At 33.1% G+C, this 72,089-nt stretch overlaps 3 protein-coding genes across 3 annotated transcripts; 2 read left to right on the top strand and 1 right to left on the bottom strand.

Moving 5' to 3' along the window:
• Positions 1-18,574: 18,574 nt before the first annotated feature.
• LOC106720500 (homeobox protein bagpipe) lies at positions 18,575-22,855 on the bottom strand. The gene is made up of 3 exons (XM_014515216.2): positions 22,833-22,855; positions 21,837-22,177; positions 18,575-19,497 (listed from the first exon to the last, which is right to left on the bottom strand). Exons 1-3 carry the CDS (start codon positions 22,853-22,855, stop codon positions 18,575-18,577), a joined length of 1,287 nt encoding a protein of 428 aa, XP_014370702.2.
• Positions 22,856-36,358: 13,503 nt separating this feature from the next.
• Positions 36,359-38,110, top strand: LOC106720470 (homeobox protein DLX-3). Its single transcript, XM_014515184.2, has 2 exons — positions 36,359-37,066; positions 37,519-38,110. The coding sequence occupies exons 1-2, from the start codon at positions 36,439-36,441 to the stop codon at positions 38,088-38,090; spliced, it is 1,200 nt and encodes a 399-aa protein (XP_014370670.2). The 5' UTR covers positions 36,359-36,438; the 3' UTR covers positions 38,091-38,110.
• A 4,158-nt stretch (positions 38,111-42,268) lies between these two features.
• On the top strand, positions 42,269-42,879 carry LOC106720505 (mpv17-like protein). The gene is given in 2 exon segments (XM_014515222.2): positions 42,269-42,780; positions 42,782-42,879. Coding segments are annotated over 2 exon segments (519 nt in total). The 5' UTR covers positions 42,269-42,288; the 3' UTR covers positions 42,809-42,879.
• The last annotated feature ends 29,210 nt before the right edge of the window (positions 42,880-72,089 follow it).

Here is a 72,089-nt window from a genome sequence, read left to right as displayed (position 1 = left end):
GTTCGTGCTAAAAAATTACAAAACAAACATTAAACAAATTTCTATTAACAGTATTTGTCGGTATGTGTAAATTAACGTTTCCGGTATAAATTGATACACTATGGAGAAAATTGTTTTTTCTAAGTCGTAATTTAAAACCATTAATTTGTTGACAATACTGGGGTGGGTTTCAATCGAATTTACGTTCATGTAGTATTTAATATCATATTAAATCAATACTTAATAAACATATATGCTTGGTGATATTTTTATTTAAATGTTTGTTTTTAAAATTGTAATAATGGTTTACCATTGGTCATTTACGCCAACAAAAACTTTACTATTTACATAGATTAAAAATGTGAGCTCCGATACACGTGCGTTTCGTGTTTGTTTGTTCAGCGATGTGTGCGTGTCGCTAAACATGTTTTTTTATTGTTTTACGGCATCAGTAAATGTACGAACAGAAGCTTATGCGAACGTTGTGGCCGTAACATAATTGTCGGTAATTAAAAAATGCTACGCCTGCTATATGTACATTACACGATATAATGACCACAGATTATCTCAACCGTCACTATTGAGTTGTTTCAGGTGTATATTTTTATTACTGGCCAGCAATACAGACGTATTGATTTTGTTTTGAAATTGGAACACTTTTGTTTACGTTATTTTTAATTTGAAAATTGTTCTTTTTAAACTGTGGCCAATTATTATGTTGCGAAAGATTTCGTATAGCCCAAAATTATCTTAATACTTAGGCGTTAATAATACTTACTACAAATTATTAATGATTTTAAAGTTTTGTAACAAATGGACATCATAGCGTGTACAGTCGCACTCAAAACTAGAAACGTCGGTAATATCAGGCATATAAAAAAAATTAAATGTATGAAATAAAAGTCTGAAATAGATAATTGTATGCACAAAGAACATTCGGCATGAAACTCCGGCACTCGGCCACGTTTATAACTGCCTGTTTACAGTTACACAGTCGTTTTTTTTACTGTGAAATATTATTTGTTTTGTTTTCCTCTCATTTACTGCTCGCCTTCCGCACCGATGTGGATCTCGAAACGCTTAAGGGGTAGTTACACTGTGAAAAATATTGCTTTTAAGTTGTCGATTTCTAGAATTGAAACATTTGTTTGGACAAGCTTCATAATATGTATTGGTACTAATTTTGCTTGCAATTCTATAAATGCCTCAATTGATGAAAGTAAGCCATGAAGGAAATTAACATATAAAATCTAATCGCCACGTGTGAAACGAATTAAAGTTCAAGTTTTTAAGGACATAACGAAACTTCACTTTGGTTTAATCATGCAGTGGAACTACAGCTTAAGGATTGTCTACAATTAAATATCATTGTGCGGGACAGCGTATAAACTTCTGGACATTGATTAGCGACCGCGGACCGTAGCGAGATATTGTTTTAGGAGAACAATAACAAACAGCCAAGCTTAAACGGATCTTATGATTAAGGATTCCTTTTTATTTTCAAAATTCTTATATAATTAATGTATTATGTAGCACAAGGCTTTGATATAGATTCAAATATACTCTATGGCAAAATGTTTTAGCTTTCTACTGTTAATGATAAAACCTAAAGCGATGATCTTACTAATATTATAAACTAGCTTTTACCCGCGACTCCGTCCGCGCGAAATAAAAAATAGAAAACGGGGTAAAAATTATCCTATGTCCGTTTCCTGGTTCTAAGCTACCTGCCCACCAATTTTCAGTCAAATCGATTCAACCGTTCTTGAGTTATAAATAGTGTAACTAACATGACTTTCTTTTATATATATTGATAAGATGTCAATGTTTAGATGAATGGATGTTTGTTTGAAAGTATCTCTGGAACGGCTCAACGAATCTTGATAGAACTTGGCACAGATGTAGAATATAGTCTTGGAGAACACAGTTTTTTTTTAATTCCGCGCAGACAGAGTCGGGGGCGACATCTAGTTTATTAATAAGTGTCCAAAAAATCTTGATAACATACGGAAAAAGTGTTGGTCCTAGAATATTAAACAATCACTAAATAAAATAAGAAAGTTTAGATATCCTAATTGTTCACAAAAGGAAGATTATACTCAGAAATATTCAATGCAGTGAAAAATGCTGTTTTATTTAATGATAAATAAGTTCTACGTAATATTCTTCACAAAATAAATCGCTTGGATAATCTACTTTGGAAATTTACAAGCATCTGATGCATTTTTTTCCCATCAATGTTATAGAATCAAGTCGGCTATCAATCATTTTATCATCAAAACAAACAAATATCAGGGAATTAACCTTTCACTAAGCAAAGACTTTTGACTATAACTGGTAACTACGTCACTATTTTGACGTGAATCGGTTGAAACGTGAGTTAGCTAATGTGTATTTCAATAATCATTTCCGGTCAATCGAGGAACTATGAATTAATTTTATTTATTATATTAATTTTTAGTTTTTTTTAGATAAAATACGTTTCGACTACGTCTTTTAAATGTTAATATTGTAGTTCGTTTTTTTTGTAATTCAATCGTTGCATTGACAGTCTTTTAATGGTCAGTAAGGCTAATAACATAATCATATACATGTTTACATAAAAATGATGATATGGTGATGAAATAACGATTTGTGATGAAGCGATTCTGGAGTTAATACAATGAATTTAACCCTTACTAACATTATAATTGCGGAAGTAACTCGGCCTCGCCGTCACGGCTAAACTACTGAACAGTATTAAATGAAATTTGGTACACAGATAGTGTAGAGTCTAAGAAAGGGCGATCACCTGCTTTTTAACGCGAAAAAAGGGTTGAAAGTACTGGTTGAAATTTGCAGCAGTTTTGCATTTAGAAGTTTGAAACTTATTTTTTAGGGTGTTAATTTAGTATAATTAAAAATAACATACAAAGTTTGTAAAAGTTTTACGCACAAAGTTGCAAAATAACAATAGCCAATAGGCGACGAAAGTTAGTATGGGAAATTTTAAGATTTATGTGAATGTTTTGTAAAATTATTATGTTTAGTTTGTAATATATTTTATAAATAGCTGTCACCTGCGACTCCGTCCACGCAAAATAAAAAAAAAAACTTAATAGGTAAGTAGTCTATGTGTTCTTGTACACTGTCATCTACATCTATGCCAAATTTCATCGAGATCCGTTGAACCGTTCTGGAGATACCATCAAACAAACATCCATTCATTCACCCAAACATTCGCATTTATAATATTAAGTAATATTTTAAGTAAAATAATTAGTCTGAGACCTTAAAAATGCTACCCGAAGACAATATTTCACGCGGACGATGTCGCGGTCACAGCACAGAAGTTCGATCCTGACGTGCTATAATTATATTACTTGTATTTTTTACCCAACACTAAAATTTAACCATCAGTTAGTTACAATTTCCACTAATGTTTTCCGTTTAGTTGTGTGACCACGTCGCTTAATGCTCATCACTTGCTGACAAATAAAAAGCTGAGCCAGTGTCCTCCAATAGCGTCTCAGCTTATCAGCTACAGGATGTTTCTTTTTGTTACATTTATATGATGAATATCGCATTTTATTTGTACACGGTCACATTAAAATATTGTATAATACACCGTACATATTACAGTTAGGAAATACTTTCATTTAATTTCATTGTTTTGTCACATTTTTACACATTATGACTAATTTGATACACCTGAAATTACCTTGACCTTTTGTTGTCTATTTACGCAGTAGTAATTTTCCAATCTGTTCCTAAGTGAAGTTAAGAGCTATATATATGCTTAGTTTAATTGCGTTTATTCTTAATAGATTAACGCGCCACCTACATGCCGATGCACTTATCCAAAGACAAACAACTAAGGAAAGCAAATTTATTTTTAAAAGAATCATCCTGTACACAAAAAGTGCCTCACCAATAGCTCACAAATCGTTCGGTCAGGTGTGACGGTGACCGTTCGACTGGCGTGGGGGTTGGTCTGCGGGGGATGGGGAAGGCAGGCAGGGGACGCTGTGCCGGGGTGGGGACGACAATCGCCTCCTAATGAGTCCCGCTTTAATAATAATTATCTACCTACACTTTTGCTACGACTTTTCCAACTGGTCTTTGTTTAGGGTTGCCACTTTGGATAGAAAAATAAATTTCTTTTCATATTACAATGGAATTAAAAATGCTTTATAAGTTTACAAACATGTACATCGTATGTTTAGGTCTGAGAAATAAAAATAAAATTAATCAGCCATTAAAAGAATTATTATTATTTAGAAACACTTACACTTTTTAGTCTTAAAGTAATTTCCTAAAATGACTCCTTGTGCTATAGAAATGTCTAAAACAATACAGTACTAATAAATTAATTTTAAGCGCTTCGCAAAAATGAAACATTACGAACCCTATCAGAAAATAATAGGAAATTTGTTTTCCGGTTCGGTAGCGGGCTCCAATTACGAGATTAACGAATTATTTCCACTTTTTTTCCTTTCCATCGCCCATCTCCCGCACACCCCGTATACCCTTCCTAAGCTCGCATCGACTCTTTTCATCGCGTAATTCCTCGAGGCGGTTTCCGCCTATTGACTACGTTCTTTTGATTAGCCTTCTTTCCCGTTTGTGACAAAATTGATTTCAACTCCGTCACGTGCTGAGGGTAATCTTCAATTTTATTGAACGATTCAACTTATAAGTGTTCGACTCTTTTATATCGTCCTCTGAAAAATTTTTGTGAGAATTTTTTTAGACTACGTCACGATTTATTTTTTTTTGTCATTGTAAACGTGCAAGTGGTCTACGGTGGTGGGACTATTCGCTTAATTGCGAACTGGCCGCTGCCGATAGTAATGGAAATATCCCCTTCTTATACGTCTCTTACCCTCCAAATCTTCTTCCCCTTTCCATCTTTTCCCTATAAGAAAATGGTGGACACATACTCTCTTTTAGATATTTTCTTCATCAAACTTGTTTTGACTGTTCCAAAAATAATTTTAATAAAATCTATTTTGATTACACTCATAGAGTTCAGTCGTAAAAATAAAACAAATGAATACCTTTTATAATAAAGTCGTTATTTTTTTTCTACATTTAAAATATATACTGAAGCACGTATGTAGAGGCACTCTGCCATTAACCCGAAAGTCCGATGTGGTCTAAATGTGGCCCTAATAGTACACTTGAGTTTCGCTTGCCCAATTCAACAGCACTTCTTTACCGATACTGACGATAACTAAAGTGTTTACGTTACATTTTGACTTTATGTGAGTTTCTTTTGTCGTAAAGCCTGATCGAAAACGTATAATTAGATATGTTTTTTACAGTGCAAAAAGTACATATTTACCTATGTACATTCGTGATTGAGTTGTTCTTCTATAGGAAAATCTTACAATAAATACAAAATCCTAAAATAATAGTAATCACAATAATTTGGCAACGTCATTTTGTCTTTGCGCTGCTTAAAAATTATGTTTTGTACAACATTGCAACTTTCTTTATTATTAATACACGCAACGTTATTCATTTTCTAATAACTACTCTTTTAAAAATATCAAATAAATATTCAATCTAATAGAAGCAATTATTACATCTGTACGCGAGTGTATGTTGCCGATTCTTTTGGCAACGGCACGCTCTGCACTGCACTTGGGACTTTTTCCGACGCACTTACGATGTCGTTATCGTAAATCATTCGTACTCGGAGGTCGGAATTAAACGGGCCAGTGTAGAACAAACCACTTGTTGCCGACAGTAAATCTGTAGTGGTAACCGATGATAATTAAACAGTGGTTTTTGATGTAAAAGATTTTATTTGACCGAGTGCTTACTTAAATGTTGATTAAAATGGTTTCCCGTACGCCGCTTTTCAGACAAAGTCTTATATCAATCTAAGGACATGTTTGTGAAAGTTTTAATGAATTATATCTTACGGTATCTATGTAACTAATAATGCCTAGAACCGAGAGGGGTAGGTAGAGGTAATGGATTTCTATTTCTCGTGGTCCTGACACATCTCTTTGGCATTTTGCTTAAAAGTAAACTATTAGGACCAAGATGCTATTATAATACAAACGGAATGACATATTTAGAAAATATTGTAACATTATTTATGTATTATTTTTAGTGTTGTTTTAAGTGGTAAGTATCAAGTGCTATCGACAACTTCTGTACCTTCTATTTCGCCACTACAACTTCTGTGTAATGTCACTAGTAGATAACAGAAAACATAAATATCAGGTGAAGTGCTCTAACCTACACCACTGAATGTCCTTTTTCAATATAGTGATGTCTCTACCGCTGCTTGTCGATATTATATTAATTTGTCGATACAAATTACCTACGATCTAATTATTAAGTAATAAGTGAAATTAAAAAAACGAATACTAAATCGTAATTGTCTTTTTAATGTGTTAAGACCTTTTTAATACGTATAAATGTTCAACTAGGTACATAAATCTATATCTATATATATAAAAGAAAGTCGTGTTAGTTACACCATTTATAACTCAAGATCGGCTGAATCGATTTGACTGAAAATTGGTGGGCATGTAGCTTAGAACCAGGAATAGGACATAGGATAATTTTTACCCCGTTTTCTATTTTTTATTCCGCGCGGACGGAGTCGCGGGTAAAAGCTAGTAGAAATATAAATAATGAAGCAAACCCCTCTTAATATTCCTATGTACAATTTATATATTGTTATGTTTGATTAAATAATATTGTGTATAAAAGACGTTAAGACAAGACTACCTGAGACGAATGTGCAATTTAAATTTTTATGTCTTTTGTTTAGTAATTGAAATATTTATTTAAATAACAATTATAAAAATATTTAAGGTCTACACTTTATTTACCAAACTAGAAAAAAATATCGATAAAGACAGAATTTAGTGTTTACAACACTAATGGGCATTATAACCCTTAAGTGGCTAACCCATTGACCGTTATCTGGTACTGCATGTTATTTGGATGTTTACATCTCAAGAGAACAACTTCAGCAGACGCTTGGTATATCTTGAGAAAAATGTCCTTTGGATAAACCTGAGAGGGACAAATATTAAATTAGTAGATGACTTACAGACATGCTTAACGCTTTACAAATAACAGTATTTTGCAGGTTTGATTAGTAACAGAGATACTAGCAAACATCGTAACTTAAGATACAAAATTTTAGTTAACTGCTAGCGGTTGCCCACTCTCATTACATACAGTCACTCCAATTTTAGGTATTGTATTTAACCGGTTGCATACTTATTCTAAATGAGTCAATATTTACGGCGACTGCGTTGAGAACATTTGATTACATCAGGGTATCAGATATATAGAAGTAACTCTAGCTTATGTACATTAATTCATTTAACAATATATTCTCTGCAGCAAATGTTCAAACACAGTTAAAGTTTTATCAACGGAAGGGTGTTGGAAGAAAATCATAGAAAATGAAATATAATACGATTCCGCGTCATTGAAAGATGAAAGGTTGAGCCGATGAATCGATTTGTTATTCGAATTCAAACGAATATATATACTCGATTTGTTATTCGATTGCGGTACGTTCAAGGCGGGCCATCGCCGATGAAGTGGGGGATTTGATTTTATAGCTACTTATCTATTTGCATCGCTTACGCAAGTACGGACGTGTGGCTCTGAAGTGGCTATTGGTCTAGACTCAAATAGTTCCAGCGATTGGGATATATGCTATGTATTAACCTGGGTTGATTAATACACTTTATTAGATAATTTAAGAAGTTACTCGTCGTCAAGAAATGTCCGTCATATCGTCGGTCGGTTAACGGTGAAATAAATAGGAAAGCATACTGTTTCGAAACATATGTTATAATAGTCAATTGTTTTCACAATCTTTTATTAAATCCACAAGTAAACTTCAGAATCTTCTATTGGAAATAGTCCAAAGAACACTAGTATGTTTCTCTCTAGGTATGGGCTTTTCAATTCTAACAGAAGTACCAGCAATATGTTTAATGCATGCTAAGATAAATGGATAAAGTGCCAATTTATCTTCACTAATGCTCCAACGCTCAGTACACGCTATACAAAATCAAAGGCCACTGTTTATTGTAACACATGTCAATTACCGTTAAAAAATTAATAAAGATAAGAGCATTTCGATAAGTGACTTGTGGGGGTCATCATGCCTCCTTAAGACGCATTAATACTTCCAAATGAGAATGTAGACTTACTAAACTTATAGAATGACTCAAAAAAGACCTCATTTAACTAAACTCGTATTTTAATTAAGACGTAGTAATTTAGATTTTTGACTGAGTAAATTTAGTAAGTACTAGCTTTTACCCGCGACTCCGTCCGCGCGGAATAAAAAATAGAAAACGTGGTAAAAATTATCCTATGTCCGTTTCCTGGTTCTAGGCTACCTGCCCACCAATTTTCAGTCAAATCGATTCAGCCGTTCTTGAGTTATAAATAGTGTAACTAACACAACTTTCTTTTATATGTATAGATTGCTGTTGATTTAAATAATATTTTAACTATTAGTATGTAACATTATTCAGTGAAATAGGCTTTATTTTGACGCATTTAGTAGCATGGGTATAATTTTTCTATAAGATACTGTTATGAATCAATTTAAATTCGCAAAAGCGGAATAATTACAAAATGTTTTCTTATTAAGATCAGTTTTCTTTTGCGTTCTTACATTGTAACATTCGATTTCAATTTAAGCGTTAAACACTTGGCCTGGTGTTTTGGTTCAGAGCCAATGTTTTATTGTTTTATTGCAATCTCAGTATTTATATTAAACGATGTATATAGCTTACTTATTGTATATAAACTTTATATTGCATTTTATAGCTTCCAAAAAAGCAGGACAAACAATTAAACGCTTGTAACGTCGCTACTAATAGAGTTAAAGTACTATGCCATGTCAAAAATCATCGTGGGAGCCTGACCATCTCAATACGGCCTTGTGTGACACGACTCATTGACTTTCATTATGTAGCATTGTTAAAAATAACGCATATTGCTTTGAAGGATAAAGTTTAAATTCTTGTGTGATTTGCTTTGATTATTTTATTGTAAATACAACAATATTAAGCTTATTCGTAAGAAAAAATTCAAGATTTATCTATTATTTATAATACATTTGTTATTAATTATTTACTAATGTATCTACAACATATATACCTAAGTACGTACCAACATATTGTGTCCTATTTTTCCCATTAGTCATTTGTTTTCCTATTATTTTATAATTGCTAAAGCAACCAATAAGCTGGAAACATCAAACAGCCTATTGCTATAAACTTAACGCCTATTGGTATTTAAGTTTAGCAGTCGAGAGAGTAGTAACTGGCAGTTTCAATAAAGCTTTACGTATGGCTTTTTATGTTATTGTTTACTTAGTATTCCCGGAGCTATTCTGTTATATAAAATGTAAGCTACACTCAGTCAATAGGCACAAATTTCACGGCTAGTATATCCCGCGCCCCTCTTAAAAGCCGAAACGGAGTCAAGTGATTGTTTGACGTTTATTCGCAGGCAAATCTGTGTGCTTAGAGTAATCCATCAAGAGAATTGATTTAGACTAAGAGCTAGATATATAATACTTCTCATGATTTTAAATAGACTTGCTTTTGCTCCCAGCTACGGCTAGAGTGTAGAGAAATATGTGTATACTTTTATTTAAAAAAAAAAAACTATACATATTGGTAGATTCATTAAATTCAAAAGCATTATCTGTTTTTACAACAGTTTTGATCATTATTTATTCAAAATTAACTTATTTATCAAAACTCTATAAAAACAGACATGTCATAGAGACCTTAATTTTTTATATCTTTATCCCGATATGGATCGAAAAAATAAAAGCCGCTTTAACAGTGGCTTTGCGTATTTTTTTTAAACAAAATTGCTCTTATTCATTTCATTAGCTAATAATTTAATTTATGAGATTAACTACAGCAGTCTCTTAGACTATAAGAATAAAAGACAAGCGGGATGTCTGTCCCCTTCGCAGTGGAATACAACACTTTAATGCACTGCAGCGAAGTTTGGCCGCGGTCCTCTAAATCTTTGTATAAAAGATCATCACACTGATGTTTACTTTTAGACTATCTGGCTAAGTAGGTATTTAAAATTGATATAATTTAACTAATACGTAAAGCTCTTTTTACCAACATATACACAGGGTATCAAAAACAATTTCGTTTACCCTTTAGTTTCATGTGAAAGTATTGTAGTGTATTGTGGATGTACAGATTAAGTTAGAATGTACATTTCTTTTTATTTTAATTAAAAGTGATGTGATTGCAGATTTCATGTAACATCTACCTTTTTGTAAAATCTTATTTTTTCCGTTTTCACAGTTGTAAAGTGTATAGTTTTGGTCTTGTCTGTGTATAAGAAAATTCTATGAAAACATAATTTTAAAAATGGTATAAATATCGAATGACGTTAAGACCTTTTTACAGAAAAAATATTATAAAAAAACAATTTAAAAAGTTTCAGTGAACCCTTTTATATGTTGGTTGTGTAATATCGAAAGCCCTTTTGCTTCGCAGTTCATCTCTGGGCCGGTTGTTTGTGTAAACTCAATTTTAATATCATGTTACAGCGCTTTGGTAAAAAAAAAATCCGCGCTCCGCCACAAAACGCAACCGCTTCCCAAACTTTTATGAATTATTTATTTTTACAGACAAATATTAAATTAGAGATAGATTAAATACCTGTTTTTCAAAATACCTCGTAGTAATATAAATACTGATTACTATGTCCATCTACCTACTCTATTTAACAAATTAAAGTCATAAACCGTGTTAAAAATAATAGCAATGTCTATTTGTTACGATCATGCTATAACTTATGACAGTGGACTGCCGTGTCACTTGTTTTTTTAGTTCATATCGTTGTCTCTGTTTTATTCTAAGTCGACAATACAAACCCACAGTGAAATAGTTTGTTGCGTGTTTTTTTATTGGAACGAAATTCCTTATCGCGCGTTGTGAAAGGGGGCTAGAAGGAAAAAATTCTTACGAAAAGTTGTCACGACACTTTTTGCTATATCACCATGGCAACGACGTGACAATATATAACGAAAATTCATAGAAATGAAATGTACTTCTTGTGAAGACTTAAGTTTTTTATGCATAGAATACACATTGATTCCTTCACTAATTAATTGAAAGGAACTTCGTTCCATCCGGGTGTCCCTTGACACCTCTCAAGTTTTTTTTCATTTTTCACCATTATTACAGTATCAAAGTAATTATTTTGGGTACCAGGGTCGCATAAAGTTTGAGGAGGGCTGGCGGGACATTAGCGCGGTGCGTCGCAAGCGGCTATCAAGTAATAGTTGTGCGCCGGATGCTCCTTGTAAATATCGCGCGCATATAGGTAGCACACAAAAGCGATAGAGTCGTCTTATTAGAATCTGTTTTCTGTGCATTAAGTTCATAAATTATAGTTGTTATTTCTAAAATAAGAAATACTTACGATACGATTTATAATTCCATTAAAATAAAAGTAAAAAAAATTATACATTAATTTTATAAATAACAAATACCTTATATTTGGAGGAAAAATAAAAGTTTACGTTTATTCTGGCGAAAATTAACAAGTTAATATAATTATTTCAATCTGATTTTCTCCAATGAATACATTTCTTGTAAAGAAAACTTTACTTATGAATACGTAGGCGAAGTAAATAACTGTTTAAAAATAATAATAAAAAAATTGTTGACGACTCTACACCCTCGCACTTCCGTTTAACAAGCGCCAATAAATTAATTAGAGCTTCGTTAAAGACGTCAATCGCTTGTATTGAATATCGCTTCCTCGCACAACATCCTAACAGATGACTATTCCACTGTTACGCCATTTTCGCCCCTATTCCCCATCGGAACGGACTTAACATTAGAAAAATTCGGCACAGAGTTTACGTATTACACTAAAATTTAATGTAAACAAAGTGTGTTATTTTCGATATTTTTAAAATATAAATGAGCCTCATTGAGGACGGCTCGTTCAATGAATTTGAAAAAAAAAAGCGTAAAAATAGTGTTAATGGTCTCACAGGAACCATTTTATGAGGGATTAAACGAAGGAAGTGCCTTCACGACCTTTTTATCTGGGAGTTTTACGACGAAAGAGGTTTTATATCCATAATTACGTATTTTTTACGCGCGTAAAGGGGAACGGATAATTAGTTGCAGTAACAAAGTATACGTGTGCTCTCGGGTTTATTTTACATCTAGATGAGTACTAAATCTATGGTTTTATATCTTCGGAACAATAGCCATCTGGAATTAAAGAGCTGACCCATTTTAATTCTCAATAACTATCTTTCAAATTACTTCGACTAACGCTAGTACTTCAAACAAACTAGCTAACTATTTCCAGTAATTTTTTTTGCATGCAATCGTTAACATACTTTTTATATTGGTATTATTCGATAAATAACTCAAGTATATTTTTTATATTGAAAAAGTTAGAGCTTGACCACAATCCCACCCGATGAAGTGATGATGTGGTCTAAAGATGGTACGCGCTAGCTTTGTAAATGCCTATTCACTCTACTCTTGAAGGCTCCACGTCGTACTTGGACGGAAAAACTGACTCCGGCAACTTATTCCAATCCTTTGCAGTACGCACAAGGAACATTCTGTTATTTAATTATTACAGCTAGAATAAACTTGTTTTTAATCTTTACGAAATCCAATAATTCTGGCTGAATAATTTTTTGGATATCGCACTGCAATAAAAAAACGTAGGTACCATAGACCACTTTCCCATGGATTGTAAAAAAATAATCGCAAGTCCATTGACGAAGGGCCACCAACGCACTAGACGTAGGCAAGTGCTGTCGCCTGTGAAGTGACCGCCGCGGGGTGGGCGACGCCTCTCGTCTAGACTGCACCCATACTATGGAAACTCGAATATTTGAAGTGAGTTTGCTGCGAATTTATGTCTATTCGAATAATTTTCTTTAGGACTTAGTAATTATAATTGTGTTAAATCTGATCTATAGTATAACTTTGTATAAGACCTCTCGTAATAGAGATGTTACTCAATTTGGCATCATTATTATGTTTGTTGTTAAATGAATATGTCAAAAGATGATTTTATTGTCCGCCTTCCCTTTTTAATGCTGTACCTAATCCCCTACTTTCGCATTATCTTTTTATCTGTATTTTAAGACCAAAAATATTTTTGAAAATACATAATAAATATCTTATTAGGTATGTAAGTAAAAAAATTACTTCGACTTATCAATCTTCCTGTGGTAGGGGATCACAGTTGCACAAAATCTGGTGCGATTTTTTTGACGTCTCGACTGATTTGAAATTGTTTTGCCTATTAGTTAAGTGGCGTGGCAAATTGTACTAATTTGCTTTTTCTACCAAACCTTTTTTTTGTTCAAAGGGGTAAAGGTTTAAAAGGTTGCTCCAATGGTGCCGTTCTTTTAAAAGATATCCGGAGTGTCCTTATAATAACATTGCCTTAATGAATCGAAACTAAGTAAACATAATTAGTAAGTTTTTAATAGTTTCTATACATTGCATACATTGCAGAGCTGGTGCGGCTTGTGAAGCGGCTGAAAAGGCTAAGGCTAACAAATACAGGGGTCTCGGCTCCGAATATGAATTTGTCCCATTCGGTGTCGAGACCCTTGGTCCGTGGGGTCCTAGCGCTAAAAGTCTTTTTAAGGAAACAGCAAAAAGGTTAGTCGACATCACAGGAGACCGAAGAGCTGGCAGCTACCTCGGACAAAGAATAAGTCTTGCCATTCAAAGGGGGAACGCTGCCAGTATCTTCGGAACGTTGCCTAAAGGGACACCTTTTAATGATATATTTTAGTTTTTATGTATTATATTTAATCTAATATTTTAATTTATTGTATATAAATTTTTAATTTTAGTTAATTATATTGCTTTTTAACATTGTAAAAAATATAATCAATTTAATTGAGGCTAAAAATTAACACGGGTTTATTATCTAAGTTAAGTACATACATAAAATTATTGTTTAAAAGATTAAATAAAACAATAACTTAATGCATAGAATATAGTAAAAATAAATAAAAATAAATCTTTCCGTTCTATATTTAGCGGAGCCGTTTACTGTGTCATTTGCTTTAGTCATCCCGCCAATTTCGGGTTCGTTTACCCTAGTCCTTCTCATGTCGATGCACCACTTTTATATTGCATTTTGTGCAATAAGGTGACTATAACTGGAAAGAATAGAACGTTAGTATATCCGATGTGAACCGGCCGCAGTTTCGATCCGTAGCAAATGTGCGATGTAAACAAAGCTCTGGGAATGTCGGCCATTACTGACGCCATCAAACGAACATTGTCGTTACGCAACGTTGATTGTCTACATGTGCTGAGACAAGTGTTGTCACTTATGTAATCTTCAATTATTTACAACCATCAACCCATCGCAGATTTACTCCAAGAAAAAATGTCTAAGGCTTGGGTAATAGAACATTCTGTATTCGATCTATTTTCACGACGGTTTATTTTTTTTAAATAATAGGAATTTCACCATGAGTTTCCACTTATATATTGTCATTTAAGTTTTTTTTTCGACGAAAAAGAAAGGCATAACATTATGGTTTTGTACAATTGATGTAAACCTACAGACATCCTACTAAAGTTATATTACAACGCAAAACGTATAGAGAATAAAATTACCTACAGCTATTGATATTCTTGCAGATAATCTACCGAATAACATATTAAAAACTACATCCAGATGTATCACGTGCCGCACCAAAGAGGTACCATGTACAAAAAAGTTTATAAAAGAAAAACAATTAGATAGTTAATTCAGTCGGGAGCTGACCGATGTTTACATGTGAGCAGCCAGTAATTAGTGATGTGCTGTAGGCGTATTTGTTTACCTGATGACATTTCCGGCGCACGTGCTCTCCGAAACACGAGCCCAGCGAGCGTCACCACTAAACGTCTCTAGTGATGGGTACTGCAACTACATATATGAAATATCGATATTGATGAGTTTTTAGATATCAACTAATTATTATTTTCTTTTATTTAACAGTGATCATCGGCTGGATGCTGCGTCCGATTGGCTGAGTGCTTTAATTTTTTATGGTAGCAGACTTTTTATATTAGCAGTGTTTTTTTTTGTCTAAGTTATTAATGATTCATTATTTTACGACATTGATTTAAAAAAATTCTAATTCTTTTTCCCCTCTTTCTTAGCAAACCGGCATTATGGATATATGCGGAGAATTATTTTTTTAATCTTTAGGATAGTTTATTTTGTTTACTTTAATTAATTAATGGAATTATTTAAAGCTAAACATGACTTTAGAATATCAGCTATAGATGAAGATTATCAATAAATTCGATACAATTTTAATTTTATCGATACCGGTTACAATTCTACGCATCCTAATGAGAGGATGGGCGGTAATGCAATGTTTAGAGCACTAACGCATCGACAATCGGTAATTGTCGACTCATCACTTTGACCGTTTTAAAGCGAACCGATAGAATTAAAATAAACGTTTTCTTCGAATTTTGATTACAGGTATTTAATGATGTCTTCTTAGGAGAGATTGTTTCTATTTCTTTTTTTTTATTAATCGTTCATTATCTTCTGATTTGTCGGTTGTGTAGAAAGAATTGTTATTTATCTCAGATATATTTCAATACCCGAATTTCTTCTAATAGTAAAAATTACTCCGTTTTGATCGAGTTTGCTAAAACTAGTAAAAATTACCAATGCGATTTACCGTGGGTTTTTGAAACTCGTCATCCCCATAATTATTTTTGACGGAACAGAGATAACAGTATGTTCTAAACGGAGATTTTGTTCTCAAAAACCCACGGTTAGAAACATCATATTTTAACATACAATAATAGTTATCTATAGCAAAAAATACCTAGTGTAAATAATCTCATGGCAACTATTGATTTAACATTTCTAGTAATTTTAGCTGAAGATTTTATGCCTTTCTTACTTAAAGAATAATAAATCATAAAAGAATAGTGGTGGGATTCAATAAAACAATGTAATTATTTACGTCCATTGTTTACGACGGAAATTTAACAATGCACGTAGGACTTCGCATCTATTCGTGGCAACAACTACGAACATTTCCAACACCGTAGAATTATACATTGATTGGCAAAATTAGCAAATAGTCCCGCCTATATACAGGTGATGTAAGAAAACAACAAAAGAAGTTTTTACTCATTAACCTTAAATAACCTAAAACTTGTAAACGTTAGTAAAAAAGTAATAATCCGTAAATCTTTAATCAATTTTATTACACGACTTGATATTAACTTTTTTTTGTAACTTGTAACAAATTATACCTAGTTCTAATCTTCAAATATGTGCATACATTTGTTAGTTTCTGGATAACTAAATAGGTACATTAGTATTATTTACGAACATAAAATATCAGGATATTTGTTCAGAGCAAAGTTTATATGATAGCTGTCGCCCGCGATTTTGTCCGCGTGAAATTAAAAAAAATAATTATTCGTTAGCCTAGAATGTGTTCTATATCCATGCCAAATTTCATCGAGATCCTTTCAGCCGTTCTGGAGATATCTAACAAACGTCTATCCATCCATACATGTGAACTTTCGCATTTATAACATGTGTAAGATTGAAAGCAATATACAAGGAAATATAAAACGGATCACATACATCAATATTTATTGATGGGCGAAACTTTAAGAAACGCGTTTTACTTGTGTTTGTTGATATTTATATTAAATATTTATTTTATATACAGTAAATATGTACTACTAGTATAATGCAAATATCAGTTTTTTAAATTCTTCACTTTTTAGTAGGCTTAGTTGCTCCATCTACGTTTATGTTATTATTCATATGAGTGCTAAAGAGCCAGCCGAAAATCAGCGCAGGGACGGCTTAGTTCGTGCATAAACTGAGCTGGCTTCTTTTTGGCTCAGTTTTGCTTAATTGTGCATAGAATTAAGTCCCTAAAATTTGTATACTTTGTTCAATTGTGTCGCAATAAATGTTTTCCTTTCTTAAAGTAGATTAAGTTAGTTCTAAGAAAATTTTAGTTACATGTTAGAAGTTTGATTCTTCGAGCAGATTTAAATTATTTTACATGTCGTCACATCAAATGTACTTCATATTCAAAGCGTAATTCTTAAAATGTAAAACAGCTTTCAAAGCTATCGGGGCGAGTCGAAAGTGTAACGGCAGTGAGTCTTAGAAAATTCTTCGTCCGGAAGTCGAAGCTTGGAATTTTCATAATGTTGCACCGCGCGCTCCTTCGTTCACTATTCATATGATAATTCTAAATTTGCTCGTATAGTATGGAAAAGCATTCTGGAATTCTGGATCTATAATCTTCTGTAGCAACTTAGTTACAAAACAGTCTTTTCCTTGTCTTGTAGGAAGAGAAGGAGAGAATAATATCTTTTATTCAAGTTTTAAGACAATGCAAACAAACAGTTAAGTTGTTTTTTTTAAGCAAGCGGCTACTTTTCAAATTAGTGAAGTTTACTTACTAAAGAAATTGGGAAAACATTGTAAAGCGCTGAAAAATAATGATAATTAGGTACTTGCCCATTATACTATCAATGTCATAAAGTTTTAGCCTTTTATAGACGTAGATAATGTAGGATATTAGGATATAAATAAATTAGACTCCATACTTATTAAACCGCTCCTCGTACAAGCGATTTCTTTGGTGGTGATTTCGCGGACATTCTTAACTTCGAGTCTAGCACTGTCTTTACGTCTACCAAAAGTAAAACAAACAGTATTTTCGCTATGACATTTTTTTCAACTCATCTACCGCCACCATATATCCCCGGCGGGTCTGTAATATACGCCTACTTTACTAAATTACTATAAGTAAGTCAGTCTCCAATGTTTTGGTTCCTTTTTTTATCAACGTATTGTATTATAATTAGGTAATGTTTACTTCTCAATTTTGGTGTTCGTAAATAAAAATATCGAACTAAGAGTGATCAAATGAATAACGACCTTAAGCCGTACTAGCTATAATATTACAGAATCTTTCCTTCAAAAGTTTTATGAATCTACAGAAGTCTACAGCTACACTGCATATAGACATTCTAGTGAAAAGAATTGAGTGATTAGCTCTTACTTACGAGACGGGATCGAGGTAAAGCGCTAGCTTGATTATGGTAAAAAAAAAGAAAATTCTGGAAGTAATTAGGACGAGGAATTGTTCTTTAAAAATACTAAAACAATTTTGTAAATTGCACTTTTATTTAAAATTTTGAATTAACTACACAAACATACTATTTACAAACGTGACCAACTAAATTACAATATTATCTAGAAATAACTTTAAAACATTATTTACAACAAAATAAACAACTAACTTTAACAATTACACTATCTACTGATGCTTCTAACTTGTCTTTGGTATTTTATTTTTGGTGTACATTAAATAATCTTTGGTTTATTGATTGAAATAAAGATTTTTTTTATCTTTCTACGTTAAATAGTTTTACTTTGTTTATCTACAAATAACAATGTTCTAAAATAATTTATTTCGCATTCAAATAAACGTGTTTTTTTTAAATACTATTATAAAGATTCTTTTCTACGTAAATTTGAAAAAGGAACATCCCATTTTTAAAATTTAATTCTCTATTTCAATATTACTGGCCATGCTTTCATTGCTGTTCTCATCGTGAAGCATTTTGCGTTTATCGACTTTCTCTTTCGTATTATTTGCGTCTTCCCTTAAATTTTTCATATCTATGCTCGATTCACCTTGATTTCTATCCAAATCGCAAGGCACTGGCATACCGAAGGATGAATGACTAGGATAGTACATATATGATAATGGTATGTTGGTATAATTGACACCTAAATGAGGTCCATACAACGACTGAAGCACTGCTTGATTATAGGACTCTTGTAAAAGTGCTTTGTATTCCGGATTCTTGGCAAAATCGACGCCGTAAACACCAGCAAAATGTTTCAATATAGGCGAACCTTCTAGAAGATTCGGTGGTGTAAATAGAGGATTTAATGTTTTACCAATAATCGGTGTTTGGTACGTTTTTAAATCAGGTATGGTTGGTTGGCCATTGTTATTAACAAGTACTTTTACAGCTACTTTTCTAGCGTGGTTAGCTGCCGCTGCTGCGGCGGCAAGCATGCCGCTTTCCTGCATCTGCATTTGTTTTCTTTTGGTTTTGTATCTTCGGTTTTGAAACCATATTTTGACTTGGGTTTCAGTGAGTTTTAAGCTGACCGCTAAGTCGGCGCGTTCCGGACCAGAGAGATATCTCTGTTGACTGAACCGTCTTTCGAGTTCGTATACTTGAGCGTGTGAGAAAGCCGCTCTCGATCGTTTCTTTCGTCCACCATTTTGCGTGTACTCGTTGATGTTGTAGTTTGGAGAGTGTAGGGCTCTAGTATCAGGTGGAGGAGGTGTGGTACACTTTCGTGGCTCGTAGTGTAAGTTGAAAGGTTTATAGCCGATATCTGAGTTTGGGGAGGAGTTGCTGCGTCGTATCGGCGAGCCTGTGTTTGATGAGCGTGAATCATAGTCATCTGTAACAATTGAAAATTCAATTTTAATGTAAGTTATGAAAATAAATTGGGAACAATACGTACTTTATCTTTTATGATACAGTGACGATAATTTTAAGCAGCTTAAAAATTCTTGCATAGTGTATTTGAAACTATTTAATGGCTTCTTCTCCTATAATATTTAAGATATTTATAAATATTACTGATTAAGTAAACGAAACGCGAGTTCTAACAGCTAAGTTCTTATGAAAGAGGTAGGAAGGTCATCAAAAGAAGTTAATATCAAACGTTAAATGTATTCAATGTAGTCAATCAGTCTCACGCCATTCGCTTATAAAGGAGCATTCACAATGGATCCATTACACAAATTGTCATTAGTCGGTCGGTCGGGTAAAACTTTTTGAATAGATTTAACAATGTTTTCGCGTGTGCGCATTCTTTTGTTATAGTTTCATTTATAAAACGGTGACATTATTGTAATGTTTAGTTAATTTAGTGCGATTTAGTTTACTAATTTCCTTACTACTTATAGAAATATTAATAATGCACTGCCAGACCTTTTATGAAGAAGAAACGAGTGGTAAAGTATATGTGAAAGGATAGAAACGGCATCGTACTTTAATCGTGACTATTGGCTAAGAAATACATACATTTTACTTCTTCATTATGTAATATATAAAATTCTCGTGTCGCGGTGTTTGTGGTTAAACTCCTCCGAAACGGCTTGAATTTCGACACAAAATTTCATGTGAATCGGTCACATGAAATTTTGTGTGCCTATTGGGTAGGTCTGAGAATCGGCCAACATCTATTTTTCATACCCCTATTAAGTTTTTTTTTAACTGCGCGCGGAAGGAGTCGCGGGCGACAGCTAGTCTTTTTATAAGAGTATGAAAAGTCATGATACTTCTAATTCACTGCTGACTTACGTAGCAATATCGATCGAATATAAGTCGGCAATTAACATTCAAAATAAGTAGGACCTCCAAAGTACTACATGCACTATAGAAAATTAACGAAAAAAGCTGTTCGCAATTCGACCGACACGTGTCTGTGGGACATAAGTAATTACTTTATTGAATGCTCGTATAGAGCGTAAGTGACGTGTCATAATGAGGGGTAGTGATGTAAGTGGTCGCGAGATGTCGCGCGCCGGCACCGACAGTGTAGACGCGCCATTACACATGCATTGTTCGCGATTTGAATTTGGAATGAACTCTTAATGTAATGACATTCGAAGGACGTTCGAAATTTGAATAATAATTTGGAATCCTAATTCTTTAAGCGTTAGAAAAAAAAGGTGAGAGTTAATTAAAATTATGTAACTTACACTATCGCTTATACAAATATAGCCGTTTCTTTATTTTACGAAATTTACAAACAGACAACTCTTTTAGGTGTTCGTTTTATAAATTCCTGTTTATACATAATTTATACCAACTCGAATTCTGTACTATTAACTTATTTTGATAAAACAGACTATAAAAATAATTAGACAAGACGGCTTTATTTTGTTTTATATGTACAATTAAGGTAAAAGTGGTCACTGCTATAAACCTAATAAAGAGAAACAGATCTATATTCATATAATAAAGCGGAAATTTTTGATTGTTTGTTTGTTTGCATTGAATAGCCTCAGAAATTACTGAAACGATTTGAAAATTCTTTCACTTTTGGAAAGCTACACTGCACCCGCTTGTTGTCGGCTATTTTTTTTTCGTTAAGCAAGACTTTTTAATTCTGCGCGGACGAAATCGCGGGAAACTGCTAGTTCAATATAAAGTCACTAGCGCTATTGCTAACCTTACGAACTAATAACGAGTTTATTTAGTATACATTACTAGCTGTTGCGAGCGACTACGTACGCGCTGAATTAAAAAAAATATAATAAAAAGCTTATATGTACTTCAAGACTAGGTATATTCTATATCTGTGCCAAATTTCATCAAGATCTGTTCCGTTCAGGAAATATCTTCAAATAAACATCCATCTATCCATCCATCTATCCATCCATCCATCTAAACATTAGCATTTACAATATAAGTATGTATTAAATATGATTTATGAACGCTTATTATTTATATTACAATATATAATTACAATCGTCTTTATATGGCGAGATAAACAAATAAAATAATAAATTAAGGCATAGACACGACATAGTAGAAGACACGATAAATTTTACAATGTCACTATAATCGGTTTAATATTTCTTAATTACAAACGAACAAATGAAATCTTTTGATTTTTATATTTTTGCCAATGTTACAGTTCTGTTTCATGACATTTATACTTGTAATATAAATACAGATAAGATGAAATAAATTTTAAACACAACTAACTTTAAAAAAAAAACATACCTGATAGTTCTGTGACTGGAAAATTATTCTTCCTCGACATATCCAGAGCACCATCGTCCCCGTAATCTCTGTAAGCGTTGCAATCGTCGTAGTACTTCATACTCTTTTCTACAACCTCCTTTCTTAAACCTTCATCCTTGTAACTGGCAGGTTTGCCGAGAAAACTCACTTTGAAATTAGAATTTGAAAAGTTCTCATAGTCACATTTTGTTTCGTTTTCTTTTGTTAATATGTCGTTTATTGAAAACGGTGTTGTTAGATTGCCAGTATCCATTTTAACTGTTATTATTTCGTATAACACATTAACACGTTTAGAAATACGTCCCACCGCAAAGCGTTCACTGAACGAATAAACTTTGGCTGATAGATTGCCCGGTTTAGTGCCTTAAGCTTTAGAAAGAGAAGGCATTAGACGATGTTCGATTGGTTTGTTTGTGTGGAAATGAGATAGCACAATAAGGGGCGTTAGATTTTTTAAAAAAGCTTGCGAAGTGCGCGCAGTGGGGATCGCTGAAGTTTTTCTTCAAGATGTTTACGTGAATGCCGTTTGATCGCTTTGCGTCGTTAGATAATTGTCGCAACAACAATTATTGGCCTGTGAGATTTATATAATTTATTTGCCTGTAAATTAGGTTTGCATAATTATCTAAAAATTGGAAAACCGTTTCCGAATGGAAAATGAGACACAATAATTTGTTCATTTGATTAATTAAAAGATTATTTAACGGGTTTTCACTACATGTTATTTCGCAAAGAAACTAAATTTCCTTGCGTAAGGTAAAACTTAGCTTCTGTGATAATTCTGAGTAGTCTTAGAAAAATTAATATTCTTAGGGAATGTTGAATGGGAACCAATTTATCTATTGTTTTTTAATTACTTTTGTATTTGACTTAAAAAAAAAACCTACTTAAAAACCTAACCTACCTAACTTAAAAAAAAAGTTTCAATAAAAATGAAATTAAATATACTTCAGTGCCAATTCGTAACAACCCTACTTTTCATTCGTTGCACGTCGCATCGTACTTCGACCGCGTTAACGCACCGCTTTAGTGGTAAGCACTACAAGTGTCTAGCCATCCCTCTCTCTCTAGTACAGAACCTGACAACCACAGTTAAACCTCTCTTTCGCCCATTAGTTCCACATTTAAATAGACCAATCAGGTGAGCGGTGGGATTGTGGTCGACCAATAAAAATACTTTGTGAGTGGAAATGTCAACATAAATTAATCTTTTTTATCTGTGTCGGATAAGATTTCTTTTTTTTCATGAAGTTCGCACCTGAGAAAAGTTAAAATATTTTATGTTTGTTTTTATGATGATTTTTTTAATTTATTATTTATTTACGGATTTAAATTAAATTGTTAGTAGAATTCATGTGTGGCATTTACTTTTTATTTTAAAAGAAACATCATATATTATTACGGATTAGAGTAAAATTTAATACTACCTAAATAAAATGGTTCATGAATAGTAAGTTCTAAATATGTAAAATAAAACGGTTGTTCATTTAAATGCTGTCTTACGTTCTCAGAATCATTTAATAGAAGCCCTTGGTGTTGATTTAGCATGACATATATAGGTACTATTTTAAATAACAACTAAATGACCTAGTGACTTAGGCCCTTCGTACTCATGCCGTTATTTTACAGGTTAACGTTGTCTTCGAAATTTCGAGAAAAATTCGAGATCGATTATTTGTCTGTAAAAGAAACAACACAATAATATTAACGTTTAATTTATATCTAAGTATTTTAATAATAGCATTATTATTGTAAGTCGATCAGTGAGGGCCGATGCGTTTCGTATTTCACTTAGATGATGTTCAATGAAGTGGCCGTATCGTATGCCATCGAGTGGATAGCCACAGTCTTACAAAAATGTAGATTCGTCTTCCAATATAATAGATTAGTTTCATCATAATATCTGTTAGGCTTTTTTAATTTGTTGCACCTAATATCAGCTATTGCTAATTTCTTTCCAAAGCCCGCACTGACTATAGCCACAAATTCTCTAGCTCAGTACCTCCAAAAAAAAAGTTATCTGTATTGATTTTTAAAACAATGTGAAAGGGTATTTCTATGTCGTGTACCTTTTTAAATAACAGTGTGTTTTCTTTAGGCTTTTATGTTTTTGTAGATTAATACTGACTGAAACGAGAAATATAAAGATGTCAATATCATTGACTGTTAAGACATCGAAAAATCGGAAAATTGATCGATTTGTGTCTACATTACTCCACAATAGAGCCTGAAATGTGAGAGAAATAAATAGCTTAATTAACAAGATCCCTCACATACGTATTAAATATCTTATTGTCATAGTAAATTTTATCTAATGTGCTGTCTATAACTTTTTATGTCTATAGGTATCATAAGTGGCTATCGGTGAAGTTAAGTGGCGTGTTTGCGGTCGACGCTCTGACCCCAAGCGGTAAATTCATATCGATTATAACGATTCTAAATCTATAAATAAGATATAGGTACATCGAGTTATTTTTAATCAATTAGTAATAGTAACAGTAGTAGAGCCGACAATAACATATGTTCCAAGAATGGGAGCGGTTCGACCGTTGAAATACCATAACATAGAAGATATTAGACCTCTTCCCCTTTCCATTTTTATAAGGAAGGAATGAGGAGGAGAGGTGGATTTGGCAGAGGAAGGGGAAATATCAAATTTATATACCTTCCCTAATCGGTCGATGAAAGATAGGCAAGGCATCTTGCAATTGTAATGCAATAATGGCAACGGTCACTTCGCTATTTTGGCGAATTCAAGTGGACGCTTACATAAAAAAAAATATGACGTTTCTTATTCGACGTTCTTACGGCGAAGGGAAGTAATTTGATGCAACCTGAACATATGTAGAAATTCAAAGACGGTTTTGAAGTCAACAAACTCGCACTGGCCCAGCGTAATTGTTTAGGCTAACCCTAACTCATAGTTGATTTTTTTCAGTACAGTCAGCTATAAAAATATTTATACATTTAGAAACCATTACACAATTTTGTACACATTCGGTATTGAAAATATATACGCACGTACCCTTCCATATAGCTCCGACAATGAATATATGTTATTAAATGATACGTGCATATGTATTTTTCAAACCGAAACATATTTATGTGACTAACTGTACAAGGTGGAAAATGAGAAAGCAGTTACCAAAAGCAAATCAAAAGATTGATGCGTTGCCTACAGGACAGACACGTGGACATACAGAAATATATTTCCCCTTCTTGTTATAAGAAAATGGAGTTGGAAAATGTTACACATTAAAAATAACAGACGTGAGTTTTGTTTGTTCGAAACTCGCTTTGATCCTCAAATTAAAATCGAATAAAGAGCAAGAATCGGATCACTAATCGATCATTAATCGATTTATTATTGACCGAGTGATTTTCCGATCGTTTTACAATCAAAGCGGCGGCGGCTGTTTACAAACAGAACAGAAGGAGCCACTTAACATGAAAGAGCTCATAACCAAAGTGCCACAGTGTAGACTTAGGAATATTTAAGACATGCCTTAAAAAAATTGAAAAGCTTACTGTTTTAAATGAACTTGGTGACACATTTTCTATAGGTACTCTGATAAAATGTATTACATTAAGTAAAGGATGTTGTCTTTAACTCGAATTTTGGCTACTATTCTTCCTTTAACACAGAAAGCCGCACCGAATGCCCTTAAAGTATTAAGTTTTTTAATCATAAGGTAGCAAATGATCAAGAATACCTGATTTCGCCGAAAAAGCGAAGCGACCGCCGCCCATAGACATTGATATTGAATTCGGTATTTGCATTTGCGTTGCCTACCTTTAAAGGAAGCAGAAGGCGACGCACAGAAAGAAAATATTTCCCCCTCAGATGTAACCCTGCCTTCGTCAAATCTCTTTCTCCTTCCCATACTTTCCTTGTAAGAAAAGATGGGAAGGGAAAGATGACTAAAATTAAATTGTTTTGTCTGAGTGTGTGTACCGAAAGTTACTCAGACGAAACATTAGTATATAATTAATATTAGAAAAAAATCTTTGAACCTTTAACAAGATTTCTATAAGATAAGAGTAATCTAATAAAAAAAATTAGCTCTATCGATTGAACATTAAAAATATGTCTTATATTTTTAAATGGGTACTGTCTAAGAGTGTGTAAAGTCTATGAGAAATAATATTGGTATATTGGTTTACTATTGTGTTAATGCGCTTTCAATTGTACGATTGAATACAAATTATGTAGTACCTACCATCATTCTACATACAACTAAACGTCCAATAAAGCCTCGAGTAAAGGCCCTTGACCACTTCAATGGGATTATTGCCAAATAGAGTAGTGTATAGTGCCATCTCCAATGCTTTTTATTTTACCAAAATTAAAAACAACTCGATTAAGTTTACCCACTTTATGAAGATATTTTAAGTATATTTTTACGAAACTTAATTGAGAATTTATCTTACTAATATTATAAATGCGAATGTTTAGATGGATGGGTGGATGGATGTTTGAAGGTACCTCCGGAACGGCTCAACAAATCTTGATTAAATTTGGCACGATTGTAAAACAGTCTGCAAGAACACATAGGCTACTTATTAAGTTTTTTTTTTTAATTTCCGTGTGGATGACAGCTGGAATTAATTATGGGTATGTTCCGATATACACTGCGAGCACTGCACAGTGCTATCACTGTAGAAATATTCGTTCCGCTATGGACTGCCAGTGTACTGCCGCAGTACCCTAGGGAAATATATGACGTCATAAATCGCCGCCATATTCTACTGTGAGCACTGGCGTTTTCGAGGTAAGGTACTCGCAGTGCTTTGATCACGTGATCAGTCAAAACCACCCGAGTGCCTGACATCTTATAAACAAAGCTACAGTTTAATCAGAAAATGTTAAAGTTATGTAATTAGTTTGGATTAATAAATAAAACAATGGAAGAATTGCAAAAATTAACCTTATTAGACTGTGTTGATAATGAAAAACATATTCTTTTTTATGAAAAAGTACTTATTTTTATTACATTATAAATTCAATTTATAATTAAAATTAATTAAAATATTTTTAATTTGACAGTACTCCAAAACAGGTTTTTTTTATGTACTAGAAAACTTGAATACACTCATTTGAATGTTGCGTCAAAAAATGCGGCTGACAGTATACGAGATTGCGTTCCGTTTTAAATCGTAACCAGTATAACTGGCTATAAAGGAACGGCTTCACAGTATACTGAATTGACGTCACACTCTACAGTGGTCGCAGTGCATATCGGAACACACCCTATATTAGTAGTAGAAACATTTCTAACAAGATGTCAATGTTGTTCAAATTGTTTTTACACATGTTTGTGTTCAAACGGTCGAGGTTGATTTTTATGTTAGTTGTTGATGGTAAACATAGAGGGCTCTGTTTCTATTCTTGAAAAATTTTATTTAAATATCGCTATTGCACTCTAGATGGCGCTGAAGTTAAGAAGGAATTTTTTGTTATTCATTCTAAAAAAAAGGTGGAAATCATATTTTCTATGATTAAAAATTGATCTGAATGTTCAAATTTTTTTAAGTAAAAAATAGCATAGATCAATAGAAAACGAAGATAACATACGGAAAAAGATCGTATCCTGCGGTTTTGGGCAATAGATGGCTCTAAGGATAAATTAACTGGGAATCTGGTCGACAGATGTCGCTAGTAAAAATGTTGACCACTGTTTTTAACCGTAATTTGTATTTTTAAATTTTCCCGCACATAATGTAAATAAGAAACTGAAACTAACAGTGTCTTTACAGTTGTTTACAAAGTATCAAAATATAAACCTCACTTTATGAATAAAGTCGTTAGTTATGGAACTTGCCGAGTATATGATTTGCCGTAAAGTTTATATGGTTAAAGAATTTACCGGTGATATATTATATTAACTATTTATATTATACTTAAATCATTAATCATCTATACATATTAACACAATTTGAGTGGTTGTGTATAATTTCCAGAAAAAAAAAAACATATTTCGTCCACCTGATGTGTTTGCGCTGCTGATGATGAAAATCAATTTTCAAAATCTGTCTGTCTGTATTTTTACAACTCCACATTTGTTACGGAATTACCCGGAGATTACTCCGGAACGGATGGACCGATGTTGACGTGATTTTGACGACAAGGTAGCTGATGCACGCGAGCATATTTTATGCTACTTTTTTTTTTAAATTCTGCGATGACGAAGTCGCGCGCGACCACTAATATAAATTTAAATGTGGAGAGTATCATCGGTAAGAGTAGGACTAAGGAGGAAGTGGATGGATTGTCTGAAAGTAACACGAGTAAAAAGGGAGTGACAAGTACAATGACTAATGATAGATCGATATAAAGGACAAAACACACCGGCACCATATAGAGTGACATGGCGATGATGACATTTTTTTAACAGTGGTAGACGCCAGCAATAACAACATCAGTTGCACGAATTGGCCGGCTCGCCCGGTGAAATACCACGACCACACAGAAGACAGGCGTCAAGTGGAAGTAATTCCGCGTTTCGTCTTATGAGTGTGGTGCCAGAGGCCTAATTTTAGTCCTCTTTCCCTTCCCACCCCTTTTCTAATAAGGAAAGGTTGGGAAGGGGAGGATGATTTGATGGAGGAGGAGATGCATAGGAACGTTAAATATTCTCTTTTTGTGCGTCTCCCCTTTCGTCGATTGAGGGTAGGCAACGCATTTGCAATTGCGAATGTCTATGGGCAGCGGTTTCTTCTCCATTTCGGCGAATTCATGTGGCCGCTTGCTCATTTGCCACCTTGTATTATAAAAAAAAATATTATCATTCATTTAAAACAAAGTTAATATAAGGATATTTTTATGAGATGACTCGTGTTAGTCAAGGTGCGCTTAGGGTGCACCCACAGTGCCTCAGTCTGACATGAACCACATGTCGTCTGTCAGGTCGGACGCGGGTTCGATCTCAGAGTAATTGATACGATAATCGTTCACTGTTAAATGCGTTTATTTGGAGCTCGGGCAGTGATTGCGGTGAGAAACGTTCATCGGTATGCAATAACTTTATTGAAGAATAAGATTGAGAGATGTTATTCTTTGTGTTTTTTTATAACTTAAGAAAGGCGCGTCCGATTTCAATAAAGATACGAACGAAGAAAAAACGAAAGCTAGGCAGCGAAAATTATATTTTTTAAACTTAGAAACTGCTTAGACGAAAAGCTTTAAATTAACCGAACAAAGGGGCAAGGGGTCTTATTCACAACTCACGCCTGTAACCCAAAGAGGTAAGCAGAGATCACGGATCTCGCATTCGGTGTGGCTAAATGAATGTCCGCAATCCACTTTTCGCCATTTCGGGGGACGGAACGTGACGGCGGAGAGCCGCGTCGCCATCTTTTTCAAGGGTTTTTTTGCAAAGGCCTTTGGTTTAGGAAAATACCCTTTAAAGACCCGTAACGAAACGCACAACTATCGGTTCTCTTTTTCTCTTAAATAAAACCGTTTCTAAAATCTCTTAACAACCTTGACCGACACCTAAAGTTGCATAGATAGTCTGTTGTTGTCGTTATAAAGTTCTATCACTTTTAAATAGCTTTATGATTGCCGAATAAAGTAGATAACTGTCGATGAAGTGTTTGAGGCGTGAAGTGGTTCGTGACGTCATCACACGTCACAGGACCCGATGACCGTGAACATTTACATTTGACCTCATTAAATCACTTCGTGGCATACATTTGAGGTCATCGATCTTTTAAGAGCTTGTTGCGAACTAGCTTTTCTCGTGCGGCTTCATCCGCATGAAAATCCATCATTTTTGTTGCATCAAAAAACTTCGTGTTATTATTAACATTGCGTAAAACTTTTTCAATTGCAAATGTCAAAATTCCAATGTTCTAATGAAAACGAAGGCATTAGACATTGACTGAGAATTACCGTTACCTTGGCAACCATCCATCTTAGCTATTGGCTTACAATTTCTGTCACTTCCTCGCATAACAATTTTGTGAAAATAGCCTAAACCGTGTAAGTAAGCCGTGATCGCTACGATTCTACGTTATTAAGAAGTTTGCGTTAACGCTTTATTATCTTATATATAACATTCTCGTGTCACGGGGTTCGAACTTGAACTCCTCCGAAACGGCTTGACCGATTCTCATGAAATTTTGTGAGCATATTCAGTAGGTTTGAGTTACCATTTAGTTTTTTTTTTAACTGCGCGCGGACGGAGTCGCGGACGACAGCTAGTATTAATATAGATATACATAGCCATAGACCCATCATATCAAGTAAAAATACAGCTGAAGATCGTGTGATATTATCATAAATTTCTGGAAAAAAATTGTTAGCATATAAAAAACAAAAAAACAATCACGTTACAGCCTGAGAGGTAGGCAGAGATTATCTTCTTCGCATGATCTTGCCACACTTTTTTAAATTTAGATTTATAGTTTATACACCTATAGGCAACCTAAATATAACAAACAGGTAAGATTTTAAGAAATTGAAAAGGTCAAATAGTGCACGAAATTTGGTATATTTTTTTTCAATTTCGGTTGTCACCACTCGGTGGCGCCACCGTGCCTCGGTCGCCGCATGGTTCGCATAACTCATTGCCAAATTTTACGCAATACATGTCACTTAGACCCTGACCCTTCAACTTTTTGTCATCTCACAGCATGTCTCACCCTTATGCCATTTTTTTATTTCCTTCATTCTTACAATTATGTAAAAGGTTCATGGTTCGTTAATCCTAGTTTCGACTTATTTTATAATTCTATAATATTGATGTTTACTATTAATAAATGTTATTAATGATTATTTTAAATCCATTATTTTCTTTTTAATATTATTGCATATACATTTTACAAATAAAAATCTCTATTTGTTTCAAAATAAGTAAGTTTAGGAGCAGTTGCTTTGCCAAAATTATTGTGGCCAAACAGTCTTATCTCGGCGCGGGATCGGAAAAAGTGGAGACTTTTGTTGGCGGAGGCCAAGGCCCACTTTGGGTCACTGCGTCACCCTAGTTATAGTTAGTTAGTTAGTCTTATCTCTGACTGAATAAACTAAGATAATGTTTTTTGTACGTGTGGTAGCATTGGAGTGTAATAATATCATGGACATAATGCCTAAAAATTACACATTAAATTATATACGTAATTGGAATTTTTCTAACATGCAAATATGCTTAAGGTTCTCGTAATGTTAGACAGTGAACAGTTTATTAATTCTGCCCACCCCTTAAGGTCACGGTCGTGAACGTTTTATCTAAACAAATTTGTGTGTGTTTTTTGTGTGTCGCGGGGGCGTAGTAGGCGGGATATTGACGCGGCCAATGTTATTTATTGGCGTGCCGGCGCCGCTTTTTTTGCCGACCGCCGATAGATGGGGGTCCGAGATTTGTCAGTGACTCGATAAGATCCCCAAATACATAGGTTTCGTATTTTATTTCGCTTTAAAAAACCGTACGACTCATTTTTTATCACCTACAAATTGGTATAGAGAAATGATTTTTGTTATGTAATTATAGGATTACGATTTAAATTTAGATTTACCTTTACGTATAACCTACAAACTTAGTTCTTCAACATGTAACATTAATTGATTTAATATGTTTTTAAATGTTCTAATTTCTATTCAATTCAACCGTTTCTCTCTATAGTAAGTCGTTTCCTCATTCCTGAGGGTCACGACTTCTCTTTTTGACCATCTCTAGTGTACTGTGCATAGTGTGTTTTTCCATTATGTGCAGTTCGCAGCGATTAATGACAATGAATAAAATCGATTCCTTATTGTTTTCAACCGATGAAACCAAATTCTGATTCACAACTTTGTGTTCTAAATCTAAACTGAAGTATTAATAAATAATTTTTTCTATGTAAAATCCATGACTAAGAAACGTCTATATGTGTAGATAATGATTTAATTTTATTCGTTTGTGAGCCACATCATCGGACCGCCGGCAATTAATTGAATAAAACAGAATGGGAACATTAAACTGTGCACATGTACTGAACACTGATAACGCACTGAGAAAGATTCCCTCCTACACTCTAGGACAAAAATAATGATGTGCGCGCATTTAATGTTTTTTTTTTAATACTTTAAAATTTCCTCACATATTAGTTTATATCTTTGTAAACTTAAAGTAATTGATTTAAAAAAAAAAAAACTGGATAAATATAAGTCCGTCATATCTAACTCCCGAACTATGAGACATTGTCTGAAAAATCAACAGTAGATAAGTAGCAAAGTTAACATTAGGTAACAAAACGATTATCGGTGTTTAAATTATTTACTGTACACTGTAAATAGATTTAAAAGATGATAGATTTTCGACTACCAATAGAACATCTGTCATATTCTTTGCTAAACTAGTACGGACATAGTTCTAACATCTTTATAAGGAAGAAAATAAAAAAGTGAGGTTAACTAAGTGAAGAACGTTCCCTTACTGCTACTACTGTATATCTTGGCTTTTAAAGATTGGGTAATTATGTAGTTAAAATTTCTTAATGCATAAATGTTGTGAGACCCGATTAAATTGTCAATAAGTGTACAGACGCTGGAACAGGAGTCCGGCGTCCAAATAAAAGCTAACGAGCGCGCGCACTGCGCGGGCTTAGTAATGGTGTACAGGCGCACGCAATACTGTAGAACGGTATTAGCTTTAGATTCATTTTTTTTTCTAGTAATAAAATTTTCTTTAGAACTTTAAACTCCAGTTAATGCGTCCAAATTCATATATTTTATAGTTATTGTTTTTGATGATATCAGCTTTTTATAAATTTGTTATATATAAAGTTAATTTCGTATACCTAAATTAAATTTGTGCAAAATTTTTGGTTTTTATTTATAATATATTCGAAAGAAAATTGTTAAAAAATCTTTCAAAGATTGTTTTAAATGACTTTCTTTTATTATTTAAGTATTACTTTTACTTCCGTTACTACAAATGTAGTTATTTAAATTTTAAGATAAAAAATAAATATTTATAGATAAAATTAAAACAAATATTCATACTTGAGTGATCAATATTTCTGCCGGCTGTACTCACGGGTGGCATGGTATCGGACTATCGGGCCAGATCACCTTCTACACAGAGATAACCTTAAAAGCACTACCAATATTAATACATCAAACACCCACGTGCACCACATTCATCACGGACAGACGAACGGACGAGACGGATTCTATCTATTTCCAATGAGCAAAACGAATCATTCTACGAGTATTTAGGCGTCGTACGTGCTGAAAGATTTCTCTAACTATGTTATCGAGGCTAACATTTTTTTAAATAATTGTTAGTATAAAACAAATGAAATAGAAGAAATAAAACAAGAAATGTCGTTTCTCTTATAGGAATCAAATAATTGTGTTGATACGATAAGAGATGCTTAATTTATTTTGAAGCGCTAGGTGTCGCTCAAATCGATTTTACCAGAGTATTTAAAAGTACGCTAAACTGTAATAATCTGTTCGCAATATTATCTACATATATAATTTTGTCATACCTGTCAATTTAGATGCTCCTTTATAGTTGTGTTAAGTTTTATTTTCTTTTATATTAATCCTTTATTCTGTGTACTATATTACCCGCAAGCCTGTATGTAATATTTACTTTTTTTTCTCATTGTAAGGTAAACATTGTGTTTTTTATGGGAAATAAATATCTTTAAACCTAATATATAAAGCCCATGTGTTCTTCCAGACTATGTTCTACATCTATGCCAAATTTCATCAAGATCCGTTTAGCCGTTCCGGAGATACCTTCAAACAAACATTCATCTAAACTTTCGCATTTATAATATTAGTATGATGTATGTATATATGTAAGAATTTATAATATTACAATGTTGTTATATTTCCATGTTCACAAGAGAAACTTTATCTAATATATAAAATTCTCGTGTCACAGTTTTCGTTGCCATACTCCTCCGAAACAGCTTGACCGATTCTCATGAAATTTTGTGAGCATATTCAGTAGGTTTTTTTAACTGCGCGCGGACGGAGTAGCGGGCGACAGCTACTTAATTAATAAAATTATTTATTACAGAAATACTGTTGGAAACAATTTATTGCAAAAAAAGTTATCATTTATCCATAAATAATTAAACAATTGAAATGGAACAAAATATATTGCTACAAATATTTTATAACTTAACGAAAAACAAAAAAAAAAATCTAAAATTGTCCACTTTTGTACAACAAAGTTCTCTCGTAAACTCGCAAGTTTATGACTGACTTGACAGTTTTTAAGCGCATAACTTTACAAAACTTGTGCCTAATGTTGCCACTTAAAAAGTTTTGTAGATATTTAAACTTTAATTTATGGTGTGAAAAACTAGTACTTTGCATTATTTTAATGTTGTTTACTTTTAAATAATTAACTTTCGCTCAGTGAGTACAGTTTTTTTTGGAATTGGTAACATTGGTATAATCGCTTGAAAAGTTTGTTTTTATTCGAATAACAAAATGGTGATTTACGTAGGTGTGTATGTTTTTATTCTGTGCATTTGTTTATCAATTTAATTGTAGACTAATCGGCCAAACTAATTTTGAGTAGTGGGTTCTCATTCCATTTGTGTCTTTTCCCGAACTGAATTTTATAGTTTACCTTTAGTTTTATTACTTTAGTGTAATCGAAGTATTTTTGTTTCAGATATCAATATTAGGTATTCTATATTTACTATTCTAAAATGTTTGCATTATAAATATTTATTTGTTTTAATACGTAATATAGGAGAGGGGACACCGAGTCGTCCAGACACTATTTGCGTGCTCAGTTTCAAATTAATTACACTTCATAAATCATCGTATGACGTCACAGATGTCGATAAAACAGTTTGTATTGAGAAATTTCTGGAAGGAAATTTTCACCGACTGAAAATAGAGTAATTTTTTTCACAGATATTTGAATAGGTTTTAAATACTGCCCTTTAATATAAGCTGCGTTTAATTAAACTAAAAAAAAATAGAATAAAAAATCAATTTTGTTTAAATATAACTGGCAGACAATAAAAATTGAAATAAAACTCAATTTAAATATAGAACAAGCGCCACGTGTGTCTTAGCTTAGAAATGTATTTTCAATCAACAAAAAAGTTCTTTGTTACAAATATCACGTGTTACAAGCAGTTATAAGACAGTGTAGTGTCGGGTTTCCTTACGGAAGTGTGCTCATTTTATGACCTCCAGTAGAGAACAATATAAGAAAAAATTGTAAAAGAAATGTCGAAAAGAAAAAAACGGATTTTTATTGCTACTGTCACTTTGGTTTTATGTCTAAGCTTTGACAGTTACGAATTGGAACAAGCAACGCATTTTTTTTTGTTGTAATAAACTTAAAGTTTCGTCGCTTTAGAAATGATAACTTAATAGTTTAGTATCAAGAAGAAATTCTAACATTATTGTTGTTATCACATTATGAAATTTAAATAAACAAATGCAGGCACGACAGCTCACGTCGCCGAGGTGAAATTTTATCTTACTAATATTATAAATACGAATGTATAGATGGATGGATGTTTGTTTGAAGGTATCTCCGGAACGGCTCAATGGATCTTGATAAAATAGTCCGGAAGAATATAAACGCTACTTATTAAGTTTTTTTTTTTTAATTCCGCGCAGACTGAGTCGCGGGCGACAGCTGGTTTAATTGTAAAAAAAATATCTTATGTAAATCCGGGGTAGGTAGGTCTTCAGGTTTACAATGAAACAACAAGAAAACTTTTAAAGAAATTGCGCGAATGGATTAACTTATTAAATTTTATGATAATGTAGCGTAATAATATTTTTAATTATGAATTATGGTTAATTTCAACCAATGGGCGTTGAATATATACAAATATAAAAGGTGTGAATAATTGTATAAACAATTTTATCGTCGGTTTGCGGCGATTGAGCTGCTATAGCGGTACTTGACTGCTTGTTGACAGCACTACGAAGAATTTGTTTATTTACTGCTTCATGACTAACGTGGTTTATAAAGGTAAACATAATTTAAATGCACCGCCACCATATAGTCAAATTTTTTCGAAACTCTTTTTTTTTAAATAGGCTTTTTAATTTTAGAATTTCCAATATATTCGTATAGATAATTTATTTTAACAGTAAATTGTTACCAATAAAGTGAATTTATCTATGTATTACAAAATAGGTACAATTGTTTTTAAGTTGAGGATTAGTGAATAGTTTTTAAAGCTGGGTTGAGTTTGTTGGTCTACTTCAGATAAAAACATTTAACAACAATTTAATCTGTAACGCAAATAAATGAACGAGTTAATAAAATTAAATAATAATAAAATTACGTCATCCAAATCAGAAAAGGGATCAAACACGCACCCGCCAAATGAAATCACTCACCCGTTTATTTACGCCGCGTAGTAAACATACGGCATGCTAAAGTGAGAAGGGTACACAGGAATATTTTACTTATTAGAAAAGGACAACAATATAACCCAAAGCTCCGCCCATAACGGGCGTGGATTGGTTTCGAAGCACAATCTTTAACACCATCAGTCTTCCATTGAAAGTCATTTAGACATCAACTTAAATCAAGCGCACCCTAAAACCATTTGTCAAAGTGAATAATGAATTAGTGTAAAGTGAAAATAAAACATGGAGTCCTATGAACAAGCATACAACAATAACAATTTGAAAAACAACTACAACGAAATGAAAAACGATTTCTACAATTATCAAGATACAAACTCGAAAAGTCAACATAAGGACGAAACGAATTATAGATTGAAAATGGACGATAATAGCAATTTAACAACACCTTTCTCAGTGAAAGACATATTAAATATAAATCAAAATGATTACGAACGAAACGATATGTGGAAGAATGATAGAGACAGAAGAGTAAATGATTTCGAACCTGTGTACCATCAGAATCAATACTGCCCTGATTACGTCAGTCAACTCTACCACAACATACCAGTGCATAGTAACATGGAATATTGGAATTCCGAAGTATATGATCATAAAGTAGACGAATATTATAACTACAATCAATATTACCACAATTTCTATCAGACTAATGAATATCAAGATGTTCCTACTATCTCCCAAACAGGAGAAAGTTCTACTAAACTCGATAGTGTTGAGAGAGAACCTCCCAGTGTGATGCCACCCTTAGGTCCAGTTCCCTATAAAAGTCAACAACCAATAGTACAAAATTTTAATACCTACCCCAAAGGAGATGTAATAGAAAACTTTAATAGTATATCAAGGAAAACAACAAGTAAGTTTTTATCTATATATATAAAAGAAAGTTGTGTTAGTTACGCTATTTATAACTCAAGAACGGCTGAATCGATTTGACTGAAAATTGGTGGGCAGGTAGCTTAGAACTAGGAAACGGACATAGGATAATTTTTACCCCGTTTACTATTTTTTATTCCGCGCGGACGGAGTCGCGGGTGAAAGCTAGTTTTGAATAAATATATATATTTACAAACAATGAAAACTAAAAGTTTTAAAAAAAAAATTATATGTTGTAATTTGACCTTAAATTACTAAAGTTACTTTTAGTACGAAACTTTATAAAAAAAAAACTAAGCTTTTAGCTCATATTAGAAGTAAATCGAATCTAGATCATCATTTCGTAAACCAAACTATCGACGGTCCAATTAAAGTGTAGGTAAATTTGTGTATTGATGTTTACATTTCTAACAAATCTTTTCACATTTACAGAGGCAGTAGTGACAAATGGAAAAACGGACAAAAAAGATAAGAATACAAAAAGAAAACCTAGAATTCTCTTTTCTCAAGCACAAGTGCATGCTTTGGAAATACGTTTTCGTGCACAGAAATACTTAACCGCGCCCGAAAGAGAACAACTTGCGAAAACATTGAATTTATCACCGACACAAGTGAAGATATGGTTTCAAAATAGAAGATACAAGAGTAAAAGGATAACTTCTCCTGAAGTTTCAACATCAACGGACGCGAAACCTAGCAAAAGTTCGACAGGACGAAAGTTATACAAACCAGAAACTGAATTTAATCAAATTAAAATGGAACCTTATGAACCTACGCAGACTGAAAATGAACCCGTTTGTGATACGAATGAAAGCGTACCGATTTACTTCGACGATAGTTTAAACTACGATAATAATGTACCAGATAAATATTATAGACATTTAAATATGGAACAAAATGTTGGAACATCTTCAGATATTTACACGAACAATATTGGAGAGACGAATGATTACACGGAACAAAACGATATTAAGAAATTTTACACAATGAATTATGTTTGTTGATAAATATAATTTTTTTTATTTAAGTGCCAAAATAGACTGATCACCAAAGAGTATTATTGTTATTGAATTTTTAAAAATATAGTTTCGACTGCGCTTCGTGCATTAGTCAGTAATTATTTTGTAAATAAAAAATATAACCTAAAATATGACTTGTTTATTCAACACACAGTTGAAGTCGCTTATGACTGCTAGTCTTTACCATTTTCTTCCTTCTAAATGCTTTGTTAATACAATTTTAGTATAAAGCACTAGATGGAAATCCACCTTTAAAACATTCCATCATAAATAAGTATAATGTAAAATTTAATGAGCTAAATGTATTTCTATCCTATTTTTATATTTAACCAATTTTTTTATTTCATTAAATCAAAAGTTTCGTTTTCTGTAAACACTAAGATATAAAAAAGTGCATATAAAGTTGGTTCAAATGAGTAAAAATAGAAATTTGCAGTATATAATATAGGCATGTTTAGCTGTGAAATTACTACGAAGGTATAGGTCGAGTAATAGCGTAGGTATATAAGAGTTATCTAAATATATATCAGGCAGACGTTAAAAATACTAATCATCAGCCTTTTCCGTACGTCAGGTCGGCAAAGTATTTACTACGTTACCATACATCTCTATCAGCCGTCATATCTGAATTCATTCCACAAGCATATTCAGTTACACACAATCCATCCACACTCTCTTCGGTTTTCTCTACCTTTGAAGTATTCACACTCATTACGAGCGAGCGTATCACCATCTCAAAGGCCGGCAACGCATCTGCGATTCCTTTGGTATTGCAGATGTCCATGGGCGTCGATGAACACCTTGGTGTTCCCGCTGCTTGTTTGTCCCCTTCTCTTATAAAAAAAAAAAATAATAATTTATTGTAAATGTGACTGTAATTTTTCAGCATTATTTGTAGTGAGCGTCGGTGGCTCAGCGAGCGTCGGTGGCTCAGGGGTTTAAGCACTTGACTTGCAATCTGCAGGTCCTGGGTTCGAATCCCGCCATGTACCAATGTGTTTTTCGATTTTCGATTCACATATGTACATTTATCCGACGTTCTTACGGTGAAGGAAAACATCGTGATGCAACCTGCACATATTATCTGAGAAGAAATTCAATGATATGTGTGAAGTCAACCAACCCGCACTTGGCCAGCGTGGTTGACTATGGCCTAGTCACCCCTAACTTGGGGTAGGCTCCAAGCCCCTCGGTGGGGATGTATAGTGAGCTGATGATGATTTGTAGTAAATCTAATTATTGAATTTAATCTAAATGTTACAACAATCTCTCTAGCATTTTAAATGCGAATGTTTGGATGTTTGTTCGGATGGATGGATGTTTGTTAGAAGGTATCTCCAGAACGGCTTTATGGATCTGGCTGCAAATTGGCATAGATGTAGAACATAGCATGGAAAACACACAGGCTACTTATTAAGTTTTTTTTTTTAATTCCGTGCGGACAGAGTTTGGGGAGACAGCTAGTTGTTCAAAAACAAAAATTTCCTCCCAGACTGAAGGTCTACAAATTCGTAATTTTTTAATTAATAAATTTCTGTTTACTTAAGTTCAATATACCCACTAAAATTAGTCCGCTAGTGAACAGACAAAAAAATATGTACATGAGAGCTGCGTTAAAGTTTTTCAGTTCAATTTGTAAAGATCGCTTTTATCTGAATTGCTACCATACCTCGCTGAGGGTGGGGTCATACATACGGACGGTTACACGCTTATTTTTCTTTATATCTGGATATCATTACGGATTTATGTAAATTTCAATACACATTGTGAAATTCGTTCATTTTAAAATGATGAGTTGTATTTTTTTTTATTTTATCAGGTACAAAATATAAGATAATAGAAGAAGGTATATTAATCCATAAAAATTACTTATCATTATGAAAATTAAGTCTAAAACGATTTTTTTTAGTTTTTCTGTGGTGTGAAAATTATAGAATAAGGTGTTACAAAAACTTGTTTAAGCTGCAATATTTTCTTAGGTGTATTAAAAACGCGGCGTTCAAAACGTAGCGTTTCAACCGCTCGTTAGTGTAGGCCATCCCCTATCGTTCGGGCGCAGGCGCCGGCGCCAATATGAGATATTGATCCCCAAACACGTGTCCCGATATACTCAAATATGGGAATAGGAAACCTGTACACTATGGGAATGCACGCCACCTGTTTCTAAAAGCTTTATTAGTCTATGCTGTATTTTTTTTATTTACTTTTTAAAATTTTAACGCAGTTAAAGATTTTTATGATAAAGTCATTAGGTTTTTCAGAGTCGTAAAGACTGAAATGACTTTTTAAAAGCCTTTAGTGAATGAATTTTAAAAGATATCTGAAATGAATTTGAAATTTATTGATTGCTTAAATAATAAATTAAAAAATGTTATCTTTACTTATTATGTTTTATAAACTGAAGATGCAGAAGTAAATTGATTTTTTTTTAAATACCTGAGACAGTGAATTGTATCTATTGCATAGACACAACCTATTAGTAACTTATACTTTATTTAAACGATTTTTTTTCTATATTATGATATTATAATTGTTTGAACTAAACTTTTCCAATGAGAAGGGGAAAAAGCTTTCCTAATGTTGAATTCATTTTTATTCCAAATACTTAACTATGTCTTAATCGCCATCTAGTGTCGAGTAGAAAAAAAGTGCCACTAGATGTGGCGCCATCTATGGTAAAAAGTTTTATTTATTTGACACATTTACGTACAAAGCATGAGTCTCCCACTGTCTAAAGTCAACACGTACGTAATAGATGGCGCTTATTGAGATTTTCAAATTTTAAATCCTTCAAAAACCGATAGATGTGCTTTTTTTTAAAGTATCATGTGAGACATTGATGTATTTTTGTAAAAATAATTAGATAATGTTAAACACACACGCACACACACACACACACACACACACACACACACACACACACACACATACATAGTACATTGTTAAAGTGGAAACTGTAAAACTTTAAATAGGCCACTAACGCTGGGAATTATTTCTATTTGGAATAATAGATCTACTGAATAACCTTTAACCATTTTAGGATTTTTATTATTTGTAAAGATTCATAAACTTACTTGACTATTACCTAGTTATGTTAATTTTTTAATTTAGTTTAGATTGAGTAATTTAAAAGTAAATTCTAACGGTTAAAAGTATAAATATCAGAGTTAATTGGTGTCCAATTGAACGATCACGTGAGCGGACCTCACGCGAGCTTCTGCAGCGTCACCTATCACAAAGCGATCGCCGAATCGACTCACCCGAGCTAAATAATCAAATAATGACTGAATTATTCGATTAATAATTGTAAGTATTCGATTGTTCTTAGCGCTTCGCAGTGGGTGGCCGATTGCACGCCTAGATTATACTAAATGGATCTCAAAATGTTTGCGTTTTAAAAATTAAAAGAATTATTTGTTCGCTCATTGTTTATATAGTTTTATATATAGTGTTAGGGGAAAGAGGTTTATAAATTAAATATCAACATCTCAGACAGGTTGACTTCATATGATGAGGTCTCATACAATAATATTTTTACTGACTATATTTTTTTTGTCAATAAAAAATATACATTCACAATTTTTTAGACGCTAAGATGGATAGATGACGTCGACCGCCATTTCAAAAATATCGGCGTTAAAAGCTGGACTCAAAAAGCCCAAAGTAGATTAGCGTGGAGAAATTTACTTGACCAGGTCCAGGCCCACTCGTAGTGCCTCAGATAAAGATGATGATATTTTTAGTGCATTTTTTATTGACTATATTTTTTGTGGTATATTTTTTGACTATATTATTTAGTGCAGTGCCTTCTATCATCGGTCGGTGTCTTACTTTAAAGCACTGACCTTTATAAATAGACGGGCTATTAAACGTAGTATTTTGTGCCTATTTTATTTTCCCCATTTTCTGACTGCTCATTTTAACTTATAATATTGATAGAATTACCTACGACGTAACATCAACAGACGCGTTTAAATTAGAACGAAACAAAAGCTGTAATTTCCAATTGCCTATCTATTTATAGAGATTAGTGCTTTAAATTAATATTACATTTTACAATAACCTTTTTTTAATCTATTTATGATTTTTTAAATTTACTATCTGTGTCTTAAATTGACAGACTTTGACAATTCAGTGATAGAGAAACAAAAATGCTTGAATATATTGGCTAGAAATAAATACAATGAGTGGTATTATAACTAAAGTATTTAGATTGCCGGTGCAATTTCCGTTAATACGTGGCATGGTGTCATACGCTATCATATGGCCCACTTGCAGCGTGGTACAAGAGTATTTAGAACATGGTACAACTTTAGAAAATGCTGACCGAAGTAGAGCAGCCAGATATGGTATATTTGGAACATTTTTCATGGCCCCAGTTTTTTATAATTGGATGAAATATACGAGTAGATTCTTTAAGAGTAAAACTCTGAGTACGGCTATAACTAGAGCTGTAATTGAACAAGTTTCATATTCTCCATTAGCTATGGCTTACTTCTTCTTCGGTATGAGTGCACTAGAAGGGAAATCTTTTAATGACTGCGTGGATGAAGTAAGAGAAAAATTCTGGCCGACGTATAAGATCGGCGCCATCTTTTGGCCGACGGCGCAAACGGTTAATTTCTATTTTGTATCTGAGAAGAATCGTATTGTGTTTGTGAGCGCTGCCAGCTTCGTTTGGACTGTTTACTTGGCACATGTGAAGTCTAGAAATAAAATTATTGAACCTGTAATTGATGAAATTGATTTGAGTGAAGAAATTAATATTCAACAACAACAAAACCAACAACGACAACAACAAGACGTTACAACTCACGCTCGAAACCCAGAGGGATAGATAGACCTTGGACTTTCATTTGGCACGGTCCTATTACACCTTTCTATTCCACATTCAATTATTTACGAGATATTATTGTCTTGTAAGATTATTAATATGTGTATTTATTTTATTTTTTACTTTTTTTAAAATCAAGTTTGGTTTATTTTTTAATTGTTTTATTATTAGACTAAGAAAAAATAAAGGTATTTATTTAATAGTATATATTAAGAATAAACAATGAAGTGAATAAATTTTTACAGGATTTTTTTGAAACGCAAATGAAAAGAAGTTATAAACGAAGAGATGCGGATGTCTTTAAGCAGCTTTTTGCCACCTTATAATATAGCAAAATCTTACATCCAAACTTACCCATTTATAATATTAATAAGATAGATCTTCCTTGTTACGAAAGAGTTGAAAGATTCTAAAGTTGAATCTTAGAATTATGCCTGTCCATCCATCCATCCATTCAGCCGCGTAACGCCCACTGATGGGCATAGGCCTCCCCAAAAGATCGCCACAATGATCGGTCCTGTGAAACCCGCATCCAGGATACTCCCGCAACCTTAACCAGATCGGTCCATCTTGCGGTAGACCTGCCCACATTGCGTCGACCTGTACTTGGCCGCCATTCCATTATGCCTGTATTAAATATGTGGTCTCTATTTTATCAAATTAAATGACAGTGATGATAATATTAATACAAGTATTACTGCAATCAAAACGCACTAATCTATCTTATATATATAAAAGAAAGTCGTGTTAATTACACTATATATAACTCAAGATCGGTCGAAGCTTAGAACTAGGAGACGGACATAGGAACTTTTTTATCTTGTGTGCATTTTTTTTATTCCGCGCGGACGAAGTCGCGGGTAAAAGCTAGTATTTAATATTTACATGTTCATCGATTCAAATAAAGTTGATTAAACCAACATCAATATTGCGAAGCGTCGACCGTTTCTAATGATAGTATTCAACATAAATTATTTAAAAAAAAGCCCTCCAGCGTTGTTCGATGCATTCTTCATAATTCTTGAATACAAAAAAATAACACACAAAGAGTTATGAGCATTAGAATTAATAATGTGAATGAATTTTTATGAGAGAATGTTTTTATTGAGGTCATTAATCACTTTTTGTCAACGAAGCGCGGGGGTCGCGGGTCATTTGTTTCTTAATAAGCTATCGTTTTCATTGACTAAACATTCACACGAAACATGTTATAAAAGTAATACTTTAAAGCACTTCAAATAGAGATTCTGTTGTTATGTTTGTTTTATTTGAGTAGTAAATTAATTAAGAAATAATAAACAATAGTTTCCGGTAGTTTTTATTAGGAATAGATAAGAATACGTCTTCCTACAGCCGCCATTTTTATATTCAGATCCAAATTGTCCCGTGAAAAAAACATATAGCGATTAATTAATGCGATAATATGTTGTAGGATTGTCTGCTACCGTCTCGAGGAGTTTGGTCACAAAAGTGCCGAAACAGGTCCTTTTTCACTTAACGATTGCGCGTTCGCATCGTTCGCTACCAAAAAATTGCTAAAAAACATCTCCTATACCTGATGCATACGCGGTATCTACATAGAGTTGTTTTAACCACTATGTAAAATTAAAAAAAAATGTTATTCCTTTAATTATCTTCTTTAAGGCGAAAGGGTAAGATTAACAAAGAGATTGCTGTATTTGTATAAAATAATGAAATAGTATTTTACTTGGTTCAAGTTCATTGACCTTTTCATGCTTCTATTCGATATACATTTTATAATTTCTCTCTGCAGCATAGTTAAATGTTGGCAACAAAATTGCGATCACAAAACAGAAAATGACACGCTTTTTTATTAACGATTAACCACTCATACTTCGAGTAATTATAGAGACATCTTATTTTTATTTTAGATTTACTACAATTACTATTACACGCAGAGTCATTTAAAAGTTACTTAAGCAGTACCTAAGTGTAGATTTCCTTAATTTATCTCTGTGTGTGGCAGTTAGTAATCCAATCTTAAATTTTATTATGTCAAGATTCACGTAACAGCTCTATATAAATACATAAATGAACTATTTCACGCTACAGGATAGGACTATATTTTGTTAAAAGATAACATTGACCAGAATCACAAGACAGTGTGCGTTTTTTTCTGTCCCCGGGACGAACAAACGTACAAAAAGACCTTTCCTCACCTGCTGTGACACATTATTTATTGTTATTTAGTAAAAAAAAAACCGGTCGATCGGTGATCTTAGTACGGGTAGCCTGAATAATGGATTCGATTTCTGACATTTTATAATTACCGTGAAATATGATTTTCCATGCTTTTTGATAATGAAAAGGATTTTTCAAGAGTTTTTGATACATCTCACACGGTATAGATCAGGGGTGGCCAATCGCTCGATCGCGACTAGTAAGTCCAGTCGATCATAGCAAGCCAGAAAATTAATATAATACGTATCACAAAACGTAGCGTAAGATCCTCAGACGCAATGTTCACATTAATATATAGGTACTTCAGTTGAAATAAAAAAAATCTTACTAATATTATCAATGCGAATGTTTAGATGGATGGTTTGAAGGCATCTCCGGAACGGCTCAACAGATCTTGATGAAAGCACAGATGTAGAACATAGTCTCTAAGAACACATAGGCTACTAATCAAGTTTTTTTTAACTCCGCGCGGACGGAGCCCCGGGCTACAGCTGGTGCGACACAATTGTGTACTGAACTATGCTGTTTAATTTAAGATTTCAAGAAGTATAATTGATGTAACGTGCAGGTTCGTCAGTAATCAGTAGATCTCTGGTCTAGTTGGTCACCTCTAGTATAGACCGTACAATGAGAAATAGTTTCACATATTTTGATTGTTTACGAACTACATCTCGTGTAAACGTAGGTTTCCATTGCAGAAATACTTGGATATATTATCAAAAGATTAGCTTTGAAAAGATCAGATATAGCAACATGTTTTTGAACAGTTTTTCCACTGTGAAAAACCCACCGTATTTTAAATTAGTTGACATGAGTCAGTAAGAGGGGCGCTGCTATCGCTGTTAATTCTATCAGATAATATGCATAGAAAACGACATAAAATAAGAAACATGACAAGACAGCTACAGTACGACAAAGACTGTGTGACACTTTTGAAAATGACAGCGTGACGTTACTGAGCCGTCATAATTTAGCCCTTGTCCCTTGTGTAGCACACTGGTTCATAGTCTTGTCGGTCTATACCTGTGCGGACAAAGATATTTTCATATCTCACTTTCTTTAAAAAAAAAACAGAGACAACATGTGTCAAAACAATTGCCATTGCAGTCAAAACCCACAGTAAAAGAGGTTTTAATGATAATATTAGTGAATAAGAGGAATATAATACGATCAAATTAAGACGGCGTAAAGACAATATCGGAATGGCTTTACCACGAAATGATAATGACAACATAAGTGTACACGGCATGGGTAATAAAAGGCCGAAATGGGCACCCGGAGGCAACAATAACGCTTGTTTTATGATCAATTTACAAAACTCAAAGTTTAAAATCCGGCTTCAGAGATGCAATTCTTAATATAAACACATGACCATTATAAAGTTTACGATATTAAGGCGACTATACACAGATTGAATTGCAAAAATAGTTTCATTTCACCTAAACTTATATGTAAATTAATAATTAATTAAGTAATTTAATAATTCGATTTAATGGTAACAACTAGGAAAGATTTTTCAAATTGTGAACAATTCACCTAGAATTATTACTAAGGCGTTGAAGTACAAGTACATATTATTTTCTATAGTTTTACTCAAGAAAAACACGAAAACTTTTTACAGTTTAGTTTTTTTTAATAGAGAGATAATAGACATCTTATGATGATAATTATCAGCGTTTTGAAGAAGACAGTAGCACGATTTCTATTGGTTCCCAGGTGGCCGAATATCAAGAACATTTTACCTCTTAAAACATAATTAAAAAACTTATCGACTATCATTTAAATCTTAACTCATTAAAAATGAACATAAAACTTTTTAAATGCAAACGTAACTTAGTTTGTATTTTAATAAAAATCATATCAACGGTACCAAAGATCTTATCTAATTGTTAAAAAAAAACAAAGTTGGTTAATAAAGCTTAAGAAATAAAAATCATGGCATTTGAGCTTCGCCTTAAGTTAAATTATAAAAATTACTCACTCTCGAAGAAAACATTTAGAAAGATCTTATTTTTTTTTAAATAAAAGTCAATACCTCAATTAGAGCTTCGTATTGACAACTCAATTCAGAAAAATACGTTTTTAATTGCTATTAAAATTGGTACCAGTAGTCTTCCGAGTTTTATGAATAAATAAAGTTAATGCCTGTAATAAAATAAGGACTTTCTCGATGTGGTTTTGCCAGAATCGTTTATTTTGTTCCCACAAGAGCATTGCCATATTAAATAACATCGTACGGAATTTCAGTATAATTTGTCTGTGTAGTTTTAATTGAAATTAATTAGAATTAATTTAAATGTAAAAAAATGCGCTCATTTCATTTAGGTTACAATTTTTAATAATTTATCTGTCCATGTATGAAATCTATAGCTTACAAAAATAAGTTTAATTTGATATAGGATTTTATTTATTTTAAGTCCACACATTTTACTACTGTGGTAAATAATAAAATGCACATTCCGAAACATCCCTGTATTTTTATTGTTCACAAAAAAACTAAGAATTTTTTTTAAATTTTCAAATAGGTAGCCGCTATCTTATGGCAATCTCGTTCTCATAACAATAAAAACTTAAACATTAATTAAGATTTACTTTTTTTTTCTGAGAGTGGGTGTTACCAGCCAGTTACCTGACAAATAACATTATTGTGTTCTGCCAAGTTATTTCAAACTATTAAAAATAAAATATCGCACCATTTTAAGCCATATTGTAATGGAAATAAGGATTAGTAATTTTATGTGAATAGTAATATTTTCTTTGGGTTCAATTATTATTTTTCATCCATACCCTTGTTTTGGGGATGACGTAGGCTATAATTAAAAATAAAAATTATTGTGATTGCTTTTGGCAAATGGCAAATTGGTTTTAATAAATCATGTTATGTAATTAATTTGAAATGGTTTTTGGACATTTACAACAAATTTCATTTTATGTTTTCAACACATTCTAATGAAAATTTGGATTAACAAAGCGTGTAAAAAATCTTTTGTAATAAAGTAAGGCAAATTAGGCGCCGCGACGTGTTCATCGAGACGAGGAAATCTTTCCTTACATCTCTTTCAAATCATCACCGATCTTTCACAACATCGTTGACAAGTGTCCAGCACATCACTACATCCGTGACGTCATTAGTGCGCGTTAATTGTCACTGTCACATGTCACCGCGCTGTCAGTCAGCAGTCAAACACGGTCATAAACGAAGACGTTTCATTTTAGGCGTGTCGTTTTTCCGTTTACGACTCTACATCCAACTTTGACCACAGAGAAACGGACTAGGCATAGAGCTAAACACCTAATAAATTCTAACATTTCTCGCGAAGGGGGCAGGGAGGTTAAATTGACAATCACAAAGATGCACATCATGCTGACATTTACGTTAAATTGTAATCTTAAAAACTTATCGTTCGCTTTTAGTTGACGAAGGGAATACGCGCTTGACGGATCCTGTCTTATAAAGTCTAATTTAAATAGCTCTACATCTAACGATTAGGTGACGACTGTTCGACTCGTTTACGAAAACTGTTTCTAATCGTTATAACTGTAATGAAAAGTAATACGGTCATAAAATTACGTTGATTCGTTTCATGATAGGAGTTAACATACAGCCATATGGTTCTTTCAACGTAACTCCTGCTATCTACCAGACAAGTTGTTTTTTATTTTTAATTTTCGAATCAGAAAGTATGGCGTTATGATAGTGTGGTATATAACCATTCAGTTGCAAGGAATCAAAGATACTTCAATTGTTAGATAACATAAGTCAAAGATACTAACACTTACTTAGTTTAATAAATTAGAATCAACTCTGGCAGGAAAGATAAAACATTTAAAACAAAAAAAAAAAACATATGTAAATTGTGTCAACATTTTGACAGAGACTTTATGCGCCCTTTCACGAAGAAGCCAAAGACAAAAGCCGTGATGTTAATGATGAACGGATCTGTATATAAAGGAAGCGATACATCTAGTAACGCTAAGTTTAGAACAAAGCGCTCTTAGTGGGGGCGCCACTCGCGCGCTTTTTGTCAAAACGGATGGATATATTTAAGCCGTTTCACTAATGCTGTTAGCGCCTTAATAGATATCGCACGTTGGGTTTACATGCATCTGAAAAAAGTATAAAAAATATTTTAAGCAGTATCTTTATCAACATGCATTTTCTTGGTGGGTTTAGATGGAAAATTTAATATTCGATTTTTACACAATTACACGAAATACTTATTTAATCGTAAAACACATCTGTTAAAGACGGATAACAAACATAACAGTCAAATGCCCTAAACTGTATCAACTAAGGAACACCCTTAGTCTAATACGAGAAACCTATGCTAAAAGACCTATATATAACCATTAAATGTGTGGGAATATGACAATAAAACTGGTTAATTTTCACTTTAGCTTTTAATTTTAAAACATCTACTTATAGTTGAATTCAATGGTAATAAGAAATTATAAAAAAAACTATCTAAACAATTTCACCAGATCACAAACTTACTATAAACAAACAAGTTTGTATCATCAATTTCAACACTAAAACGTTCCTAAATTAATCCATATACAATAATATGATATTGTCAGCCAGTGACATGTGCAAAATTTCTACAATACAATAGTAATGTGTGTTCGACTACACATAACATCATTATGTTCAAAAGTTAAGCAGAATTGTAAAATAGTATTTATTTATGACAGACAGTATGTAAACCAACCTTTATGCACTCACGCTTGTGCTCACGCTAAAAAAAAACCCACGAAATAAATCGTATTAAAACAGTGTATAAAAAGCGTCGTGTTTAAGGCCGTCGATAATTGCCCAGCCGGTGGCGGAAACCGACCGATTAGTGGCTCTTAAGAGAGCTTAATGGCTTTTGAATAATTAACACTCGGAATTGAGACGTTTGGGCGCAGGTTAATCGATTCATATGTCAATTGTAAATCGATTTTCGATTCCTAGTGTATTCGATTAGAAATTGTTTTCATAACGCCTCTATTTAATTAGATTATTTTGTGCGGTGCTATTATTAATATTTATTATTGAGTAAGTAATTAAAAGAATTAATTAAAACATTTTTGATGGAAGTTTTAACACCTTCCATGCTATAGTTTCTCGATTTAAAGTAAACTTGAAGGCGTGTTGGTAGCATTTAATGTGTTGAAATACTAATGCTGCATTGATAGAGAGATTTTGTGGCAATAATAGTATACACATTTTCCTTTTGTATAAATTTAATTAAGTTCACAGTAATATAATCTCATAATTTAAAAACTATCAGAGTGTTATCGTAAAGACAAATTCTCTACATTAAGTAGTACGCTATTGTAATCATGTAAAACTGTAATTTGCCATCTTAATTAAATCAGACCTTTATTGAAACCGCAATTACATTCCAACGAGATCTAATTTTAAAGCGTAGGTAACACCAGTTTCACATGAAGGAATAGCCTGACAGAGCAGTAAAACATTGTAGTAAAACATTCAAAACAATACAGTTCCGTCTCGCCGTGGATTATATATCGTGATACATGTATTATTGCTATCTCTCTTTTTTCTAAGAAAATAAAAGGCAATAGTGTTGTAGTGTGTGTTAAAATCATGGCAGTACTGCATTGCCTACTACTCTACATCACTGTTCTATCTTCGTGTGAAACTTAATTCGTAGCTTCCTTATTCAGGGGGTCCCTAACGAGGTTCGCTGTGCTGAGGGTGACGGAGGGTGGTCGCGAGGGGTCGCGGGGCACGAGGCAGTTAGTACAGGCTGATGTCTCAATACCTCCCAGTATGCGAGCCTATTATTTCAGTCCCACACGATGCGCTTCCAAATGGCCTTGAAATATGGAGATGGTTCTTTTTAATAAATCTTAAAAGTTCAAGTTGGTGTACTGGTAACTAAAGCTTGTGTAATATCCAACAAGAAATAGAGTACTTTAGGAGTGAAACATGCAGTACCTACTTAAGATAATGTAAACTCACCTTCTCCAAGCGAGAGAAGAGGCTCACAGCAGCTATCCAGCGGAGGTCGAAAGATCAGGAACGTATGTATCCACAGCCGACGTGGTCCATTAAACCTGGAAAATGTAAAATAATGATGCAATTATTGTGGAAAAAAGGCTATGTACTAGTGCGGCTTCCTTGTCCTACAAAATTGTTATAATAAGAATTGTAAGAAAATAAAATGTACAAAAGTCTCTGAACTACCCATGTCAGGGGATCACGGAAAAAAAACAAGAAATAGAGTGAAAGCATGTGTAATGTTGAATTAACTCACAGACAAAATCATAATAACACAAGCAAATTAAAAATTAAATTAACGACGAAAACAAAATACTATCAAAAGTACTTGACTAGCGAGCATTTGTGTTTTACTGAGGATTTCCAGTACGAAAACAGCTGTACAGAAACATATCTTTATTTCGGTTTCTTTCAAGGAGAACGAAAGGGATGACAATAAATTATTATAAGGTATTTGTATATAAGTAAAGTTTTCTTTAATTGTTTATACAGCTGTGATTTTTATTCCTATCAATGCCGTAATTAATCTTTGATATTTAAAACATTTGGAATCACAAACATACTCGTTTAATTAATATACGTTAAATTAAAGGATTGATACATTCTCTAAGCATTACAGCTTGCTATTTACAGCTCCGATATTAATTTATAACCAATTATAATCGTACAAGTCTATAATTACCGTACTTGTTTAATTGCGATCTGGTTTTGTAATTTGAAATTATTATTGCCTTTTATTGCACATATGCTTGAGGCTTTAAGATCGAGTTTTATCACTAGCGATGCTTTTGCATTGATGAAGTTGTTTTCAATTTAAATTGAAGTTGACTTATGTACATTGAACCGAGACATCACAATGCGGAAACATAACCTTAAAACATATTGTGATATTTTAATAAAATAAAAAAAAGACTTTCATAGAGTGATCATGTTTTTTACATGAATCTTTTGCACATAAACATAACTAGAAATCGCAGTTTTTGTAATTTAAAATTATCTTGTTTTATATCATGTTACACGATATGGTGAAGATATATCGGGATGTTTATTATAATGTTTCAAATTTTCTTGTATAGTTTGATTAGGTTAGTAAATTGTAATACTGTAAAGATTTAAAATATTTTATGATTCCTTTTCCATGCAATTTAACCTTCTCCTATTCGGACTTCAAAAGCGTGGTGCACCAAACTGTGCAGTTTGTGTCGCTTTTCATGCATCTATTTATGTCGAAACAACGTATTATCTTTCCATTGCTTTTTCATTCAAAACTAAACTCTACAGTAAAAGAATAAGTGCAGTTTTCCCTTCATGTCTATAATCTTCTTCAGCTTACTGCAGAATATGTTTGCAAATCTTCTCCATTTTAAACACATCTTTATTTAGTCGTGTTAAGGTTTAAATTTACATAAAATTATACAAGACTAAGGACTTTTCGTAAATAGAGTAACGATTTAGAGATTGTAAATTGAGTTCCTATTAAATCGACTTAACAATTTTGCTGTTTACAAGCAATTTAAATTGTATTTTGTTAAAGATACGGTTAAATTTCGATTGTATTGTCTCTGAAAGACGTAGGGAAGGTTAATTCGGAAACTAGCTGGTGTGAGGTAACGTGAATCGCTGGAAAGTAGCGCTATTTGCTACCGTATCGCGCACCATCGCAAACCAGGGTTATGCAACTTTCGGCACATGTATATTATTTTATTAACAGTGGTAGAGCACGCAACATCATTAGCTGATACACGAATGGCCCACTGCACCGATGAAATACCACGACCATACAGAAAGCAAGCGTGAAATGGAAGTAATTCCGCATTTTGTCAGATAAGTTTTCCTGTCCATTTCTTAAAAGGAAAGGATAACGGCAGGCGGATTTCACTGAAGTGGGGGACACATAACAAGGGGAAATATACTCTTTCTACACATCCCCTACCGCGTCCTCTGCTGATTAAAGGTAGGCAACGCATCTCCAACTACGGATGTCTATGGGCAGTAATCGCTTGGCTATTTCAGCGATTTTTTCTGGCCACTTACTCGTTTGCCACCTTGTACTATAAAAAATAATATTCGTGCACGAATTAACGTTGTGATGTTGACAAGACATAACAAGGTCCAATTAAAATCATCATTAAATAAATATTGAGGGTCATAAATAAAAAATACACACCGTCTGTCATTGACGTTTGTAATACAACGTTATAATTAAATTTATTCAGTACGAATTAAAGTGAAATCATGTTTGATATAATTTTATTACATCTTTATAACCTATAAAACATTTAACGCTAATGCGCAACCATTTTATAACAGAGATAGCTATACAGTTTCTCAATGCCGCAAAACCATAAAATATTTTGTATAATCTGTCGATAAAACGTATCGATTTAATGGAATCCGGAATTTTTATAGTGTTTTTATTTAGGTTTCAATTCACTTTACTTATGTTCTAAATTATAATTCAGGGTAGGGTATTAAAAAGGTTTACTGGCCTTCTGTGACCAAAGAACAGAAGATTTACCAGAAATTGCAAAACAAAATATTCGTAATGTTGCTGTATTCATTTAAAATCTACTGGAATGTTGGCAACCTCTGTGAAGCATATGACGTCACATCTGCCGCTTCACATCCGTCCAATCAGCGGCATTATATGTTAATAGCCTATTAGAATACGCTGCGAGACTCCTTCGCGCCGAGGCTTGCACCATTCTATCTCAAACACAATTATAACCGGCTTAACTTGACCCTCCCTGCTCCTTGTACTAAATACATTTGATAGTGTCACTGTCGTTGGTTATGAGAATGTCATCAAATTTGCTTTTGCATTTCGTTTAGTTGATAATAGCTCTTATCACAACGGGATATAGTTTATTTAGTTGTGGTATGTTTCGCACGCTGGCTTGTTAGGAGAGGAGCACATTGTTTTGTTGTGATTTCTTGTTACTTGGTTCTTTGAGTTCGTTACCTATTGACTTCGTGTTTTAGTGGGTGGGGTGGTTAAGAAAATATATAACGTTAATATTTTTAAAGGCCGCCAACGCACCTTTAGTTCCTCTAGTGTTTAGAATGTCTATGGACGTCGGTAACTTCTACCCCTAATCATATAAAAAAATGTCAATTATTTGAAAATACCTCTTTATTAATCAATATTAAATTTACAATTTTGTGAAAATAAAATGCTTGATTTTATGTCAATACTTCATTAACTTAAAGGTAAGAGAGACTGTCGAAATTTAAAAATCGTTAATTTGTTTCCTACACTTCGAGTTTTTCGAATGAAAACGTCTCTTGTAATAAATTAAAAAACAAAAAAAACACCGGGGACATCGAGTTCCTAAAACATGGTAGCGTATACCGCGCGGTGTCTTTGCTCCGTAGTAAGATAAGATCTCTTTCATAATGTTTCAATTAACCAGTAGCCAGTATTTATAGGGGACACGACCGTCGATATATTTTATCTGCATTCTACGGCACGAATTAAGAAAAAAATGCAGAAGGATATTTTATATCGACATAACGCCGGACTTTATTCGATTTAAAACGGGAATTTCCGAAAATTCTAATCTATTAATTAATGATTACGATCTTTGAATACAATGATTTTTTTTGTTTAATATATAACAAAGAATGTAGAACTTTAAATAAAAAAAAATATTATACTACATCGTAGGATCAAAAATCTATCAATACACTGAGTTAACAGGACATGAGCTGTACAAAAATAATTGCATAAGATTATTTCTTTATTTTTAAAGCTTTTAAAATATTTGAGAGATAGAAAAATAGTCAAAATCAGTGAAAAGATGTTACAGAAAAAATAGATTTACCTAATTAAAATTTCCAATGATTTATTCATTTGCAATCTGATCCTAGTCTAATTAGAAACTGACGAAATATAAAATCACGACACTCATCAATTTTATTTTGTACGAGTTTTTAAACTATATACGTTCAGAAATTCTTAACAGGAAACGAAGGTTATTTGATAAATTCAAAACGTTTTGAAATTATTCATAACATAAAAGTCACTTTTTCCAAACTAACTAACGAGCTTTCGTTCAACAATCAAAGGTCAAAAATGAAAATAATACTCCATGAAGTTTATACATAGCACCTTTTGCTTTTGTCTGATCGCATTATACAATCCCAATTAGGCGAGTTCTGTAGCCTTTCGGCCTGTGCTTAAAAAAAAAAACAAAAAACAAAAGAGCTCCCTCAAACCCGCGCGGCGTTCTGTCATTTGTTTATTTCTCGTTGAGAGTAAAAAAAAACCAGTCGCGTATTACTCGAATTAATTCAGCTGTAATTGGATTTATGGGTCTTCTGAGACGTATTTCCGAATACACAATTCTGTTGGGCCGCTAATTATGCCGAGATCGCTTATTTTAACTGTATTTATTGTTCCGACGCCATTTTCATTCGAAGTTAAGTGGTATTCGTGTGATAATTTTCGATTATCCAACTCTTTTAACGTCTTAAATGTTAGTGTGGCAATTAAGCTTTTTGTGATAATAAACTTTCTTGACTTTCTACTATAATAAAAGAGATTAAAGTAAGAAAGGTCAAAATCATTGTCGAAATTTCTGCAAGGAAATATAAGATTCGAAAATTTTGAAAATTTGTTGTGTTTTAGTCGTATGTGGGTTTGTATGTATGTAAATTCTTGTGAAGAACTGAACAGATTTTGATGAGTGAGGTGTCATTAAATTCGTTTCCTTGCCTGGAGTGCCATAGGGTATATTACATTGGCACAAAACAAATATAGTGGACGTGAGAGATTAAATTCAAAAAAATAGTAAAAAGAAAGATTTGAAATCTCACTCGCCATTACTTTTGTTTTCATTGCTCAGTCTCTCTTTTAGATATTTTCGAGTATATTTAGTTTAAATTTATTTTAATACGGAGTCGACAGATGGCGCTATTTCATCTTTTATAGCATCAGTCAGTCGGGGTTGTGGTTTTTTAAAATTAAGGTTAAGATTATGTATTTAAATTAAGATTATTTTTTTTTAGTTGTACATTTTAGCGCCCTTTCTTCTGGTACGTGTTGTTTGAGGATTTCTTTACTACATTTTATATTTTCTGCCGAAAACATCCTCGTTTATTGGTCATATACATACAGATCTATCATACTAAATCTACACTTAGGGAGTTCACCTACGACTCTGATTACGACAGTCATTGTTGAATTACACATTTCAAGTTTCTTTCACATTTATCTACGCTTACATGCTCGTCGTTTTCGGGTACTTTTAATACCGCAATTAATTATATTTAATGCTGTTTAAATCAATTAAATTATAAATAGTTATTTGTTTGTAATAAATAATGTTTCAGTGGACGTCACGTGTCAATTTAACTGAAAGCGTGCGAACAATCCAAAGTTTCGGACATCGTAAATCTTGGACCGGCGATGTCAGCGACTAACATATTATTATTTTGATGCTATTGAAATGCCATTTCTGTATAATATATGTCCGAGCATATGCGATGTTTTACAGTAGGGTGTTCGTTAATTTGGATTCCCAAAGAATTTCCAGACTTAAGGAAAATTGTAGGTTTTTGAATGACAAATTCCAATTACATAACAAGGAAATTTGTATGTAGGTTTTTCCTTTGTATTTTACTTATTATTATTTATTAATGTCGTATAATAATATTAATAATTATTGAAACAATTAAGAAAAACGTCAAAAAATTAGACAGAATGTAGGCTAATATTTAATCGAAAAAAGTCTTTTTTTTTAGAACTATAAATCTGTGAAACTTAAGTTGAAAAGTCTGTTAGTCTGCCAGATATCCATGTTAGTTGAGTTCTAAGGAGCCCCTACTAAGGGCAGCGCGAGGGCAGGGTTTCGTGACGGCGATCGAGAAAAAAAAAGAAATGGTATCGAAGCGCCATATCTCGTTATTATTTCGGAAAACAATAGCGCCTGTATTGTCACATCGAGCGCGCTCCATGCAAATAATCATAAATAAATAAAAATAAATATGAGCCTTTCGCCGGGATGTCTTATTTTGCTCCGAGTGTACACTAACAGAGATGTATGATTGCTTGTAAGAGACACTAATTTAATTAACTAAAGTTTTGTTCGTATTTCATTCAATCCAATGCCGAAATTGAATAAACAAGAAAACATCAACTTCTACACGGCGGCAATACGCTAGTTTGCTTTTTTCAGTCATTATGTAAAAATTGTGATATAAATTAAGTGATATTTTGAAATAATAACGAGTAGGTAATGTTATATTGATATGTAATAAAAAGTTAATCCAAAAAGCAGAATAATTTAAGAGATTTTTTGGTCACATACTAATATTTTTACGAGTTGGAATTATGGTCGAGCAACGCCTTATTCGTAAAAAAAATCATTTTTTCATAGTAAACATATCTGTAGCGTTATAGTTGTCTATCAATCGTTTTCATATTTCGTACATCAGTGTCTGCAACAAGTTTTGTCCAAACAAGGGCTCTCTGTCCGGCCGGCGCCATGTTGGATTTGTAACAAATGTCGCCATATTGAAAATAAACTTACAAGACGGAAAGCGTTTGCAAAGCGTGCATCCAGACTATTTACTAAGACGTCAAAGGAGAATCGATGACTATAATATTTAGCATTATTTACTTGAGTACTACCTTTCTATCATCGGTATACTTTGTAAATAGATTCTTTAACTTAATACTTATAATTCTATTTCACCGCGTTATTTTACTGTAGGTTTTCACAACTTAAACACTTAAATAAGATCACACTGATGTTCCTTACGAAAACTTAACTATAGTAAACTCAAGTAGTAAATGGAAAAATAAAATCTTTAGGAGAGAGTGAAATAAACATTCAAACATGAGCATCTCGAGTTCTAGTACGTATTAATTTTTCATCATGAATTATTCTACTTTCTTCTTTACTTATAATTTGCAGTTATAAAACCAAAAACTAACCTTTGATACAATATCGACTTTTAAACAGAAAACACTTTTGACTTATAATCGTGTTAAGCAAGCGGTATTTTTATTTTTGACATCGTTTCCGTTCTTTTAAGTGTTTTAGATAATCTGATGTTTAAGAGTCCTCGCACATTTTATGGTAGCAAAAGAACACGAATGCGTCGGGTAAGTGGGATTCGAATAAGTGACACACACACCTATCATCGTCTGCTGTTTTATAAAATGACTAGCTTTTACCCGCGACTCCGTCCGTGCGGAACAAAAAATAGAAAACGGGTTAAAAATTATCCTATGTCCGTTTCCTGGTTCTAAGCTACCTGCCCACCAATTTTCAGTCAAATCGATTCAGCCGTTCTTGAGTTATAAATGGTGTAACTAACACAACTTTCTTTTATATATATAGATAGATTAAGGTATTTGCGACAGTAATTGACAGTGTAACATAAGTCAACAAGTTATTTCTGTTTTTTTCCAAAAATTAAATGTCTACTGGACTTAATGTTGTGTCTTAAAATTTGAAATTATAAGAACGGACAGGGTCTGAAAACTCATTTGTCAATCTTAATAAATAATGCTCACATAATTACAAGCACTGTAAATAGGAGTTCTTATAAATATATACCTCTGCGATTTTCAAATGTTATTTCTTGTAAAAGTCGAAGTCGCCGTTAATGTTATTTGAGAAGATTCATATACAAATAAAAGTTTCCCATAGTCCGTTATACCTTTAGTTTTGCGGTGTGTGAACGTAATTATGTAAGCCCTTCAGTACTTCTTAAAGTTAATCTCTTGTAAACACAAGCTAACACATCAGAGCCGCCGCCTCTTAACTTTGTGTAAACACCGACTCTTTTTTTAAGGTACCCTCCACGACTCTCACTTTACTTCCACTGCTGTATAACACGACTACTTCAAAACTGTCGTGATGTTTTGCAACAATTTTTGCATAGATATAGCAAATTTACTAAAATCTTAAATTTCATTGTTAGTTAAGATCTGAAGTAACGACTTCGGTGAAAGAAAGTAAGTTACAAAACTTAACATCAAATTGCATACAGGACCACAATTATCTATTGTAAAACAAATAAACTTTATTTATTTCAAATACCATTAGACAAAAAGTTTTTTACAGTGTGAAACTTTTAAAGTAAGTAGCAAGTTGGAGTGGTATAAAATAAGTAGTCGAGTTACAGCTCGGGATGTGTCGGCACTTTCTGGGGAAGCGCCTTTAGCGCCACCACCTTTCATCTTACCGCCGGCATTGACAACTTTTAAGAGAAGTCACTTTTTATGCACTCAATTGCCCATATGGATAAATCAGATGCTATTTAAAAAACTATTTCGCTTTACACGATTAACTGTTTTTAACACTCTTCAAATATTTTGAAGCGTAACACCTTGAAGTAGCTTTTTTACGAATAATAAAAGGTTTTTTCTTCCACTTATTAGAACTTGCTAAAGTAAATGAAAACAATGTATCGTATTTAGTTACTAACACAGAGATTTCAAAAATTAAACTTGCTTTTTGTTTTAAATATAATTTCACATTGACAATTTTTAATTAACAACATTTTAAACCTTTCGACTTGATTGAGAGTAGCCCTTAATGACGTTAATTGGTCACTAAAAAGTCTCTTAGTGTACATTAATAATAACATTGACGACTTTGAGATCGCCACTAAGTGTTAAACTTCGTAACATAAAACCAATGGCGCCTGCAGCGATTAGTGCAGTTATCTACCGTCGGAAACTAATGCAAATATTTATGCACCTTTGTAAAGGTTGGCCGTTAATGCCTTAGACTATAAATAAATGGATTAGGCAGCGAAAAAAAAGAGCCGCCGTGCCGATTTAATTCTTCCATTTTCCCCAAAGGGCTGAGGCACAGAGGACAATCACAAATGTGCTGACACTTACGTAAAATTGAAACAGCTTTACGGCTGACTAAAACTGACTAAAGACACACTTAAACAAACTAAGCACATAAACAAGCAAGATTTGCACTTATTGTTCGATGTTGTATGAAAGAGGGAACGCACTTATCAGGTCCTGTATCTTAAAAGTCAAAGTTTTGCTAATGCTAGTCGATTTCACCGGCGATGTCGGAAGTCGGCTATTGGCAAATGTGAAATTGTTTGTTTTGCGTATTTAAACGCATTGAATTTTGCACGTCTGTTTTTATTTGTTGTCCGCTGTTGCTTGATTTTAAGTGACTTCGTTGTTTGAACAACTTTTGTATTTTTTTTAAATTAAAGTAAAATGGATTAGCACTTCCAAATAACACTTAGATAAAATTACAACGACACTCTTTCTGTGTGGATATGGATTTACAAACTCCTCGGTTATTTAAGAAATTAAAAAATAAATAAAAAAGTTGTAGGTAGGTATTAGTGTTCAAATTGATAGAAATGAAACAATTAAAGCATTGGTTCCCACACCGAAAGGCCGTTATATTTGATATATCACGACGTGTTTAATTGTTTTAGAATTATCACAAAGTATTATAGATTCAGCTGCCCATTAAGCGGCACAGAGTAGTTACGAACAGAATGTTCTAATTAAAATAATTTTATTTTATCATATTTCATTTTTATAAAAGTGTGAAAACAATTTGCGATCGCAATTTTTTGCATTTATACCTTATTGTCCAATATTTAAGACAACTTAAAAACTAAAATTTCAGAAAATAGCATGACAATAGTTCATATTCTAATCAATGTACAGAGTAATAACAATTTTTGAAGAGATTTTTTTTTAATACTGAGTCCGAAAGTCGTTAACTAAGAGAATGACTTAGTATAGATTTAAACTTGAAATTTACCCTGAGCGAACTCGAAGTAAGTCTCTGAATGTTGTTTAGTCTGTGCAAGATATCATATTCCCATCAATCAGTGGTCCCTGGCGGCGCTTAATCGCATCACAAATATTTGGCGTGGACTAAAGCTGGGCTGAGCGCGGGTGAGGGTCGCTTTTTGCTACAACTCTACCCGGCGGCTCTTTACTTCGTCATGTTTTTATAGGTCTTTGGTAGTGTGATTTGAAGTTTACGATATGTATTTTAGTGGCGCTACGTTGGGGACCTTCTTTAATATACTATTTGGTGTTTTTGTTCATCTATTTTTTGCACCTTACATTGTGCTTGGCGTAATTTAAATTATGAATTAATAACGCAATTCTACATTGTTACAAATAAAACATTTGTGCAAAATTATCTAGACGAGTCTTTCTTTATGTTCATCTAGGTACTATTATATACGAGTTTACATCCAAATTAAATCGTTTAAGAGCCTATATCCTTAAAGGCAACGCATCTGTAGTTACTTTGGTGTTGCGAACGTCTACTGATATGGGATCGACTAACATTTGACGCTGTTCGTTTGCTCCTTCATAATCTTACTAATATTATAAATGCGAATGTTTAGATGGAGGGATGGATGTTTGTTTGAAGTTATCTCCGGAACGGCTCAACGGATCTTGATGTAATTTGGCAAAGATGTAGATATACAGTCTTGAAGAACACAAAGGCTACTCATTATTTTTTTTTAATTCCGTGCGGACGGAGTCGCGGGATTCAGCTAGTTCTTCTATAAAGAAATATCGTTCAGCATGTTGACATTTTCAGCATGCAGTATATGCTATACACAAAAACGTTAATGAATGTTACAGTCTGTTTATGCAGTAAAGGCGTGTACTTAGGGCGGGTTCGGAAGCGGCTTGCAGGAAACCACCGCGCAGTATATCATAGGGGGCGTAAGATGTCGAGGGTTGCCACGTGGTAAATAAACGCCAGGGTAAACAAAATAAAAATATAACAAAACATTTTATTGATACACAAATTGTTTTAAGAAAATGGAAACACAAAAATAAATTAGACAAAATAGTTTAAAAATAAAGCATTGCTATATTTGATGAGGACATTTTGTGCAAAATAAACAATAATCTGACTAGGAATTAAAACAACTCAATATATTGCGGAAAATATAGAACTAACTTTGCGTACTCATAGTAGGTTAATGAAGAAATCGAGGCACCCCAATGACAGGGTTTCTATTTTCCTAGTCAAGCCATACATTTATATATGCTGCGTTAGAGATCAGTATTTGATAGAATCTGTGCCAACCATCAGCAGGATAATGATGATATCCTACTTTCTAGCTCGTTTTTTTATTTGTAGTCATATAAAATTGTCCATTGCAGTTTATTATATTAGTAGAATCGTATTTATGTTTCTTAAAACATAATATGTAAAACATTATGTACAGTTTCAACAAGACATTATGAAGTCTTTAGTCCGGATTTAATAAGTTCTCTTTGTTACCATGTCGTGTCTACGCCGAGTGAATCATAGAAATAATTATATATGCAGATATTACTCCATTTTAAACAGACAGTAATAACTTGCTTCTAATGCCATCATTAAAAACGTCTAGCCAGTATAACTGACCGTCTCGTTGTGGGTTTCTACTGACAAAATACTTATGTAAAACATATTGTTGTCCCGCTTAATCTCTTTGGTAAAGACAGAGGTAACAACATATTGGTGTTCCGGCAGTAAGTATTACGGTTACAATATTTTCTGTTATTAGACATAACTAAATTCGAATGGCGTCATGAGTTCTAATTTTAAAACATTTTGAACCGTGTGAAAGGAGGTTTTATTTTATGCCTTTTTAAAAGCTTTTTGCATCAAACACGCCAGTGATATTTCAATTGCATATTAAGTTGTTTTTCACGCCTAATAGATTTAATATCATGAATATAATTAGAAAGGTAGTCTTAGAACGGCATAAGAGTGACGAAAATGAACAAAACATGTTCAAATTAATGGACCATTATTACTGACATTCATACATAAAAATATTATAAAGAAGGAATTGAGGTTAAAACCCGATGATGTAATTAACATTTTTAGTGTAAAATATTCAGTTTACCTAGTATACATATTTATTATTATATTTGACCGCTACTTCATTTGCGAGGAATTAAAAATGAAATCAAATGAGTGTAATAATTTTATAAAAGGTAGTTTTAGTTTTCTTAGATGGCAGCACTGCTCGACCCCGCCACTCTTTTGTGACAACTTCCGGCGAATGGATTGAGGGTGGTGGGGTTGAAACAGCGTTTTGATTATTGAGTCAGGAGCTCGGCAGTCGTTGGATATCCGTCGATGTGATAAGTCGTCTAGTGGAAAGACAGTCGTCTAGTAGAATTGACCGTTAGAAATGTTTAAAATGGAATAAAAGTATTCACTGTACAATGAATTGGAGTTTTTCTTGACATTTCAGAAGCGGGATATAAAAATCCAGGTATGAACGCCCTCAGAATTTTAAATACTAATTTACATTAAAAAAATAATACTTTAGAGTACAAAGTAGCTATAACGCTTGTTAATTTTTTTTTTTATTTTTTTATTTTACTTTCGATACTGCACAAATATGACACTGTCATACTGCATTTGATCACGGCTATTTTCCAAAAATACAAATTATGCATATCTTCTATATCTATATATATAAAAGAAAGTCGTGTTAGTTACACCATTTATAACTCAAGAACGGCTGAATCGATTTGACTGAAAATTGGTGGACAGGTAGCTTAGAACCAGGAAACGGGCATAGGATAATTTTTACCCAGTTTTCTATTTTTTATTCCGCGCGGACGGAGTCGCGGGTAAAAGCTAGTGTTATAAAGACTTTTTATTGAGATCATTATTTACGTCATTATTAAAAATATTTATTTAATGACTTATTGATTTATAAGTATCGAATGTGATTTTAACTCGTATTTTCACTTTTCTTTATTTATATTTATGCTACCTATTTTGAATTCTTTAGAATTTTAAACGTTTTACGGGATATTTGGAAATTGAATATGGGTAATGATTTCATAGTTATACAAGCGAGACCCCCCAACAGGGAAATAAATAATAGAGGTTTCTATTTTATTATGTATGAAACTTTATTTGTGTGTGAATCATTTACTTACTTTTTATTTTTTTTGTATTTATGTCTATTGAAATTACTCGCTTCGAACGATTAAACAGTGGAGAAATATCATGTTTTTGGGATACCGATTGAGCGAACAATGAATGTTCGCTGGATAATGATTGAGCGAACAATGATGTACGCTGGATAATGATTGAGCGAACAATGAATGTACGCTGGATAATGATTGAGCGAACAATGATGTACGCTGGATATTTATTGAGCGGGCAATGATGCTCGCTGGACTGTAAGAATCGACTGAACTTAATGACTGAGTGAACAATGATGCTCGCTGGACTATAAGAAACGACTGAACTTAATGATTGAGTGAGCAATGATGCTCGCTGGACTATAAGAAACGACTGAACTTAATGATTGAGTGAGCAATGATGCTCGCTCGACTGTAAGAAACGACTGAACTTAACGATTGAGTGAGCAATGATGCTCGCTGGACCGTAGGAAACGAATGACTTTAAATTTGACTGAGACTGAACTTTGATGTAAATAAGAGAGATTGAGACATGATTCCAGGGATTTAATACATTTAGATATGACGTCAGACGATGACTAAGTTGGAGGTACGCTACCTACAACTCCACCAAGGAAGCGTAAGTACGCAAAACGGAGGAAAGTAAAGAGGAAAAGAGCTCCTTCGACGTCATCTACTTCGACGTCGTCAAGTGAGAATAAAAGTAAATGTACGTTTATAAAAGTAAAGTTCTATGTTTGTATCAAGGATGAAAAGGTTCTATACAATTAAATCAATGAGTATAATATGAAATAATATCTTTTGCATTTGAAAGAGGTAAGATTGAGTATTTTGTTTTCTTTGTGTATTTTGTTATGTAGACATGGGCTTAAGAAGTATGAAAATTTTCCGGTAAACGTAGTATGAACTCTTGGCACTTCACATATATTATGTGCAGAGCGTTGAATGAAGATTAGCTCGTGATTGTATGTAATTGATGAGTGATGATGAAGGATAAGAGCCGGTATATATAGTTGCCTTACTGTAAGAACTTTACATTCCCTATACAGGTTAGATGTTGGATATCTGTATGGGCGGTTTGTGCTGCATTTTAGTATACCGCGTTGGGCTCTCTCGAGTGGAAAAAGATTTATTTTATTTGAACCTCCCCAAGACGAAATACAATAACTTAGCACAGACTGACATAGGGAGTAATATAACATTTTAATGATGTCTTTTATATGCACAAACCCTGATGTTTTGAAAACTGCAGTTAATTTTCTGATTCGCTGAGTTAATTGATTACGCTAAGATATCTAATTGAGGTAACTTTTTGTATGGTCTGGCATTTACACATGATATTCGGGAACCTGTTTTGGCAGGTAGATGAGGTGTGTGCAAGTAGAAAGAGGGACTCGAAATTCTGCGGGTTCTTAATGGAAAATGTTACAGTCTTTGTTTTTTTCTATATTTAATGTTAATCTATTATTTCTGAGCCACATTGAGATGTTGTTAAACGCTCCCTGGGCTGATGCAAAAGTCTCAGGCCAGGTGTCTCCTTGGATAACTAAAACTGTATCATCAGCATAAGTGATAATGATACCGCGATCGACTGGGAGGTTGCAAAGCCCGTTTATATAAACTAGAAAGAGGGTAGGCCCTAGTATACTGTCCTGCGGAACACCACAGCTAACAGTTAAGGGGTCACTTATATGAGGTCCTATCTTTATGCTCTGTGTCCTATCCGAGAGGTAGTCTTTGAAAAGGTTAAGTTGAACATTTTTGATTCCTTGTTTTTAAGACCTTCTAACTTGTTTAAAAGTAGCGGTATTGGCACAGTGTCAAAGGCAAGGTTTAGAAATAGAGCAATACTCTTCTTTCTGATAGTTTTTTGCGACATATTCTGTTAATGTTAGTACAGCATTTGAAGTCGACCTATTTCTTCGGAAGCCAAATGGATTTTTAGAGAACATGTTGTTGTGTTCTAGATAACTGACCAATCTATTGTTAATTATCTTTTCAAAAACCTTCGATAAATATGTTAATATGGAATTGGGCCTGTAGTTACCTACAATCATTTTATCATCACTTTTATGCATAGGTATTTTTTGCCATGTTTAAGAGATTTAGGAAAGACTCTTGACTGTAGGGAAAGATTAACAATGTGTGTTATGACTGGTGCAAGTAAGTAACTATTTTGGCGTAGTACAGCGGAGGGAATATTGTCCCGGCCCATGGAGCTATCGAATTTTAACGCGTTAATGGTGTTCAGAATTTCAGGTATATCGGCATCTGTTAGGATCACGGAATTTAGTGTTGTTTTAGTTGGCTGTAGACTATTACTTATATCAGTGTCTGGAGCAATATTTTCTGCGAGAGCTTTACCTATATTAACAAAATAACTATTCACATCGTTGACTGCTTTTTTTTATAGTTGGTTATTTTCTAGAAGATCTTGTGATACCTTGGGAATTGTTTTAAAATGTGTAATTTCGTTTATGATTCCCCACGTTATTTTCATATTTTTCGCTTTACTAGCTTCCCTCAGACGTTCTATTTCATAATTGGCTTTTGCTTTTCTAAGAAGGGTTTTACAGTGATTTCTATAACGTATATGTCTTAATAAAAATAACATTAACAGGTTGATTTCGTAATTTCATATACATTCGATCTCTATTTTTCATGTACCTTAATAGTCCTGTCAAGATCCAGAGTTTTTTTTTAGTGTCTGGTAATTGGTTTAGATATATTACCTAAAAGATAGTTTGTGGCCAAGTTACAATCAGCAGTAATAAATATTTTTGAGAGGTCTGATGCTTTGATTGTTTCAGAAACTTCTTTGTAATTAGTCTTGGTAACAGTGATAGTGAAAAAGGGTTTTGTTTGGTTAGTATCCATGACTAGGAAGGAATATGGTATCGTGGTCGGTGAGAGCATTTTAAACATTATGTTCATATCACCTGTTATTACGATGTTTTTTTTTTATAATTCTTACATGAGATTAATAGTTCTTCTAATGATTTAAGGAATGGTATTACATCATGAAATGATTGCGATCTGTTAATGGACTTTAGGATAATACCATTTTTTTTATACAGGTAGCATCTGAAAGTTTATGTTCAAAGGAATCACAGTGTAAATAGTTTTTAGTGTATATCATTATGCCATCGTTTTGGTTTTTTTAAAAATTCTAGACTACTAGTATTGTACCCCTTTATTTAAGGGATACATAAAGAATTGTTAAGCCAGCATTCTAATAAAATAATGGTGCCAGGATTTATTGCTATTCTGGAAAGAAGTAATAGGAAACCGTTAAAATTGCACAATATACTCTTTATATTCTGTGTTAGAATCTTTAGTTTATGTGTTGGTGATTTTATTAACGAGTTGAATTCTTCAGATGTGCAGGTTTGTGCCTTAGATGGTACAATTTTGTCGATGTTATCATTAATTATTGAGATTGTGTGGTACATTATTTGTATGTCGGATATAATTAAGGGTACATTAGTACTCCTACCAAAAAAATGAATGGATATAAGTACTACGTTTAGGGCTGTTTGTTTTGTAAAACATCAGAGTGCCTTAGTATGTGTATAAATAATACGACATATAGAGGTTTAAATTGATAAAACGTATGTTTTGATTTTGTAAACAAAATTCGTGCTTCGTTATTAAGTAACAATAACAGTTTTCATGAAGTTGACACTATTGGAGGAATGATGTTGTATTTTTATTGTCATGAGTTTTAATAATGTTGATAGTGTGAAATTGATATAATTGTATATAAGATATTGTAGATTAGTAATACGACACGTATATTGCAACTTTTATTGTAACTTTTCATAAATTTAGTGTACATGAGTAATATAAAATGTTCTCGAACGGTAGTAGTAATAGGCCGTACAGTGTGTTGATGTTTACACAGTACCAGTATTTACAAATTAAGCAACCGTAATATGGAACATTAATTTCAATGTTAGCATACTTGTATGATAAACAAATTGGGGAACTAAGGTGAATTTTATAAGTATGCCTGGCGTTGTACACTTCTATGATGCGGTGGTAGTATGTGTGATAAGAGTAAGTTGATTGTTGGCAGTTAATTGTATTATTTTGGGAGTGTTGATTTTTATGTTTTAGTAAAGTGTGTCTACATATTACATTTATAAAATGAACAAGCAAGATAACATTATGGACGGTATATGTTATACAAATGTGTTTAAATATTGTACTACGTAGAATATTTTATTTTGTGTCCGTAATGAATGTAGTTGATCTTCGTTTTTAATGACAATGCCCCTTCTGTTTTTCGTAAAAGTATTTTACCATTTTTAACCCAGCTGTGAGCGTATTTTTCTGCCTTTGCTAATTCTCTGGCGAGAAAATGTACTCTTCTAATTTTTGTTAATCTCTTTTAATCTTTATTACATGTAAACTGGAATGACTTTTCCGACGAAAGGAAGTTGCTTGGAGTTTAGTTCGTCAGTTCTGTTTTTTCTGTGCTTTTGACAGACGCTAGCACATCCATTTCAGTCCAAGTATTGGTAAATTCGACAACGACTATAGACGTTGTGGAGTCGGCTCATTCTTCTCAATTTGAACATCCAAAGTATTAGTTAGGCGCTCAAAAGTTTGTAGGAGATTGGATTTGGATTCTGCTTGTTTACCAGGGACGTTTCTTATTTCAACGGCTGTTTTTAGAGGAAAACGTTCCAAAGTATCTAATCGCTCTTCAAGTAGCGATGTCCGTTTTTCCAGATCGCCTCCTCAGCTAACGTAGATAACTTACCTTCAATGTTTTTTAATTGGTCCGTTAGGAAGTCTAGACTTTTATCAAGCTCTTGGTTAGATTGATCGACTTGCGATTTTAAATCTTTCATAAGAGCTTCTACTTGAGCCTCTAATAATTATTACGTAGGTTGAATACTTTTATGAGGAAAATAGATACTTTTATACCGTTTTATAATATTATATTATAGTTATATTGTTAAATTAAATTAAGATTTTATTATATTGGCTTCAAAATTATAATAAGTAACTTAAGTTAGTAAGTAATTAATTGGCAGAGTTCCTGATGTTTTAGTGTGCCAGGAGGCTACACATTTCGTAGGATGGCCGAATGTAATAATTTTATAAAAGGTAGTTTTAGTTTTCTTAGATGGCAGCACTGCTCGACCCCGCCACTCTTTTGTGACAACTTCCGGCGAATGGATTGAGGGTGGTGGGGTTGAAACAGCGTTTTGATTATTGAGTCAGGAGCTCGGCAGTCGTTGGATATCCGTCGATGTGATAAGTCGTCTAGTGGAAAGACAGTCGTCTAGTAGAATTGACCGTTAGAAATGTTTAAAATGGAATAAAAGTATTCACTGTACAATGAATTGGAGTTTTTCTTGACATGAGAAATATAGCCTATGTTCTTCGGGTTGAAAGAATTTTTCAAATCGATTAAGTAGTTTCAAAGCATATTCAATTGAAACAAACAACCAAACTCCTCTTTGCAATATTAGTACAGATAGATTACTTACTAACTATATAAATATTAAAGCTATTGTATTACAAACAAGCTGCTTATTCTGATATTAACATAAAATACATGTAGGTATGTAGCACACCCATATAATATTCATAGTCCATAGAAATTCATTGAAAATCAACAATAAGCTATAGATTTCGCATGATCTCCTATATAATGCTTACTCGAACACCCTAAGCATACATACGACTGTATTATTCTAATGGCATATGATCCGTTTATAGACGGTCTTGTATACTTTTATTTTTTTAGAATACACTTAGAACATTCTCGTGTGCTTTGTTTGGTTTTTGCATCATATTTAAATGTGCCGCTTTTTACAAAGAACATACTAAGTCAAAACTCTTAATAAACCAATGAGTTTTAATGGTCTAGTACAGGGATGGTGAACCAATGGTCCGAGTTCAATTTTTGGCACGCGATCACAGTATTTTGGGCACATGACAAAGTTAATTATACACTACAAAAGATATTGTAGACATTATAACATGAAGAGTGTATGTGAGTTGTCTCTACGATATGGAATATTCCGAAGAATCACAATATCAAAATGACCTCATTAAATATTTCTTTAGAAAATGGAACGTTCATATGTAAAGGTTTGCCATCCCTGGTCTAGTATAGTGACTAGTATCTATAGTGGCCTTAGTAACTAAAGTTGCTTCAATTTTTAACTAGATGGCGTCTCTATCTTTAAATTAATTATTAAGGAAAGTAAAATATTAAAATATAATTAACTGCTACATATATGGTCGCTGTATATTTACTAAGGGTCAAGAGGAGATGTCGCGATTCTCAGGAGTGAGGAAACGTTGCGCAGAGTGAGAGAGTTATATTTACTTGAGCATTTATACATACGCATAGTAAGAGAACCTAAACCTGTCATAAAGGTTGCCCTTAGTAGCCATTATTTCTGGGAGGGTCTAACTAAATTTACATTTTAATTAGCCGTATTGAACTTGATATAATTACGTTTAATGATTACTCTACCTAATTTAATATTTTACCACGAAAAGACATTGAAAGTGAATTAGAATGCTTTATACTTCTTGATACTTTTATTACTATGAGGTTGGTTGTAAAAACCAACTATGAGATTGTATAAAAGGATTGGTGTTAAGGATATCCAAGGAAAATATAAGAGAGATCGCATTATACAGTTTTAGTTCTATCACGATAACAAAGTTATTAACCTGATATATTTACATAATGTGGTTCATTTTCAGTGAAATAAAGCTTAAGTAAAAGCTCTGAGTAAACTCGGATATGTTTTGAATGTAAAAATAATGTTACCTGTAATAAAATTATACGGTGAATTTTCTCCACCAGTAAATACATTTGGGTTATTTTGTTTTCTATCATTAAAATATCTATATATATAAAAGAAAGTCGTGTTAGTTACACTATTTATAACTCAAGAACGGCTGAATTGATTTAACTGAAAATTGGTGGGCAGGTAGCTTAGAACCAGGAAACGGACATAGGATAATTTTTACCCCGTTTTCTATTTTTTATTCCGCGCGGACGGAGTCGCGGGTAAAAGCTACTATTGTATAAAGACAATTGCTTTAGTGATTTTTTTTTACTATTCTTTAGTAACATTCTTACTTCTGGGAGTTGTAAATTAAATTATTTTAACTGGATAGAATATATTTTGAAATCACCAATGTTTGCTTAACAATGTGAATAATTTAAACATTTTTACTGCGAAAGCTTTCCTTTGTGAATGATTTCAATTCAACCTAATACCGATACCCTTTGCAATAAAATCTTATATGCCTACATTTACTATGCAAACCTTTGGAAATAAGATGAGCGCTAACAGTGTCCTTATTATGGTAGATTTTTTAAATGAATAAAATAAATCACAATCAAATGAGGTTTTATGTGATTAATTCTGACGACTATCATTGACACTAGAGTTTTTAAAGAGTTAGAAGCCAGTTAGAGAAGTATTAAAACAAAGACATATAACACAGATATCGCAGTATAAAAAAAAACTTAATAAGTAGCCTATGTGTTCTTTCAGACTATATTCTACATCTGTGCCAAATTTCAGCGAGATCCATGCAGCCGTTCTGGAGATACCTTTTAACAAACATCCATCCATCCATCTCAATATTCGCATTTATAATATTAGTAAGAAGTAAGATTGTGTACCTAAATTTGTTTGGGAATCTTGTGGAACTTTCTTCTAGGTTCATTCTCAAAGCCACAGAAGAAGCCACAATATCGTCAAAGATGCTGTACTAAGGAGCGAAATACCTACGTTGCATCAGAATAAGTACACCGAATGGAATTCGTGAATAAAAAGAGTTGATTTTCAATTTGGATACGCGACTACGTCGGGTGGCAGTGGCAGTTGTAGGGTGGCAATTCCGCTGATCGTAGATGGAGAAGTCGATAGCTGATCGCTGGGGAAATCACATCGACGCTCGAATGCAAATTTAACGCGATATTACTTCAATAGATATAATAAAATTAGATGTGCCACTTACTAAGGAAAT

This window comes from Papilio machaon, chromosome 24 (genome assembly GCF_912999745.1).
Source record: "Papilio machaon chromosome 24, ilPapMach1.1, whole genome shotgun sequence".
In the NCBI taxonomy this organism is placed as follows: domain Eukaryota; kingdom Metazoa; phylum Arthropoda; class Insecta; order Lepidoptera; family Papilionidae; genus Papilio; species Papilio machaon.
This window is presented reverse-complemented; position numbering and strand designations above follow the sequence as displayed.

Bases quoted from the DNA above. Each gene is read 5' to 3' on its own strand.
- LOC106720500 (XM_014515216.2), bottom strand. From the start codon at position 22,855: ATGCGACGTGCAACGAATGAAAA. The intron at 22,178-22,832 runs GTAGGGTTGTTA...TTATTCGTTCAG, and splicing joins CGACGTGCAACGAATGAAAA to TGAACGCTTTGCGGTGGGAC. The intron at 19,498-21,836 runs GTATGTTTTTTT...CAATTGTTACAG, and splicing joins TCCAGTCACAGAACTATCAG to ATGACTATGATTCACGCTCA.
- LOC106720470 (XM_014515184.2), top strand. From the start codon at position 36,439: ATGGAGTCCTATGAACAAGCATACAACAATAACAATTTGAAAAACAAC. The intron at 37,067-37,518 runs GTAAGTTTTTAT...TCACATTTACAG, and splicing joins TATATCAAGGAAAACAACAA to AGGCAGTAGTGACAAATGGA.